At 33.5% G+C, this 72089-nt stretch overlaps 1 long non-coding RNA gene across 1 annotated transcript; it reads right to left on the reverse strand.

The window, feature by feature from the left end:
• Nucleotides 1-25041: 25041 nt before the first annotated feature.
• Nucleotides 25042-60051, reverse strand: LOC104871128. Its single transcript, XR_782758.2, has 4 exons — nt 59959-60051; nt 28404-28456; nt 26531-26561; nt 25042-26170 (listed from the first exon to the last, which is right to left on the reverse strand). It is a non-coding gene; the product is annotated as an uncharacterized LOC104871128 (long non-coding RNA).
• Nucleotides 60052-72089: the final 12038 nt, after the last annotated feature.

Here is a 72089-nt window from a genome sequence, read left to right on the forward strand (position 1 = left end):
CACCCAAAGAATTATTTCTGAGTTGAGTCCGACCCATATGAATAAACAGGATTTCCAAATGTTTATATACTTCACATAAGTATTATTTTCTCGTGGTTGTCAAGCTACCTCCTCTCAACCTCAACCCACAGGATTTTTTACTTTCCTGCTTGTCTCACACACTTGTTTCTCCAGAAATGAAATCACAGTCTCTTTAGAACTAAATTGACATATGCTAATATAGTTTGGATTAGACAATTTATCATTTATACCAATATGTACACCAATTTTATTCTAATATATGTTCAAAGATGGACATTAATAAGGTCTTTGGTTTGCTTCTTAATTATTTTGAAAAAATATGTACAACAGTCCCTAAACAAATTTAAATGCAAATTTAACTCAAGGATCTAATCGAAGCTTTCTTTGAATGAAATCTCATTGAATCCAATAAAAAAAAAAGCAAAAAACATCCTTTGTCTCTTTAAGCAGTGACATAGTAGCCTGAATTAAATCATTTATTCATTCTATAAGATTTTGGAAACACAGACTAAAGGCACTTATAAAAATATCTTGGAAATGAGTAGGCAGGTAGCTATATCATGTCTATGGGAAATGAAGATTATAGGGCTCTGAGAATCACTTAGGTATCATCTAAAATAATTTTCTGAGTTTATGACTTTTCTTTCTCTACCCACAGGAATAGAGATAGTAATAATTATCTCCAATTTCGCTTACTTTGAAAATGTATTTTCTTGTCACTCTCTTCTGATTGACTATGAATATGCCTGGCATATTCATTTTCATAACAGATGAACTTTTGTCAGTGTATTTTTCATGTGCCTTTTCATGTCACTATTTCCCTTTTCTGAACATTCTAAGTGCCAGAAATTCTTACCTACTAAAGGTGTATAAGGACCAATTGCAGATTCTCATTGAGATCTAAGTATAGATCAGCACTAAGCCAAGAGGAATATAAAACTTAGTAAAGGACTATGCTAATAAAAGTGTATCATGTAAATCTTAACAGTCCCAGTCTTAGTCTGTTTTGGCAGCTAACAAAATGTCTCAGAATGAGTGGCTTATAAATAGTAGAAATTTGTTTCTCTCAGTTCTGGGGCCTGGAAAATACAAAATCAAGGTACTGGAAGACTTGATCCCTGCAGAAGGCTTGCTCTCTGCCTCACTGCTGGCTGATTTCTTGGAGTCTTTACCTAGTAGACGAGGTGCGGGAGATTCCAGGGGCTGTTTTACAGAGCACTACCATCGCAAGGACCCTCCCTCACCACCGTGTCACAAACCGAGGGCTCCACCTCCTCATAACCTCACCTTGAGGGTTAGAATTTGAATGTTAAAATTTCGATTTGAAGCAATTATTTAATCTGTAACAATACTCGTCAATATTTGTGTGAAAAAGGTGCTACATAAATAATGGTGGATAAGCATATGGAGACATGAAGAATTTTAATAAACAGTTTAAATTGCAAAGACTGACTTTGTATGGTGAAACAGGATTACATATAAGTATGGAAACATTACATACTAATTCTCCATAATTTTCATGTGTTTTATGGGAAACTTGAATGTTAATTTTTAAAAATCATAAAATTCAGTTGATAGAAAAATAGCCAGTTTTATTCATTGAAGCATTCATAAAACAGGAGAAAAGACCTTGTGTTAGTAAAAGAGAACTAAAAACATGCTTTGTCAGAGTGCAGACATGTTAATAATTATCTCCAGGACAGGGATTTTGATCAGTGGTGCCGCTGTCGGCCTCACAAGCTCAAGGTCCTGGCTTTGATCCCTGGTGCAAAAATAAATAAATAAAATAATACTAATTACCCTCAGTTTCACTTACTTAGAAACTGTATTTTCCTGTTACTCTTTGCTGATTGAGTGTGAATGCATCTAGCTTGTTAATTTTCATAAGTAGAAGAACTTTGGGGGTATATATTAATTTTTTATATAATTGCTATATGATTTTAGTTTCTCTAATATATACATTAATATACTCTATTATATAATATTTTATGATTAGTATATATGGTATGTTCTAAATATTGTGGCCAAGAAACTCATATGTACACACACTACAGTACCTATATACCAAATATTGAATGATGTAAAGAAGGATTGAGACAATTGTCTTGGTATGCTTTATTTTAAAGGTGCTTATTTTTTTTAATCAAAAGCATAACATTATCAAGAATCTTGCAACCTTATTTAAAAACATTAGTGAAGTTACATTAAGATATAATACTCAAAATGGTTTAGAATTTGCTCTTGGCAATCATATCAGAATAGTAGAAATTTTAGCTGGGCATTGTGGCACAAATCTGTAATCCCAGCACTCGGGAGGCTGAGGCAGGAGGATCGCTGGGAGTTCGAGACCAGTCTGGGCTACATAGTGAGATCCAGGTCAGTCTCAACTACATAGCGAGACCCTGTCTCAAAAAACCAAAAAAAGAATAGTTACAATTTTAGAGTTGGAAAATGAATGGAAATTGCAGAAAGGCAATATTTAAATCATCTTTCACAGACTGTCAAGGAAAAAAGCTAGATCTGGTCATGGAGGCACTTGAGAAGCTGAGGCAGGAGGATTGATGCAAGTTCTAGGCCAGCCTGGGTTACATACTGAGTTCAAGGCCAGCCTGAACTACATAGTGAGGCCCTGTCTCCAAAATACTACCCCCAAAAAAATTAAAAAGAAAAAACTAGAGAAAGATAATATATAGCAGATACTTGTAAATTATTTTTTGATTCTAGGTTATTTTTATCAAAAATTCAATACTTTTGGTTACTGAAAAAATGCAAAACTCCTAAGAATTTGGGCAAGTATGTTGATCAGATTTCTTCACTGTGATAAATATCTGAAAAAAATCAATTTAGTAAAAAAAAAAAAAAAGTTTTATTTTCTTATGGTTTAAGAGATTTCAGTCCATGGTCACTTGATCCTTTTTCTGTGGGTCTATGGCTTCACAGTACGTTATGATGGAAGTACATGGCAGACAAAACTGCTCATTTCATGGTAGTTGGGAAAGACAAGAAGGGTCAATGTTCCAATATCTCCTTCAAAAACCTTCCCCGAGTGACCTAAGTTCCTTTGATCATGGTAGACTTCACCTTTTAAACATTTAACTGCCACCTAAGTGTGTCACAGGCTGAGACTGTGCTTTTATTAAAAGGCCTTTGAGGGAAACTCAAAATCCAAACTGTAGCAAAAAGTGACACAGACGTTCTTTATATGAGAATGTAAGGAGAGCTTTTTCAGAATGATCTCTGATTTAATTTCCCTGGAGACTGTCTTAGAAAAAGCACTTTCAAATCACAAAAAGATTGTGAATGTGAATATTTTCTTTTCTTTTTTTCTTGATCTCATTTTTCATGTATGAGCTTCTTTTTCCTGTTATTTGTAGTTTTTTTTCTTTTCTTAGACATAGATGCTGTCAATTTTAACAGTAATTGTCTCATGTGAAAAATCTATATGAAATATGGCAGTTTTAGTAAATGACAACAGAAACAGGACATGCATCTTCTCATGAGAGCACCATTCCTCCCATAACTGGAATGGTGATCGGTTGGAGGCCATGATGAGGAGCACAAGTTTGCCATTACTGAACTAGCTGCTTTTCCAGGAATGAAGAAATAGCTTTCTACAGTGAGCCTGGAAATCACCTCCCTCTTCAAAAGCCAAGAAAGTAAGTTCACTGCTGAAGTCCCAGGAGACAACTTGAACAACATTACCCGGTAAGCGATCAGTGTATCAGCTTATACTTGTCGGTAGAGTAAAACTCAAAAAAACTCTGATGAAAACTTTTTGTATGCATGTCTTCTGGTGTTGATGATGTATTCAGAAAAATAATCTGAGTTTCAAAAACTACCAACACAACAATACTGTTTTGTTGTTTTAAGACAGCAATAATGATACACATTTATGAGGCATACTAACCATTGGCCTATATAATTAATATGCCTGTAGAAAATAAATTTATATTATGATGGAAAATTAATCTTAATTTTCAGCAATTTAGTAGAATTTATTCAGTGTTTATTCATGGATAATAATTTAAAGGAATTTAAAATGCACTGAGATAAAAACACATGCATGCACATTCATGCACACACATGCACACACTGAAAATACACAAACAACACCATGATGATTGTGAGAGCGTATTTATCCATCTTGAAACTGAAACACTAACAGTAGAAAAATCTTTCAACTGAGTAAATACAACAGTGAACACCAAACACACTTACAGAGTAACTTGGAAAAATCTAAGGATGCTAGCCTTTTAATATTTTACCAACCATTTAAATAATGAAATTTTGAGTACCATTGACAGATGAGCTCATAATTTTAAAAAAATGGATCACTCATACAATAGATTTAAAAGCTTTTGAGACATTATGATGTGTACTGTAATAAGTCACACTATACTGGTAATAGTAATTTGTATGTTTTGGAAAAATACACTAGTCATTGATTTATATATTGTGTTGCCATGAGTTACATATTTTAATTATGCTGTTTACAGAACCAGGCATAACAACATACACTAGATTGTGTTACCTTATTTTAAAAGCAATTTACAATTTTTAGTTATCTTCCTAGTCAATGTTTTGGTAAATGTTTTGGTTTACATCAATTTTCAAAGGTATGTGCTGTCTTATTTTTAATGGCATTATCAAAAAAATTAAATAATGATTATTATTTTTGTGTCTTCTCACTTCTTCTCCCCTCCAGTCATTTAGCTACTTCATTTTATGATTGACTAGATACCATTTCTTCAATGGTACTATCTTTATTAAATTTAATTTTCACCTCTTATAAAACCTTTTTCACTTATTACAACCAGAGCCTCTTGACATTTACCCTTTTCATCAGAATCTTCATTATTTGCTACAGGTTGGTTTGCCGTTTCCCTTTCCTTCCTCTCTCAGCTGCTAATGAGAGAATGGTATTAAACAGACTGCATTTATCGCCCCCACTCTTTACCACATTGTGAAGAGCAGCTAACAGTCATTTTCAGTGATAGAAAAGAGCTTAAACAAAGAAAACAGGAAAGTATATAGCTGATGTATTTCTAACAGGATTATAAAATCTTTGCTAGAATGAACAGCTAGCTGCTGCCATGACATTTTTTAACTGAATAATTGAATCAGACGGCTCCTTTAGTAAATGGAGAATACTACTGGTATCCTAATACCATTGGTACAAAAGGCCACACATGTTGTACATACCTATAATCTCTATACACTGCTTCACTGCAGTCATGATCACTCACCAAGAATCAGGCATTAGATTTCTACCCTGCTTCTGTAAGTGAAAAGCTGCATAAATCAGCTAGAATTAGTTCAACTGTGCTTTGATATAACCAGTGGCAATCAATATTAATAATAATTCAACTGGTTGCTGAAGAATTTAATTTACCCTTTAAACTTGCACCCAATGTTATCATCAGTGTACATAAAAATTATCATGTTTTGAGTTTGCTCAAAGAGCAAACATAAATATTCTATGCTTGACAATTAAAATTCTTGAAAATATTAATAATCATAATGTCATCAAGCTTCATAAAAGACAATCACTGAAGTAAGCAGAATGGAAATTTCCCATGCAAATCATTTTGTGTCAAAAATACACAAGTAAATATTCAAGGCAATTAACTGTCGTGTTATCTATTACCAGGGAAATATTTTAAATTTTAAAAAGGTTGATATTGATGGAAGTTTATATTTCAGTCTTGATGTCACCCACACGACAATAGATGCCATGAATAAGAACAACAGGCTTACTCCCTGTTACTCCTGGGTACTCAGAGATACTTGAAATTTAATGGAAGGAAAGAGGAAATACAGTCAACTGAAAACATTGTGGTATATGCACCTCCCATGGAAGTCTGGCATCACTGCTTCTTACCTCCCTGAAATTGTAACTATTTTAAGGATAAAGAGGAACCAAGTTAATTATGATAGTTCTGTATGGTATAAGATTTTAAAAAGTTAAGATCTAGAGTTCCGCCATACCATCAGTAAGTGTACAAACATCCCGGGGAGCAGCAGTGTGTACCAGAGTGGCAAGGCTTCCAGCAGTACCCAGATAAGGCCCTGTCCAGGCCCCAGAGATGCTGGTATACATGCTCAAGCCACAGCTTGCCTAGAGAAGAGCTACACAAGTACATAACCTTCATCCACAGTTCCTCCATGAAATCAGTAAGTGCACACACATCCTGGAGAGCACCTGTATGGACCAGAGTGGTGCAGCTGCAGGGGGTCCCAGCTAGGGCCCTGCTCCACTCCTTCCCCAGAAGTGTGGGCACATGTGCCCAAGCAACAGCCCACCTAGAAAAGAGCTGCACAGGTGCACAAGCTCCATACAGAGTCCCACCATACCATCGACCATAGCGAAGGGACCACCCGGAAGAGAACTACATAGATGCACAAGCAACAACCAGAGGCTCACTCTGATACCACTGACAAGCACCTGAAGATCCTAGTCAGAAGCCTATATAAACAACAAAAACTGGGATAAATAGCCACCAGGCAAAGCCCCCCACCAAGACAACAGCTACATAAGGGCCCTAGAGAGAAGCACACCTAGATACCATCCCAAGTGCTCAAAGCAACAGCCAGAAACCTACCAGACAACAGATCAGCTCAAGGATATAGAATGCCACCAATTTAAACCCAGGAATTATTGTACTGGGGATCATCAGACTAAGGCTGCTCAGTGGCTTGCAGAGAACTGAAGACAACTTGGCGGGCAAAAACTTCCCTCAACAAAGGTACAGCAGGTAGCATCTGTTGAAATGAGAAGACAGAGAAATAAGTCTCAAAATCAGACTTCCAGATCACCGAAGGCAACCACAAAAGGCAACCAGATGAAACAATCTGATAATCAACCACATGGACTCCCTGCACTGGCAATGAAAGAGGACCTGAAATAATGAAATCAGAAATAATTTGTCACATAACAACAGAAGTTATGCCCATAGTACAAGACATGATTAATAAACCTAGATGCACATTAAGAAAAATAGAGGAGCTAAAAAAATATGATAAAATCCTAACATAGGAAACAAATGGAATCCATAAAGAAGATTCACATAGATTTCCAGGAGATTAAAAAGTCCATAAAAAGTTTATGCAGCAGAACAAGCCAATGTGAGGACACAATTTCAGATATAAAAGATAGGATTGCAATTAGTAACCAGGAAAAGAAAAATTTCTTAAAAAGAGTAAAAGACCATGAGAGATCTATCTAGCAACTGAGAGACGATTCAAAGAAGAAAAATATAAGACTGATTGGAGTCGAAGAAGAAAGAGGAGAGAATGAATATGATATAAAAAAGTTATTCACAGAATTAATGGCAAAAAACTTCTCAAATAGGAGGAGAAAACTTGACAAAAAGATAAGTGAGGCATATAGGACTGCCACCAGCCGTGATTTAAAAAAAAAAATCTACACATAGGCATATAATAGTTAAGATTCCAGAAACCCAACAGAAGAACAAAATTCTACAAGCAGTTGGAGAAAATAAACAAATCACATACAAAGGAAAGCCCATCTGAAGCACAGCAGACTTCTCAATACAAACCCTCAATGCAAGAAGAGCATGGAGTGATGTATTTCAAGACCTAAAGGAAAAAAACCTCCAACTCAGACTGATGCACACTCCAAAACTAGCTTTCAAAATTGATGTAGAAACAAGATACTTTCATGACAAAGACCACCTTAAGAACTTCATGAATACTAAGTCAGCATTCCAAAAATATTATACAATATCCTAGGAAAAGACAATGAGAATCTCAACCCCAGGAAGACTAGCAGAACGAATCCATCAGACACAACAAGAAATTAAATGCAAAGGGGGAGAAACTCCCAAAAAATAAAAAGTCATGACAAGGATAAGCCAATATATATAGTTATAACTATTAATGTTAATGGTCTTAATTCACCAATCAAAAGAAATACACTGAGTACAGACTGGTGCAACCACTATGGATATCAATATGGAGACATCTCAAAGAGCTAGGTCTAGAGGTTCCATTTGACCCAGCCACCATCCCTCTGCTGGGTATCTTTCCAAAAAAATTAAAAGAATCATACCACAGAGATATATGCGCACCAATCTTTATAGCATCACAGTTTGTAATAGCTAAAACTTGGAAACAGCCCATCTGCCCGTCTGTTGGAAACTGGATAAAGAAGATGCAGTTTTTCTATAAAATGGAATACTACTCTGCCATAAAGAATGAGAAATGAGAGTCATTCATAGGAAAATGGATACATATTAAGGATATACTCTTAAATGAAATAAATAAGTCACACATGTGTAAATACCGAATAGTTTCTCTGGTGTGAAAAACTCTAATAATACACAAGATCCTAATGGGATAATTAAGAGTGTGAAATAGGAAGAAAAGGTCTAAAGGTGTAGGGAAAGTGGGAAAGGAAATAAGGGAAAAGAAAAAATATGAGAAAATGGAAATAAAGAGTTTGTAAATGGGGAGGGAGGAGGGGGGTGAAGGGAGGGCAGGGACAAAGGGAAAAATGAGAACCAAGACCTGTCATGTGAAGGTACAGGACCCCAGTAATGAATGTAACTGTATTGTAGAACTAGATTGTACCAATAAACTCAATAAAAAGAACAAAAAAGAAATAGACTGACAGAATGGGTAAATAAGAAAGATCCAATAATATGGTCCATAAAAGAAACACACTTAATTAAAAAAGAAACTCATAGACCAAAAGTTAAAGGGTGGAAAACAATACGCTATGTGACAGAAACCTCCCAAAAAGCAGGAGTAGCTATCCTCTTTTCAGATCACATGGAATTCAAATCAACACTAAATAAGAGAGAAAAAGAAGAACACTACATCCTTGCAAAGGGAACAACCCAAGAGGAAAAGATGACAATCATAAATGCATATGCACCAAACACAAGTGTGCCCATTTATATAAAACAAATACTAATGGACATGAAAAATTATATAAGCACTAATACAGTAATAGTGGGAGACCTCAATACCACACTGTCACAAATACTTATATTAACCAGTCAAAACATAAACAATGGAATTCTAGAACTCAGTCAAACTCTTGAAAAAATTAACTTAACAAATATTTATAGAATGTTACAGCCCACAAAATAAGAATACACATTCTTTTCAGCTACACATGGAGCATTTTCCAATATAGACCACATACTCATTCTTGGTTATGTAAGTGCAAAGGAACTGAAGTTATCCCTTGTATATTACCAGACCATAATGCAATGAAATTGCATATCAATAGCAAAAGAAACCACAAGAATTTCATAAACACGTGGAAATTAGACAACATACTTCTGAATAATCAATGGGTCATACAGGAAATTAAAGAAATCAGACAGCTCCTACAATTAAATGACAATGACAATACAACATATTGCGGTCAATGGGACACAGTGAAAGCAGTCCTATGAGGGAAATTCATAGCAGTGAATACTCATATTACAAAAACAGAGTGAGCTCAATTACACAACCAGTTGCTGAACCTCAAGCTTCAAGAAAGAGAAGAGCAGGACAAATGTTCATACAAGAGAGGAAATTATACAGATCAGGGCAGAAATTAATGCAATGGAGACTAAGAGAAAAACACACAAAAAAAATCAATGAACCTCAGAGTTGGTTCTTCAAAAGAATAAACAAACTTGACAAACCCTTAGCCAACTTTATTTTAAAAAAGGAAAAAAAAGGCCCAAATCCATGCAGCTAGGAATGAAAAGGTTAAAATTACAATGGACCTGCAGAAAATCAAAGGATCATCAATACCTACTTCAAGAACCTATATATTCATAAGATGGAAAATACAAAAGAAATGGATAGATTCCTAGATATGTATGAATTACCAAAGTTGAATGAAGATGACCTAAAAATTCTAAACAACACAATATCTGTCCATAAAATTGAAAATGTAACTAAAAATTTACCAACTAAGAAAAGTCTGTGTCCTGGTTACCTCACTGCTGAATTTCACAAGACATTTAGAGAGGAGCTACTGCTACTACTGTTTACTCTTCAATGAAATTGAATGGGAAGCAATACTCCCTAATTCACTCCTGGAAGCAAGCATCACCTTGATCCCCAAAGCAGAGAAAGACCCAAATGAAAAAGATAAAAATAGGCCAATCTCCCTAATGAACATAGATGTAAAATCTTTAATAAGATAATCACAAATAAAATGCAGAACATCATCAAAAAGATCATACATCCTGACCAAGTGGGATTCATCCCAGGGATGCAGGCATGATTCAGCATATGCAAATCAATAAATGTAATACACTATATTAATAGAGCCAAGGACAAATCCATATGATCATCTCAATAGATGCAGAGAAAGCATTTGACAAAATCCAACACATATTTATTATAAAAACACTACAAAAAATTGAAATAAACAGTGTCTACCTCAATCTGATGAAAGCCATCTATGAAAATCCAATAGCCATTGTCACACTAAATGTTCAAAAACTGAAATCCTTCCTGCTAAAATCAGGAACAAGACAAGGATGTCCACTATCACTACTCCTGTTCAATATACTTTGGAAACACCCACAGAAATTACAAAAGATAAAGAAATAAAAGCAATAAAGATAGGAAATGAAGAAGACAAACTGTCATTATTTGCAAATGACATAATACTCTATATAACAGACCCCAAGAACTATACCAAAAGTCTTCTAGACTTAATCACCAAATTCAGCAAAGTAGCTGGATAAAAGTTCAACATACCAAAATCAGTAGCTTTCGTGTACATGAAAAACAGACTCACTGAGAGAGAAATGGAACAAATAATTCCTTTCACAATCACATCCAAAAAAGTGAAATACCTAGGAATCCTCCTAATGAAAGAAATCAAAGACAGCAAATCTGAAAACTACAACACTCAGAAAAAAGAATTTTAAGAGGATATCAGAAAATAGAAAGACAGCCCTTGCTCCTGGGTAGGAAGAATCAACCTAGTGACAATGGCCATACTCCCAAAGCTGCTTTATAGATTCAATGCAATCCCAACTGAAATCCCAGCAGCATACTTCACAGACCTTGAAAAAACAACACAAAAATTCATTTGGAACGAGAAGAGATTTAAAATAGCAAATGCAATTCTAGGCAACAGAGACAAGGTAGGGGCTATCACAATCCCCAACTTGAAACTATTACTACAAAGCTACTTTGATAAAAAAGCATGGTACTGGCAAAGAAACAGACCTGAGGACCAGTTGAACAGATTAGAACATACAGAAACAATTCCTGAAACATTCAGCCTCTTCATCTTTGACAAAGGAGCCAAGTACTACCACTAGAGAAAAGACAGCCTCTTCAATAAATGGTGCTGGGTTTCAGCTTGCCAAAGATTAAAACTAGACCTATATCTCTTGGCATGCACTAAACTAAAATCAAAATGGATCAAAAATCTAAATATTAAAACAGAAACATTAAACTTGCTAGAAGAGAAGTTAGGAAGAACTCTTCAAGACATGGGTATAGGAAAAGATTTTATGAACAAAACCTTAGTTGCCCACTAACTAGCACAAACAATCAACAAGTGGGATCTCTTATTTAATTGCTTCTACACAGCAAGAAAAACAACCAATAGCATGAAGAGACAACCCACATGTGGAAAAACTTTTCACCATCTCTTCTGCAGACAAAGGTCTGCTATCTAGAATATATAAAGAAATTTTAAAAATCAGACCTCCCAAATTTAAAGATCCAATCCACAAATGGGCATCTGAAATGAACAGACATTTCTCAGACAAAGAAGTAGAATAGCAAATCAACATATGAAAAAAATGTTCCACATCACTGGTCATTCCAGAAATGCAAATGAAAGGACTGAGATTTCACCGCACCCCAGAAAGAATGGCCTCTATCAAGAAATCAACTAATGACAAATGATTCCCGGGCTGTGGGGAAACAGGAACCCTACTCTTGGTGTGAATGTAGACTGTTTCAACTTCTCTGGAAATCAGTATGGAGATACCTCAAAGAACTAGGTTTGGAGGTCATTTGACCCTGCTATCCCCCTGCAGGATATCTTCCTCAAAGAATTAAAAGAATCATACCACAGTGCTATATGGGTGCCCGTGTTCACAGCAACACAATTCATGATAGCTAAAACTCAGAATCAGCCCAATTGCCCATAAAGTGAAGAATGAATACAGGAAATGTGTTTTTTTATAAAATAGGGTACTACTCAGCCATAAAGAATGAGAAATGAGACATTTACAGCTAAATAGATGCACATTGAGGTGATATCTTAAATTAAATAAACAGGACACATATGTGTAAATACTGAGTAATTTCTCTAGTGTGAGAAACTGTAACTGTAAATAAGGACTAAAAGTTTTAATAGATAATGTGAAATAGGAAGAAAAGGTGCAAAGGGGATGAGGTGGGGAAAAGAAAGAAGGAAATGGAATCAACATGAGGAAAAGAAAAAAACGGCAACAAAGTCTTTGTAAATGGGGAGGGGTGGAAGGGTTGAAATTAGGTCAGGGGAATGGGGAAAAATAAGAACCAAGATGGATTATGTAAAGGTGCAAATTTCTAATGAATGTTACTACATTGTATTCTTTAAATGCACCAATAAAATTAATTACTTTTTTAAAAGATAAAAAGATAAGAGAGTATAACATTGCATGGTCCCTCTTTTGCTTTTTGGGGGGTCTTTTTGTTTCATTTTGTTTCTGTTTCCAAATATGAAAGGAAGCATACAATTCTTTTTTCAGTGTCATGATGTCTTCCAGTTCTAATCAATTTTCTGAAAATGAGAGGTCTTGTTTTAATTTATGGCTGAATATTCTCTATTGTGTATACATACCACTTTTCAAAATCCACTTATCTGTTGTTGACAGGCACCCATCTCTCACTGTTATGGCTTGTGTTTAGATGCCCCGGCCAAGCCACATGCAGTCTTATGTGGGGCTTTTTCAGAGGTAGTTGAATCTAGAGTGTGTAATTGACTCATGGTGCAATGCTAGTTCCAAGGGCACTAGGATTAAGGGTGTGAGTGCTGCCTGTTCTAAGTAATTAGAATAAAATAAAGGGGGCAGAAAGATACTGTTATGGTCTCTTGTTGCTCTGCTACTTCTGTACACCATGATCTTTTGCCCCTCTCCCATATACCACCCTGTCTTGTAGCCAATTGATTATGGACTGAAACCTGTATAAACTGTAGGTGAAATAAACCATTTCCTCTTTAAATATGACTGTTGGGTATTTTGTCTCAGAAAGGAGAGGAAAGTAATTAAGAAATTTACCATGCTTTTCAAACCAGTCTGATAAAAAGATCCCTTGTAGTTGGACTTCTTTATTTAGTAATTTCATTGGATGCCAATATATCATCATGATACCTTTTTATTTTATTTGCAAATATTCTTTGTTCCTTGTTTTCTTTGTCCTATGGTATTTTTTAAAAGGGCATTAAGATATCTTGTATTTCATTTTATCCCTTCTATGGACTCAATTTACTTTTTTATTTAATTTGTAAAATTATCTACAATTATACTTTTAAGTTAAAATATTTTAATTTCAAATAATATTGATCTATTTCACATTATTCTATCTATAATTTTATAATATTAATGTAATAAACTTATCCAATATGTATTACAAACCCTACAATATTTTGTTAATGAGTCTTTCTTTAAATTAATAAATATTTTAGAATAAATTTTTAAAATGAGGAAATTTCTTTATGTTTGTCTATGTGTTTATATATTTGAACCACTGCTTAGTTATATAGACATTAGTTTCCATTTCAAATTATTTTCCTTCTGTCTGAAAATTTGTTTTGACAAATATTTGTAATGTAAAAGTGTTTCCAACAGATTCCCTTAATAATTTATTGGGAAAATGTGTTTATCTTTCCTTTATTTTTGATAGATATTTAGTAGAAAAAAGTTTTTAATATGATAGATTATTTTTAAAATTGCAAGAGTGCCATTCCATTATCAGTCTTGAATATTTTAAATATAAAGTACATGTATTCTTACAGTTATTGTTATTAAATGATGTGTTTAGGTTTTATCCTTTTTTCTACATCTGACATGTTAAAATGGTCTTTATTTTTAATCATTATTTTTGATAACTTTAATGTAGTGCATCGATATTATATTCTGTAAATTGCTTTATTTTCTTGAATATGTATCAAATGAAATTTTTCATCAAATTAGAAATGCTTTTGTTCATTTATTTCACTTTGAATAATGTTTTCCTTTTTAATTTACATACCCTTATTCTAGGGTTATCTTAAATCAGTGATGCATTATTTGATACTATCCTATACACAAGTATGATTGTGTCTTATATTTTTAGTATATTTTTGTTGCCTCTATTTTAATATGGATAGTTTCTGTGGCCCATTATCCAAACTCAATGTCTTCATCATTTTTCTATAATGTTTAATTTGATGTTCATATGTAAATTAAAGTTTTTTGTCATAATTATATTTTTCAGTTCTTATAATTCTACTTGGGAATTTCTAATACTTTTAAATTCTACCTCGATCATGATCACATTTTCACCAAATCCTTGAGGATATTGTTAAACAACCTTAAATTTTGGCAGTTCTTATACCATCATTTCTGTCATTTCTGTGTTTTTGATCTATTGAATGATTTTCATCTTCTGGGTATGTAGCACAAATTTTTTATCACATATCTAGAAATTTCATTGTACACTGAACATTGTTGGTATTATTAAATACGTATCAAGATTTTGCTTTTTTTCTAAATACCAGAGGTTTTGGGGGGAGGCACTTAATTTATTTGATGAGTTTGAACCTTTGGAAGATTAGATTATTTTTTCAGCTTAGTTGGGATAAGTATAAAGTACCTTTTCTTCTAGGACTAGTTTAGCTCTGCATATAGTTTTTAGCCTTTCTGGAATCTCTAATTAACACACACATTCAACAGATTCTCTACACACTGCTTGTATATAGTGTCAGTTCTCCCAACTGTGGGAGATTTAAGAGTTCTACCAATTTTGGAAGATAATAAAGATTTTAAATGCTATCATATACATTTGGGGTTTTTTGTGGGGGGTTCAGACCTGTGCTGCTTATATTTTTTCAATATGTGGAAACAATTATTCTGTATATTTTGTTGGGTTTTTTTTCAGAAAATCTAGCTTAATTTTGCTAATTCAGAAGTTGATAACATTATTAATATATTTTTAGTGCTTCTATAACCAGTTTTTAGAGGGGAAGAGTTTGGACTTCAATACTGTACTTTTTAATTTTTTCATATCTGGAAGAATATTTTCATGTATTCTGAGGTCCTACTCTGAACTGTTAGTATTTATTTCTGAAAATAAACTGAGGTAAAGAAATGGATTTATATGTTGTAGATAGATGATTTTAAGGTATACTCATTCTGAATAAAAATAATTATTTTTCAAACTTACATTTGAAACATCTACCACTATTTCTAGCAAGTAAATTCTTTTTACTTTATTATCACTGGTACATTTCTGTACTTTTGTAATATGTTTGCTTTGCTCTCTGGTTACTTGCCTTGGTGTTCTGCCTATTGAACATTTTGTTCAGTTACCACTTTAGTAAGAACAGGGCAAATGTATCGGTTGGCTTTCAGTAAGATATAATATATTCCTCATTAGGTTCTAACTGAAATTAGATTCCCCCATTGGGCAGAAAAAAAATGTCATGACACCTCCCAAGTGACTTTTAGCAAATATTATCCATGATATTAATGTTTCGATTATACTACGAAAAAATGTTGACACTTTCTCTTGTGTTGGCTGCATCTTCTTTGTAGTTTTCCACTTGGCTTCCAAATCATTTGTTATTCTATAAGAAAACATAACAGTCATGAATCTGACATTAAAACAAATCCATTATTTCCTTTCCATTTTGTGAAATCTGGAGTTGATAACTTCTGGTATCTATAAATAATGTCTATGTATCTATAGCTACTCTCCCATATTTACCATTTTAAAATTATTTTTATCCTTTCAAGTTACATTGAAAAATAAACTTTTAATCACATATTCCTACAACTATGTACTTCTTTCTTTTTATAACACTAGCAATATAACAATTTTCTCTTCCACTTATATTTATTCAACAGTTTTTAGTTGTAGTAATAGACCAAGAATTAAATATATTGGGATCATATAGCCTTATCAACATTTAATTGATATACAATTCTAGGTAAATTACACAATTTTTCTATCTCTTAGCATTTTTTTTGTTGTTGTTATTGGTTTTTTTTCTTTTTGTTTTTTGAGACTAGGTCTCATTATGTAGTTGAGACTGACTTGGAACTCACTGTGTAGCCCAGGCTGGTCTCAAACTCACAGCAATCCTCCTACCTCAGCCTCCCGAGTACAGCGATTACAGGCATGAGCCATCATGCCTGGCAATCTCTTAGAATTCTTATCTTTAGAAAAGTTTCTTTGATTGTTCTGAAAATTAAAAAGAACATGCATGTTTAGACAGTTTAACATTTACAGTAGTCTGCCTCATATGGCAAACTTTTAATAAATACCATGCAGAATATTTTAAAATGTTTGTATTATTATCCTTGTTAAACAAAAAAGAAAAGCGTAGAAGTGACTGGGCTTCAAGGGGAACCAAGTTATCTTTTCAAGAAAAACTTGTTGGCCATTTTTTTTTTATGTAATTGGTTTCCATTTGGTTACATACCATGCAACTTTTTTTTTTTTTTTTTTTTTTTTTTTTTTTTTGTACTGAGGATTGAACTTGGGTCCCTGTGCTTGCAAGGCAGGAGGTGGAACCACTGAGCTCAAATCCCCAGCCCTAACACCATGAAACTTTGAAAGTATTAACAGACATTTATAATTAGCAGGCCAATATTTAACAACTTTAGAAAGAGATAATTAGATGAATTTTTATTTTCTTGATATGAATATAATTACATATTTGTACATTGCTTGTCTCCTTGTTCAAAATACAAAGTCTATAAATAATACCTGATTTGTTTGCTTTGTATCCTCTATGTCTTGCACAGTCCATACAACATATTCAGTGCCTCAGATATACCAGTAAGTCAAATACAACATATTTATACATACACTTATACATGAATTTGATTGCTAATTTATTTAAAATTTTAATTGTTAATCAGTATATTAATGATTTGTGAAGTTTCTTCACAATGTTATAGAGATAGTCTTATCTATAAACAGTCTAAAGTATTAACATTTCCAAAGGTTAAGAAATATACAATACAATAATAATAATAATAATAATACAGTAGTAAACTATTTAATGTTAGGGACTTGTAACTAAGGGATTTTTTTCATTGTGCAAGTATTATACAGTTTACTTATACAAATCCAGATAGCATAAGTCAATCAGTATGGCCTGCCTCTTGATGCAATTGAGCAACGCCTAAACAAGAGATGTTTGAGGCTGCTGACAATGGATCGTGACATAGTGTTTTATAGTAAGCATTTTATATAAGTAGGAGCATACTCCAAAATAATGACAAAAATATGTAAAGAGATAAACCAATAAGGTAATTTATTATTGTTATCAACTATTCTACACTGAACATAATCAGTGTGATACGCTGTTATGTGACTGACAGCTCACCAGGACTGTTTGCACAAACATCACCACAAACACATGAGTAGCTTGGCACTGTCACAGTGTATTGGTGTACAGTGTCAGGAGGACATCGGGAAATGCTCAGGTCCATTATAATTTTAAGGGTCCATAATTGTGTAAGAGGCCCATCTTTATACAAACAAAAAAAAATCTTACGTTGAATGTGCCTAGTGCCATTTTATTGTTATTGCTTTTATTTTTTTAATTTCAAGATTATGTTCCTCAATTTGAGAGGGGAAAGGGGAAGGAGAGAAGGAGAGAAGAGAGGGGGAATTAATCCTCACTGTAATTTCAAGAAGTTAATTTTGAGAATCTTGGAGAAAGTGAATATCAGTTATACGCAAGCTCTTTTTCTATGAAGTATAGATTCATTTGTTAATATACTTGAGATTACCAGACAACTATATGTATAATAAGATTCTTAGTTTCAGGTATTTGAAGACCAACTAAGTAAATGATAATATAATATTGAAATCAGTCTGTGTTATATAATCTCATGTAGCCTGAACATTTTGATAGTTTTTTAAAAGTAATTTTTAAATGCTTCAAAAGTATAATTTTTTAATGTTCTATACTCTTTTCTAGAGAAACTAAATGGTAAAAGCAAATAAAAAATATGACTTAATTTTTAAAATAATTGAAAAATATATTTGTTTGTTTGCCATAGACTTGTAGACCTTCTCATTTTCTCCATGGGAGACTTGAGCTACTGGTATAAAAATTGTTAGATCCCTCAGGAAGGTCAAGCCAACCAATTCCATTCATAACTGGAATGCATGTCAAATGCAATTATTGACTATCACATCACTTTCCTAGACTAATCATGCAATAGGTAAAATATTGCAGTAGGGACGACATCCAACAAAGCAACCCTTTAAGGTAGAATCATATACCTGCAAGACAATAAGCCATGGTTTGAAATACTTTGAATACATAGACCAATATATTGATTGAACATCTCGCAAGAAAGCATTCCTGAACATTACATCATTTGCCATATACTGTAAATATACCTTCAATAAAGGTTTTTAATTTTTTTCTCAAGATAATATAAAATTAATTTGATACCAGAATTGGAAAGCCTGATAAAAAGTAAATCCTGATGTTGCTGTAGTAATAATCATAATTACACATGTATTCAAATATTTTTTTGTCTCTATTTTCTCTAATTTATTATTAGCTACTATTTGAAGTGATGATAATTGTAAATAAGAAAAAATACGTAGTACAGCTTTCATTCACCTCAAAAAGGCAATCACTGTTACATTATTCTTTCTAAGGTATCAAATTCTTAAGCAGATAATGAAATGAGTAGTTGTTTAGTTCAATTCTATCACTCTATAAGAATTTATGTAATTTATTTTTGACTTATCATTTGGTTACAGAATATATAACCTTTTTATTCTGAAAATTCCCATTTTTATACTGCCTTTTATTCCACCCATTTTTTTCCTTCGTTTTCACTTCAGGCAATCCTTTTTTAATAAGCAATCATTTGTCTTGTCTATAAAAACTAGTATCTAGTTATACAATGTAGATCACTTTTTGTCATCTATTGAATATTTTCTTTAAAAAGCTTTATGCATACTTTGCCCACATTTTCTCAAAACTTAGAGATTCTTATTTTTGGGAAATAGAAAATACATGTAATTATTTTTAATATAGTATTATTTTTAAAGCTGTTTCCCTTGAGTTGTTTTCTCTTTCATAGAAAAAGAGTACCATTGACAATGGCTAAGTTGTTTTATTCTATGTTTATCAAAATGCCATTTATATTTCAGAGATATTCAGTCATAAAACATCTCGATTAATAACCTCTGTGATACTCTACTTCAGAAAACTAGAGTTAGGTAGTCAAATAAATGCATGGATTATATAGAGAGCACAACTGTTGTAATAAATATAATTGTAATATTTAGAGTCATATATTTTGTTTCAAAACAAAGGAAATAATTAGTAGCCTTAAATTCCTTTTCATTAAAGATTTTTCATAGAGATTTCTACCATTCAAAATGCCATTTCTCATCATTTTAATACTTTATACTTAACTATTTTTTTTTTGTTGTTTTTGTTTTTTTGAGACAGGGTCTCACTCACTATGTAGCTGAGACAGACCTGGAAAGCACTATGTAGCCCAGGCTGGTCTCAAACTCAAAGTGATCCTCCTGCCTCAGCCTCCTGAGTGCTGGGATTACCACACCCGACTTTCCTCTTTCAACTTTAAATGTGCATTGAAAGAGAATGGAAAACATGATGATTACATTATAACAAAATGAGTTGTACAATGGCCTCCTTAGAAGGTAAATTGTTCCATTTTTCCTTTATAATATTCCCGTCACATCTACTGAAAACTGTACAAAACTAATGACGCATTCAAAGGTCTTTGCTTAATTCTATACCTTGATTTAGCAGAAAATACTATAATTGAGAACAAAGCAATGCTAAAAAAATGTAAATGTGTGTTGAACAATATGAAGTGAAGGATATGAAGGTAAAAATGCCTTAAAGTTTAGCAATGTTTTCAAATTATATGAGCAATAACTTATTTCATAATACATCCAAACTTTGGGCACTCTAAAATTTGAGTCATTTTTCATCCTTTTCAGGAGAACCTCTTTCATCCACGCAGATTCTTTATCTTCTTGTTTAAATTCCTTAGATAAAATACTGTGGAACTGAAAAAACACTGAAATATGCTTGACAAGGTGTTTTAAAAACAGATTCGTAACAGGATATATGTGCTTTCTTAATATATTAAATAACAAGAGCTAACATAGGAACCAATAAATATTTAAAATCTTGAGCACTATAGAAGGTCTACAATTAACATTCATATGAATAGTTTTTGAATTTTAATTGGTAACAAGATCATAATATTATTGTTAGTATTATAAAATCTAGTGAAATTATATAATTTTCTACAATCTTTTTTACTCTACAGACCTCTTATTCATTGAAGAATGGAATATTAATCAGAAACTAAAATATCTCAGAATCTGTCACCTTCATTCATTCACTTGTTTATAGAGCATTTAATGTTTTGATCTCTATAATGTTAAATTTAGATGTTTCTCTTGTTCTTCTAGTTTCAAACTGCGATATTTCAGTTTATCAAATTGGGAACAGTAGGGAAAATTGCAACATCACTTGTCTATTTTGAATCAGAATAAATTGACCTAAATCATCCTCGGTACTTACATGATGAATTGTTCCACAAAGGCCTTGAGATGTACTGAACTAGAACTTAACTTGATGTGCAGGCAGGCTGTAACCCACAAGCAGAGTCCCACAGCTAAGCAACAGTTTCAGCCAATTATAAGCTTAAGGTTACAGATTTACACTTATGTAAATCAAAGGATTTCCTGTCTTCCTGGTTGTACAAGTAGCTCACTACATTGCAGGAGAGGACATTCTAAACTACAGTACTATTTGTTCTGGAATGCTGCTTGGCTTTAGACATTTTTTTATTCTTTTGTAAACTTTGTGAGCTTATCTATGGTACAAGTTTCCAGAGACAAAAGTAGGTTGCACACAAACATACTTACCTATGCCTATAAGTTCTTAATCATAAAATTACTAATATTACGCTTTATGTGCATTACGTGTGTATGCCATATGTAATGGGGGCGTAGTGTAATAGACACCAAGGTAGAAATGAAAGCTTAATCATAATTCTTCATAGTGAAAAGGTATAGTTGATGTGTCATATAGAAAAATTAAGGAGTAAAAAGAAAAATATACTAATTGGTCTGTTTTTTATCATTATTATGAAATCATTAATAAAAGCTCCTAAGTACTGCTAGTAAGAATGTAAATTGGTACAGCATATCAGGAAAGTAACCTGACACAGTATCTATATTTGAGACTTTTGACTTAGTAAGGATAGAGGTTATGAATACAAATTTTTGGGGAAAAGGAAAAGGATGATTAAAAAATAACTCAAGAACAAGAAGGGTGGTAAAGAGAAGAAAAGAATAATATGGAAAATTAAAATCAAACAAAATATTGAGAACAAAATATCTTTCCAATGTTCTCAGGAACTAGTTATCTAGATATCTTAACAAGGGGGTCTTTTGAATAAGTATAATGTTTGGAAACTATAGAAGCTGTTAAAACCATTTGCACCTAAATGGTGTAAAACTGTCTTACTCACTCGAGTACTCCGCAATTTTATTCTCCAGAAAGGATAAAACAGAAGTCTCAGGACTGCATATATTAGAATAGCTAATGGGGAAGAAAATACATACTTAGCGAATGCTGAAACTATCAGTATGTTTCCGGTAGCTGAATCACCTCCCATGGCACTGGAATATAAAAAGTTATACTTTTGTTCTAGCATAAAAATTTACAAAAAAATCAAACTGTTATCAAACCAAAACCATAGGCTACAGAAAACTGCATGAAAGATACAATTAAAAAGACAACAACATGGACAACAATTAGAGGGAACAGACATATTCATGCCGAAGCAAAAAATATGCATTCATAGTTTCAGAGTAGGTTCTAGCACCTTGAAACAACAATGAAAGATAACTTTTAGAAGGACAGATATAGAAGCTTCAGAATTTAAAAATATAATGAAAAAATAAAAAATTTAAAAAGTGCTTGGAAAATAGGTTTGAGTAAATATCCCAGAAATTGGAACTAAAAGCAGAAAGAATATAGGTTCTTAAAATTGAGAAAATGCAAAGTACTAACCAAAATGTTTCATATCTGCTGAGACTCCCAGAAAGCAAGAACATAGAAAAAGGAAAGAAAAGAATTACCAATTAAACAAAAACAAGAACATTTCCAAGAAATGATGTATGTGAGCTACAAAGGGCATGTAGTACTCTGTGCACAAGGGAAAAAATATACTCTGATGTGGTATTTCAAATATTTAAAAAGTCAGAGATTCGGTAAAATTGTACAAGCTTCTAGAGATAAAAGTCGGTTTCATCCAGACATACTCACATATATTATAAGTACTCAATAATGAAATCACTAGTATTATGCTTTAAATCTTTAAGTAAAGTGAACTAGATTCAATGGAATCATAGTGTGGTAGAAACTAATAAAGAAAAAAAGCTAAATGATCATCCTCCATAATGAAAAGTTGTAGGTAATGTGCCAAATAGAAAAGAAATCAAGAAGTAAAAAAGAAGATATATCAATTAGGATATAGCGCTTAACAACAACAACAGCAACAAAAAAACAATGAGGTAGCTAAGGAAATTGACAGATTTGAAAGAAAGGACTGGGAGAGAAAATTGTTCTTTCTACCATTAAATAATTCTCTGTATGAATAAATCATTTTTATTTAAAAATAATAGAAGATAATATATATACATTATTGATTTATTAATGAAAGCCAAAGATATAATTATTTCTGCTTACTACATAAATATGTATAGTAGCACAATTAGGAAATAATCAAAAAGTACAAAAGTGAGGGAAAATTCTACGAAACATTCCTTATCTGTATCATGGGATATTATGTACTCAAATACTTTAAAGAGTTTTAGCAATTTAAAAATCGTGTAAGTTAGTAATAAAAGAAAAAGAGCAAGAAACAAAGTTCTATATTCAACAGATTCAACTGGTAAATAACTACAAGGACACAAATTAAGATATGATTACCTTTGGAAAGTAGAATTACAATTTTTATATTTTTTTCTCTAACTTCTCTGTAGTTTAAAAGTGCTATATGGTGAGAAAATTTTCTTCCTTCATAAAGTTCTAAAATGTTAAATAACCTTTGAAAGTAGGATTATAGATTTTTCTATTGAATGTGTTTAATGTTCACTAGATTTTCAAATTTGATGAAAACCAGCAATGATAATTTGAACTCATGAACCTAATGTAAATGGTAATATGCTTATTATTTTTCCTATTTAGCTTAAATGAAAAAGTTTCTCAGGTTAATAGATAGTTTTTAGCTTTCCTTGGGAATAGAATTGGGGGTGAAGGGTTATAACTTGTCAGTAAGAAGCTTTCTTACATACAATAATATTATCTTCATAGTCTGTGATATAGTCAGAAAGAAGTTATATATTTCATTATGTTTTCAAATAGTAATTTATAACTCGTTTTGTAAATTTTTTTCAATACTCAAAGAGGTGAAGGTATAATTTTCTGAAAATGCATTTTCCACTTATAAAACTGATTTGAACAATAAGAATGCATATATTGGTGTTTTTGCTAAGCCAAAGGTGTAATAAGGATGCACAAAAGAAACACAAATAATTTACAGCTACAGGATACCACAGTTTCAAGATGAAAATTGAAAAACCAACCAATCTGTAATCTCTGGCCTGTGTGAGTTTTGTTACTGAGTTATTTCCCTGATGTTTTAACTGAATTGACTAAATCAGGTCATATAGATATTGTTCTAACATTGGCAGGTTGAATTGACTATGACATTATTTAGTAAAGATATGTCTGCAGGCACTGTTCCTAGCTTGGCAAAATTCTGTGTGTACCAAGAAAAAAAAATGTTTAATCAATAAGTCCATTCTTAGGACGGAAAATATCACACAGCCCAGCTCTGTGATAGGCTCAACTGTGACACGGACAAAAGTGTTTTTTTTTTTTCTTTTATTGATTTTATTGGTACATTTTAGTTATACAGTATAGTTACATTCATTATTGGGATCTTGTACCTTTACATGACAGGTCTTGGTTCTCATTTTTCCCCTTGTCCCTGCCCTCCCTTCACCCCCTCCTCCTCTCCCCATTTGCAAACACTTTATTTCCATTTATTCATTTTGTCATATTTTTTTCTTTTCCCTTATTACCTCTCCCCTACCCTTCCCACTTTTCCCTACACCTTTGGCCCTTTTCTTCCTATTTCACATGGTCAATTATCTAATTAAAATCTTATGTACTATTATAGCTTTTCACACCAAAGAAACTATTCAGTATTTAAACAATGTGTGACTTATTTATTTCATTTAAGAATATATTCTCAATATGTATTCATTTTCCTATGAATGAATCTAATTTCTCATTCCTTATGGCTGAGTAGTTATTCCATTTTATAGAAAACCATTTCATCTTTATCTAATTTCCAACTGATGGGCAAATGGGCTGTTTCCAAGATTTAGCTATTACAAACTGTGCCGCTATAAACATGGGTGTGCATATATCACTGTGATATGATTCTTTTAATTCTTTTGGAAAGATACCCAGCAAAGGGATGGTGGGTCAAATGGAACCTCTAGTCCCAGCTCTTTGAGGTATCTCCATATTGGTTTTCACAGTGGTTGCACCATCTGCACTCCCACCAGCAATGGAGAAGGGTTCCTTTCTCCCCACAACCCCACCAACATTTGTTATTGGTTGATTTCTTGATAGCAGCCATTCTTTGTGGGGTGAGGTAGAATCTCAGGGTTGTTTTCATCTGCATCTCTCGAATGACCAGTGACGTGGAACATTTTTTCATATATTTACTTGCTGCTTTTACTTCTTTGTCTGAGAAATGTGTGTTCATTTCAGAAAAAAGTTTTGATGGAGCCTTCTAGGTGGAACCCTAGTGTTTGAACTATTTGTAACAGGGAAATCTATACTATGTAACTGTATTCATTTGTGAGCTCCGACACATAAATGCTGTGCCAAGGAAAACTCAAGTAGACAGGGAAGGTCATATATCTAGAACTTAGCCTTTCATCAGAGACAAGTTCTTTCTGAATCAACAGGATTCTATAAGGATAATTATGTTTCTACTGTGTAATGTGCTTTCATAGCTGTGTACGTAGGAAAAGAATGCAGATTTCATACCTAGATGTGCTATTTTTTAAAAATGAACACAGATAAAATATAAAGCTCGAACACATAAATCAACAATGATGAAATTATTGACCAAAACAAAATTATAGCCTGCCAATATATGGAAGTGACACAAATCTTCCCCTTATTTAATTGGATTGAGAAACTCACAGTATAAACTTCTGTAGCCTTTTGGTGCAGCACAATGATGGTTTGAATGTGTATTTCCATTCGCTGTGCGACAATTTATTTTAGAATCATTTATCCAATTCGCCTTTTCTCTAGGCAATAATTGGTAGCAAACTTACTAAATTAATAATAATTGTTTTACTTAGTTGAACCTGTTATTGTCACATGGAATGTTTTTGGTACAGCCTTTGATTATAAATTTCCTTTCTTTGTGTGTTTCTGATTTAGCTAACTCGATAAGAGAAAAAAAGATCAAAATGCCCTTTTTATATAGGAGTACCATGTTATCAACACAACTGTCACTGAACCCAAAAGAAGAAAAAAATTCTTGATTTGGGGAATGACTTGTTCATTGGAAACAAATTACTTTGTTTCCATAGATCATCTTAATATGCACTGTGATTTATTTTTTGTGTTGCTGCCACTACTTAAATAAAAACATCCTTCAAATATATAGGGAAAATAATCCACTATGATGACCTTTCTCAAAGTTCACTGACAGAAGCAAGAGATAACAAGCTTTTGTTAAAGTATCCCTATAGTAATAATAATGGCATACCATCGATTTTTATACAAAAGGAGATACTATGACAACAAAAGTTGCTTCTCCACCTAGAAAACAAGAAAAGAGACTTTATTTCAAAAGCTGAGTAGAAGTCAGTATTATAAGTAGAATTTTAAACCAGGTAGTATGTTCTAAAATAACTTAAAATAATGTTTAGTAATACTTTCAGAAATTCCTATTAAAGAGCTATGCTTTGAATATGTTAATATTTTGTCAGTATATATTTACTGAATGTCTACTGCTCATGAATTATTGTACTGCATCCTTTTAGAAAATTATTATCATTATTATTATTTGTATCACAGCTCAAAATAAGGACTTTGTGTTTTCGAGACAGGCAGCAGCACCACTGAGCTAGATCTCTGGCCCTAGAAAATTATTTTTAAGCAGCTACCATGCAAACTTACTTTTGCTGGGATATCTTTAAGTTCCATCATCCTAGAAGGTACCAACATGTCAAGGATTAGACCAAGAATTCAGTTTACAAGTATCAGTTAAGATAGTCAACACATGCTCACCATTAATACGTTGAATTTAAAAGCAGGTGGTATGATCAAAATATACGGTAATGCTTGCATTTAAATTTTTGCAGTAAAAGACTGTCATTAATATTTTTTGACTTATTTTGCATATTGTTACTCTAGATCTTCTTTGATTAATCAAACTTAATATTTTTACTCATTCCTTAATTGAGACTCTTTTCTCAAATGCTTTACCATCCAATTAAAGTTCTGAAATGAGTTGCAACAGAGAGTGAACTATAAGAAAGATCTTGTAACAATATTCTTGGGGTTACGAATGTAAAATTCTTTTTTTTTATTGAATACTAACTTTAAAAATGTCGTTTGCAGTGAAAATTTCTGATAATTATCATGAAGTCACACTTAATAATGCAGTGTTTAGTAGTAGAGTGAGAGTAATTATCAGATGATATTCCCCATAGGCATTTTCTAGATGTATTACTGAAAAAAAATAACTGTAGATGCCAAAGGTGTGATCAGATGGAGCATGAGCTACTAATACACACTGTCTTTGATTGGTTTTAAAAGACACTGATAAGTTATATGCATATTTTAATATGAATTTACTTATGCAAGATAAGAGTGTTTGCATTCATAATAATTTTTGTGAAGATGAATAATTTCAACATCTAAAAAAAGATAAGCGAATTAAAGAACTGTCACACCGAAAAGCAATTTAAGAGATCATTATGACTAAACATGTTATGGTATCCTAGAACCTAAATTGATATTAGGTAAAAACTTTTTGAAAAATGAGTAAACTGTGGCTTTTAGTTCATAAGTGATGAACACTGTTTCAAAAATAAAATAAGTATATCCTACCAATACAAAATAATGGAGAAAAATAAGTGGAAACTCTTTGTACTATAATATGCATAATTTCTATAAATCTGAAGTTATTATAAAATCTGAATTGTACTTTAAAAAAGTAAACAGAGGGTAGGAACAAGGGGAAAAAATGAGAACCAAAACCTGTCATGCAAAGGTACAAGATCCCAGTAATGAATGTAACTGTACTGTATACCTAGAATGTACCAATAAACTCAATAAAAAAAGTAAGCAGAGAAATCCCATTTTTACCACCTAACATTTTTGTGTTTGTAGTCAAATATGAGATGATTAAAACCTTCCACTTTAATAATCCTTCATGAATGCAAAATAAATGCGAATATTGGCACATGGAATTTATACGGGACTTCTGCTTGTGAAAACTACATAATCATTTATTGTTTTCTTTAGCATTGGGAAGTATTAATATTCAGGTTATTTCAACATCAATAAAAAGTAAGCAGAGAAATCCCATTTTTACCACCTAACATTTTTGTGTTTGTAGTCAAATATGAGATGATTAAAACCTTCCACTTTAATAATCCTTCATGAATGCAAAATAAATGCGAATATTGGCACATGGAATTTATACGGGACTTCTGCTTGTGAAAACTACATAATCATTTATTGTTTTCTTTAGCATTGGGAAGTATTAATATTCAGGTTATTTCAACATGGAGAAATTAAGAAAGATAACTTTCTACTAGTCTTAGGCTACAATAAAATTATTTAGCATGTTACAAGATATAATTTACTAAATGGACCATGGCTACTCAAAGTAATTCCTTTATGTATTTCTTAGGATTTTTAAAGATCTGTTACCTAAAAGTGAGCAATTTACACTATCAAGAGAGTAAGCTCCATTACTGGTATCAACTGTAAAATGGATTTAATTAATCAAAGTAGAAGTGCAATAAAAATGCAAGCATACCACATCACATTTCCAGCGCCTTGTTTACTGAAGCCTTCGCTGCTTGTGGCAAACTGCAAAGCAATTAAGGACCAGAGATGCTCAGATGCAATATGGCTGTGAATACCAATGGAGACACATGTCCACAAAGCAGGAAGCAACATTAACAAAGTGAAAATGAAAATCATTTCTGATGTCCAAATCTCTTTCCAATTTATTTCCCTTATTTCTGAATTTCAGTTGGTCCCTGCTGGCCTACTGGCAGTATTCCTTTGGATTCCATAATATAACGAGGGTCTCTAGTCCCAAATGTGATCAAGCACATTTTCTTAAACACAGAATCTACATAACTGAACAATTTAGCTTGTATTCATATTGCTTCGATGCCAGAATAGAAACTCCACTCTGTGGACTTTGAGGAGTCTCCACTTTGTGATTTAGAGGAAAGTCACTTTGTAACTAAAGTATTAAGGTCATCTGCTTGGCAAAGTTAGTGCACTAGAGGAGAATCAAGGTGTCCTCGAGGGTCACACATGAACACCAATACAAAGGTAAAATATATGAATATGTATATAAATAACTACATTGTGAATTTATAACTAAATGATAGGATCTGAGACCACTGTCTTCAGAATGACCTTACCGACACTTCTAAAAATAGTCATATCAACTCTCCTCATCTGCCTTACAGAAAATAGCTAAAGACAGCTTCAAGGCAGGAACTGTTTTAGTGGTTATGATTTTCCTTATACATATCGTTGTGTACGCCTCTGGCCAGATCTGAACATAAATACTTCACATTGGAGATCTTTCCTGGGCAGAAATAGTAGGATGCTGCTGACACTTTCTATACATATGCATTGGTATCCACTACTTGAAGTTACAAAATCCCTAATCCCAAATAATTTATATCCTTTGGCTGATAAATTTTTTATCCATGTTAAAATATTTAAGAATGGTAGTATGTTAATGATTCTATTTTTGTATCATTCTATGCACTTTCATTTGAAATTTATTTTTCTGCTTAACAGCAGTCTCAGTGGTTGTGTCAGAGAGTTCATATAGAAAAGCCATCATGCTTTTTGGTTTTTTGCTAATTAAGTTACCTTTCATAGCACAAATTTTTCCTGGTTCTCTAGATTTTTTTCACCTTGGAAATAACTGCTATTATATATCATGTCATTTCTTTAAAGTTATCCCTCAATAGTACCTTTTATCAGTTTGTTTCACAGATGCTTTATTCTTTGAGTTAAGCCTATGTCCTTGTTATTTGAGGTTTCCCATATCAATAAAGCATGCTAGTGTTTGTAGTATTGCACCCATGTAGGTATAAAATGAACTTGCATTTGTCACCATTACCAGTTCACATCTCCACTTAAACATCTAAGCTAAACTGCTCTTATTAGTCAATTCAAATTTCATATCCTGCTTAAAATGTCTTCATCTACAAATATAAAGTTTAAAAGGGGCCAAGTAATTATTTTAAGTTATTAATTGAATTAAAATATTTGACATAATCCAGTTAGAAAAGACAGGCATAAGGCAAATTTAAAATATGAAATAATAGTAAAATAATTTCTATTAGAGCATATATATGTATAGTAGGATATAAGAGTATGTATGTATCTTTGTTAACATCTTTTTTAACATTTCATGCAATCATGAATGTCAGGTTTATAGAAGTAATATGTAAGATGATCCCACTACTCACTGAATGTTTGCATTTCTACAATCTCTTGGCAAATAATTCTCAAACTTATGCTCAATTTGGGTCCTGAGGATTCTTATTCAACGCATTTGTTTCTAGTGTCACATTCAAATGACACATTCTTAACAAACTGCGTAGTGCATTTGTCTGCAGGTCCACACTTCTTCATCTGAAATCTTTGAAGCCTTTTGTGTATCTGAATTCTGAAATATTAGGTTTGTAAAATTGCAGTATACAACATATCCAGCAATATGTGGGGTACTGCATCAGAGCCAAACATCTGCGTCACACACATACATATTCATATTGAGCAGCACAAAGAACATGAATGGGCTCACGTCAATTCAGACAAGTTGTGCTGCCAAACAAGTTCAGGTCTAGTTAGGCTTTATGATTCAATAATTTATAAAACAGTTCCTGTTTTCTGAGATTTATGAATTTCAAAATTATAAAACCATGATCATTATTTTTTATTTCTCTCTTTGTATTATGTGATAAAATTATGCAATAATATTTTGAAGAAAATTTGTTAATATTTGCTTGCTAAACATTTCTGAATGCCAAACATTATATAGGTTTTTTTAAAAGCTAGTAGACAGGTGACTATTAACATTCAACCAGGTTGTCTCTATTCAAGCTAAAGCCACAAAGCTAAACAAAGACTATAGGAACAAGATAGTCCAAATCCAGAAGTAAATGACAGTACACTTACTACATTTTCACTCCATTAGTAAAACTGTCCTTGATTCTACCTCTCATTACTATATGATTTTAAATACTTAATTTTATATATTATGTTCATTATTATAGCAATATATAATACATAGAATTATAACACAAAATAAAAATTTAAAAGGACAGAAAAAGCACCAATATATATAAATATTTAGCATTTCTCAAATCCACTGGATTGAGTACTCTTGTGATTTACTTGCTTGTTACAAAAACGTAATCCATACTTCATATCCTTCATGTTGTGTCCTAAACCTTAATACCAAGAGTGCGAGATAGGACACAGAATGATATTTCCCAAATTTTAAATATATGCCCCTGGTGATACAAATGGTGATTTTAGTTGACATGTAAGTCATATTTTTCATTTAATAATTATTTAGCAATTGAAATTTTTAATAAATTTACTTAAAACCTTTCATTGATCACTTTAATGTTTGTGTTGACATTAAACTTGCTTTCTGACATTTTGCTTATGTTAAAGATGCTTTATAAATCTAATCAACTTGGAGAAAACTATTACTTTGTATTTAAATAACAAACATTTGGTGATCAAGAGAACGATTAAATTATGGTTTTTGGATGACAGAAATTTGGGAAATAAATCATCTGGCTAAGAATGTAGACTCTAAAGAGTTCTAGGTTTGATGATTGCTTTACATTAACTATGGAGAATAGCTAGTATAATAGCTGATCCAAAATGAAAGTCCAATGAATGCTTGTGCTAAATGAAAAGCAAATAATCATCTGTTCAGCACATCTCTTTTTATAACCAACCAGCATAAGGTCAAATACAAGGACAAATAATATGTAAAGAGCTTTAGTGCAAAGGATCAACTACCCCTGTCCTGGGTTTGTCTTTATCCACTCAACAAATAGAAACATCACATTCTGCCTACAATTCTTTCCTTTTTATAACATGTATATATTTTCAATACATATCATTTGGAATCATTTTGAGGAATTGGTATATATGTACATGGTATCTTGATCATTTCCAGTCCCACCCTCTCCTGTCTTATCCCACCCTTCTGTCTACATGTTTAGAAGCAAGAAAATAGTTTCCCATTCAGTGCATTACAATTATTAGATGGCTCAGTGCTAACTAAAGTACATGAACATAGAATGTACAAGTGAATCATAACTTAGGAACAACAACTAAAGCAAGAACTAACCACTTATAGACATTGTATTTGTTTATTTTATTATATTTAATTGAAGTTGTTATTGGGGAGTATCTAGCTTTATATTATCTTCATCAGCCTTGAACTTGTCACAAAAAAAAAACATGTAATTTAAACATCAAACAAACCACGCAAAAAACAAATCAAAACTGCCAATTCCTAAAGTAACTTTCACATATTTCATGATGAGATAGTACCATTGTTCTGAAGAACATAGAAGGAAAATGAGCATTTTGTAACTTTAAAACATGGGGATTTTCTGGGACAGAAAATAAAGAATTTGGTAAGCATATGCTTTCAAATCAAAAGTCTAAAACCTAACCCCACTGAGTATTGTGCAAGTCCTCCTGAAAACTCCAAGGGCTGCTTGAGACATGAGAAAAAAATTTTTCCAAAAATTAATTTCCAATCTCTTAAGACAAAACAATTTTCTTTCTTTAAATATTTTAAAACACATTCCTCGGGAACTAATCTGAACATTTAAAGACTGTGATAGTTCCCTTATATCTCATTAAAACTGCTTAATTGATATTGACATAAATTTCCATTAGAGATTAACCTTAAAAGACATGTAACAGCCCCTTTCCTTGCAAGTTCAACGTATTTTTTTGTGAATCTAAATCCAGCTTGATTGGCTTATGACCGGTTTTTCTTTGCACATTAATCCCACCTCTGGTGAATTTTATTAGCTCTGGGATCCCATACACATGGATAGAGTGGGCAAACTATTTATTGTTATCAACAGTGCATAGTGTGTACTTTTCCACTTTTATTTTGTCTTTCTTTCTTGCTTGCTTGCTTTTTGAGATTGCATTGAGAAGAGTATAATAAACTCATTGAAAATGCTGATAAGGACTGGGTGGATGATGTTGCTTTTCCTTTCCTCCTTCAAATATCATACATTCTCCATTGCCAACTGAGTATGACAGTGAAGGGTACAATCATCATTTCCTTGGTTCCTTTTAAGGAATGTCATTGTAAAATATGTTGAATTTTCAAGACTCCATCCTCTAGATTCTAATCTTCATTAGGCTCTATTGTACTATTTATGGCCCTATTTACTCACTCTCCATTTACTTAAATTAATTTCTTTACATTCCTGAAACTTAGAGTCAAACATGGTCAGCCTAAAACCTTATTCTTCCTAATAACAGTACTTTTCTGGGCTATCACTTCATAAGCTGGGATCCAGAAGGACAGTGTGCTTATTATTTCTCAGAGCCAGCAGACATGCCTTTTCAGGGCCAGTGCACCTGTTTGCTGTTCCTTCAACCTGCAATGCTCTTTGCCACATTACATGGCTATGTCCTGTCCTCTAAATTCGGCCTTCTCAGTGAGATTTTCTTAGGCCCGTGTCTAAAACAACAACATGCTTTAAGTTTCTCTCTTGATTCTTTTTTCACCTTATAAAAATGTGATTCAAGTTAAGAAATAATGACAGATTCATAGTATCTAGCCAGTTATGCTGTGGATTTTATACATATTATTGCATAGCTATTTGGTCATTAACTACTATGTGCCCAGTGACTACCATGAGCCAGACTGTGGTATTTACCAGACACGGAATGGCAAATGAATTAGAACGCTTAACTTCCCTGCAGTTTGGAGACTAAAAATAAGTCAAATTCCTTTTGTCTCATGCATTCATCTGCAGAACAACCCTTACCAATTTGATTTCTTCAACATTATTCTCTGCCTTTTCTACATTTTACAACAGGGATTAACCCTGACTTCTAACTTTGGATTAAAAACACCTGGGTTACTATTCTTGAAATTTTTTCTCTGTATTTTTACCTGACCAACTTCAACTCATTCAACATTTAAGACGTGGTATTGATTTGCTTTAAAGCTGATGAGTCTCCTTTCTTAGGGCTTTTTTAGATGCTTGTTACTTGTGCTTTTGGTTTTCTTTGTTTTTATAAAAATTTAAACACACAATGTATTTTTCACACATGTATATATTTGTGTGTTTACTTAAATAATGTTAAAATAATAAGTTATTTAGTTAATAAGTTATTCTTTGCAAGAATCTTTCTTCATCTTCAACCCTTTAAGCAAAAGTAGTTCATGTGTACTTAAAATGGATTCATCCCATGGCTACTCATCCTGTTCCTTATCACATTATCACAGAATCATTTGCTTGACATTCTATGACATCTCTGAGTTGTCACTTATCTTTTTGTTATGCCAGCAAACAACACAAATGTATAAAAGTTTCATAAACAAATCAGTACATTACACTCTTCTATGAACATATGAGGATCAGGCTTCTAATATATGGATGCTGGTGGGGGGGTCACCCAAACTGCATCTAAGCCAAGGTGGCACTCTTGTTGTCCTCACAACTACCTCTTGGGAAGGGCATGGTCAGAAGATGAGGAGGAAGGTAGATGTATACGAAAGATTAAAATAGTTAATAAAAGGAAAATGTTTAAAATGTTTAAAACGGTAGGAACTTTGAATGAAACATAGATCTTGAAATAATCTAAGTGCAAAGTTACTATGAACTTCATACTCTAGGGGAAAAACAAGACTCACATAGATCTTTTTCTATTTGAACAACCATTTAATTTCAGAAACATGAAAATGGTATGGAAATCCACATGGATGTCACGAAACATCACATTCTTCAAAACTATGCCTTCATCACCACTCTTGACAAGTTTGTGAGTCAGTCTAGCATCATAAAACTTCCAAAAGCCTGGGATAAATAGTTTTATAATCTAAGGTGTTTACCTATTCTACCTTATCTATTTTTTCTTTAAGAATCTCCCATCTGACCACTTATTCATGATCAAGTGTATTTCTCTGTCAACATTTTTATTCTGTAAGATTTCCTGTTAGACCAATCTTTCATCCTTCTTGTTGTCGCTTGATGTGTTTTATCTTTATTTCTTAATTTTCTTTAAATTGTACCATTAAAATCCAGACGTTAGATGTTAACAAAGACCTGTGGAGTCTTCTTGTGTTGCCTAAAACACGAATGTCCAGGCTTCTAGCTCCAGTGATGTTTACATAAAAGTAACTGCCCTTGATGCCTATATTTCTTGCATGTATTTGTCCTCAATAGGCCCTTGCCTGCCTATAGATTTACTTACAATGAGATTTTGTGACTCTCTTGAGTCTCTCACAGCTAGTACTTATGGTGAAAAAGAGCACCAGAAGGGAAAACACAAATTTAAGAATAATCTCTTATAAATTCCTACTATCATAGTCTTACTGGAATCTGTGCGACTAGTTTATCTCGAGGGAGGAAAAAAATCTATACATGATGCAAGCCAATTCCAGCCTAGAAAGTATTCAAGATATGCTTTCCAGACTGTTTATGTGAAATATTGCTTCTTTTCTTCTCCTGTGCATAGATTTCTAGAATCGATGAAAGCCTATACCGTGAATGCATCATTCCATGGAAGCTTCTTATCAAGGCTTTGTGTCAACACCTCCTGAAAAAAGCAACATTTAAATGTGGACTTGGACTTCACTCACTGTCCTCAAGTTTTGTCTCCTATTAGGACATTCCCTTCATTTTCATATAGCTGGTAATAGGAATTCAAACATGAAACCAAAAAAGAGGCTGTTTCTGAGCCAGCACTTTCTAAATGAATATTGTATTATTAGTACATAAAGTGTATTTAATATGGTAGCAATAATTCACTTTAGATATTTTTCAAGAAGTTGTAAAATCCCTTTTAAAAAAGAAAATATATTAGTGGCCCTGGGGACAAACAAGGCTATTAATAGCAGAGGTTTTATTAGCTTTCCAAGTATTTCTTCAACTTGTGGCATTTGAAAATACTAACATCCTCTCATTTTATTCGTGTCTCTAGGGTCTAATGTCATCTTAGATTTTTGGTTTAATACTACTTTACATTGTATTCCCTCTTTTATAAACCATGCTCCAAATTTTAATAACTGGGATATATTGAAAATCAACTGCTCACAGATCTGTAAAATTTTTCCCTTTTTTCTGTTTTCACATAGAAACAAATATATCTTTCACATATTTAAATGTATTTCAGAATATCTTGAGCTTCAAAATAGTCTTTGAATGCATTTATTATTGTGTTTTTTTCTATCATAGTCACAGTTACTTCCCACATCTTGAGCTTTCACTTATATTTTATGGGAAAATAACAGGCTATCTCAAATGCATCAGCTCCGCATGCCTTTCTGGTTTCTTTAATTCTTGCTTCTATTTTCCCCAATTTCTTGCTGCATTTCTTTTAAAGCTTAACTTTCCTGGAGGTTTTAATTGGTCCATTTTTAATTCCTTTTGACATCATGTAATTATTGGTTTCCCTTCTAGGGGAAAAACACCAGAGTCATGTTGTTAAATATAATATACTGTATTGTAGAACCTCTGTGAGCACTTCAAATTGACCTTTCGTATTATATGTATGGAGTCAGCACTGCACAATATGTCCCCATGTTGTATTCTAATATTTTAAACAGATCTTCTGCATTCATTGCAGACAATCTCTTGCTTAACTTATGTACCTCCCTAAAGTTCCTGCTATCTTTATTACAATGACCTTGAGGCTATATTCACTTCTGGCCAATTAAGCTGTAAATCAGAATTTATCACTAATAGCAGTGCAATTATAGGCTACAGTGAAATTGCTCAGCAAAGAGAATATCTGTATACATTTAGGTTCTGTTTATCTGCTAAAGAACAGACAAAATTAGAACAACTACTACTTTAACACTCAAAAAATTTTCTACCTCGGCTATTTACACTTTATTCTTCTAAAATTTGTGCTATATTCTATATTTTACTTTTACATACCTTTAGCAAGATTGAGTTAAATATTACATTTTATTAGGCATGAAATGTAAATTATAGGTATATATGTGTGTGTGTGTGTGTGTGTGTGTGTGTGTGTATTCTTAATCTTGTAAAACATCAAACTTTGCAGCCAATGGAGTTTTAAATTGTTGCATCTTCATTAATTGCATTGACATTGTCAAAAGCACAAATTTTAATGGCTAATTGCTTTTCCACTTTCAGGACAAAACAGGCAAGCTGTGTTGAATTTAGTCAGATGTTCTCCTTTATTTTGCAATTTGTGAGAGCTCTAGTCAACATGGGCATCCAATGTTCCCTCTCTGTGAGAAGGCCATAAATCTGAGCAAAGAGAAAAGTTATGGAGTTGAACACATTGTAAAGATAAAAGAACTGGTGAGTATGGAGAAGTTGCAGCAGAAGCTAAAGTATCAAATGTATTATGAAAGAAGTCTTCTGACATCTTTGAAACAAGTGCTCCTGTAATTTGTGATTTTTGTGCACCCCTTTGGTTGTATAAATATATGACTTAAGAACATGTTCATGAATATATTTTTACTTTATAGATCACTTTATCATGTAGAGGAATTTCTGGGTCTTTGTATGGAGAATATTTGCCTACATACTTAATCATGTATTATTATACATGCACTAAATTTGGACTGATATTTGGAGTTGACAATCACCAGCTTACAGTTAAATATTCATGAAAGAAAACATTCAAGTGTAAAGTATTTGAAAAAGTAAGGAAAATTTGTTAGGTTTTTTGTTATGTAAATTCATTACAAGCACTTTTACAAAGCTAGGGTTGTAAACAAATGCTGTCAAGTAGCTCTTTACATAACATACAATTCATTCTCTTGCAGGACAACACTGAGCTCAATATCTTTGTTGTGTAGATAATGTTATCATTGAAATATTATGAAATAGTGTATAGTACTAGCCTAATAATAGCAGATCCTTTAGTTAGAAAACTGAAACCTCTTATTTCTTCAAGAATTACCTTTAAAAAGATAGATTGAAAGTAGTCTTGATTTTAGTAATTATTAATGTGTACCTGGGAGACACTAAAAATGTAATCGATAATTTGCCTTTTACAGACTCTTCTTATCTTTAAATTATGATATAGACTTAGACTTTTGGGCATTCTCCATTTAAAATATACTATATTTATGTATTTTATTTCAAAGCAAATTTTAATGTTTTTTCCTACCTTATGCTTAAGTAAAATTCTGTTCCAATTTATAATCTCTGGTTAGTCTAGAACATAGAATATAAACTATCTTGGGCCAGGGATTTAGCTCACTAGTTCGGTGGCCTGCCTTGCAAGCACAAAGACCCGAGTTCAATCCCCGGTACCAAAAAAATAAATAAATAAATGAATATAAACTATCTTACTAATTTCAGAATTACTCAAAACAGACATTTATAAAGTATTGCAAAGGATATAGCACTGAATTTGAAAACATCTCTTTTAGAAGAGAAAACAAAACAGTTCATCTATACCTGGAATGCAGTGTAAACAGTATCTTCATGGATTGTGCAAATTCTCAAAGGAAGACATTCAAAAGGTATGCCTTGTCACAGTGTAGAAAACAATAGAGTAAGGAAAGAATCTAAGATATTGTTTCTAAAGTGGGCTTTATTTTTACAGAGGCTTTAATCAATACAAGTGAGTCGTCCAAAGTATAGCATTGTTTTTTCAACACAGTTCATTTTATTTTTTTTCCTCATTGAGTTTATTGGTACATTTTAGGTATACAGTACAGTTACATTCATCATTGGCATCTTATACCTTTACGACAGGTCTTGGTTCTCATTTTTTCCCCTTATCCCTGCCCTCCCTTCACCCCCTCTTCGAAAAAAAAATGGAAATAAAATGTTTGCATATAGTATTTAGTTTTATTAATTTGTCCACTCATTTGTATCATATTTATTGAAAATGTATTATGCATTAAAACATTTTATAAGAAGAGGAAGGAACAAAAGTAAGATGATCTTTTCCCTCAAAAACTTTAGATCTTAATTAAAAAGAGAAAATCATCAAGAAAACAAAGTTATAGCAAAGATAAAGAATGAGTATCCCAGGGCCGGGGACTTAGCTCAGCGGTTCTGTGGCCTGCTTTGCAAGCGCAAGGACCTGAGTTCAATCCCTGGTACCAAAAAACAAACAAACAAACAAACAAACAAACAAATGAGGAGCCCAGAAGAGCTAAGATGGAATTGAAGAAGACACATAGGAATGACTCCACCAGGGTCACCTTGCAGTTACTAAGAATGAAAACAGCCCATCATACTTGGGAAAATTTTTCCAATAAGATCATTGATGATCAACTTCTTCACTCACGTCACAGGCCTCTCAGTTACATGATATGTCCAAAGTTTAGTGTTTCTAACAATGCTAATCATAATCACTCTTGTTTGTTTACTAGTGTATTTTTGTGTGTGTTTTTGTTTGTTTGTTTTTTTACTGAGAATAAAGTAGTAGAGCTACAGCTAACACAAGAACTTGCATTCAATGCAGCATATGTTTGTATTAATCAGGATGCTGGAGTAGCAAGAAATCCAGAAATTTCACTGACTTAATAACATACAGTTGGTTTCATACACGTGCAAAGTCTGAAGCAAGTCAAACCAGCCCTCCTCCGTTTTAGTATCTAAATCATCAAAACAGGGACCTCCACAGACAGGTGAAGAGAATCTGAGGAAGAGCTGAAAGTAGACAATATGAAAAGAGTTCCACTCACTGATACCAACGTAGATTGGCCAGAATTCCTGCGATGTGATTCAACCTCCCCAGTAATTGCAGTGTCAATTTAAATAAGAAATGCCTAGTGAATTAGTTTTGCACAATTCTGAGTGTGTCTGACTGATTGACTTACTGAAGAGGGAAGACCTAACCTCGATGTAGGTGGTCCCAACCAATAGGCTTGTAGCATGGATGGATAAAAAGAGAAGAAAGAAGGAAATCTACTCTTTTTTTTTTCCTCATTGAGTTTATTGGTACATTTTAGGTATACAGTACAGTTACATTCATTACTGGGATCTTGTGCCTTTACATGACAGGTCTTGGTTCTCATTTTTTCCCCTTGTCCCTGCCCTCCCTTCAGCCCTCCTCCCTCCCCCTTTACAAACACTTCATTTCCATTTCTTCATTTTCTCATATTTTTCTACCCTTTTGCTTCTTCAGTGGCACACCAGTCTTTGCCATTGAATTTCAGTCTTCAGATCTGACCCTTTGTTCAGCCTTCCAGTGCAGATCCTTCAGCTTTCTGATATGGACTCACACTAGATTATCCAGTGAGCTATAGGGCTTTGAAGTTTGACTGGATCCTCTGTCTCTCCAGCTCACAGAAAGTCCTTTTGGATTCTTCCACCCTGACTAGGAAGGTGACCATTTTGAACCTAATTTGTAAATTACTCAGATAGATCTATCCCATGTGCCCAATGAGATATATGTTGTATGTTGTCTAAGTACTGTAACACTCATAGTTGTAGAATAGAAAAGTACTTTCATACCATTTTTTAATGAACAAAATAACTATAAATCTGACACATTTGGTTTCACCTTAACTCTCTTATTATACAAAATATTTTGTTTATTTTAGAAAATGTTTCTTTTTAACATCAACTTATCTCTAATTATTGTTCAGGTGGAGAAGATAAAGTCTTTTTCCAGTTGCATTAACTGTCACAACAGCCAGGCAATTTAAAATGCTCTATTAATTCCATAAAATATAAAAAATTTGTCAGATATATATAAGGACTCACAGGCTTTTTAAAAGACCCTTGAATATCTATCTGGATCTATTATTTAACTTATCTTGGATATATTCACATATCTCTAATAGTAAAGTTAAATCTTTTAAGGTATTTAAGAGTTATGAGAGCTGGGTGTGGTGGCGCATGCCTGTAACCCCACACTCAGGAGGCTGAGGCAGGAGGATCGCTGTGAGTTTGAGACCAGCCTGGACTACATAGTGAGTTCCAGGTCAGTCTCAACTACACAGTGAGACCCTGTCTCAAAAGAAACAACAACAAAAAATATTTATGAGACTGAGACTGCTAAATACACAGTTAACTTTCAAGAAATATTTGTTGAATGAGCAAACCAGGTCAGCTAGCCGAGATTTCATGCCAAGCTGAGGAATTTGGATTTTGTCCCACAAGGACAACTATAGGAAATTTCTGCAGAGCGAAACAGCATGATGAAAATAGTAATTTATAAATGTTACTATGTCACTGGATACAAGAATAATGAGAGGGGAAGGCTAGAGAAGAAAACTAATCAAGAAGCTATTGCAATAATTCACTATGCGAGACTGTGCTTCAATAGTGGTGGTTTAAACAAAACTAAGGAATGAACAGTGGGGACATTTGAAATACAAAATGGTAAATTATTGAAGGACAAATTATTAACCATGTAAGGAACATGAGAGAAACATCAAATTATCACAAAGTAATGAATTCAGGGGCTAAGAATAGAGCAACACTGTTGATGGAGAAAAGACCACTGAAATGCTGTGATATGCAGGACTTGCAGCATTTTATGTCTATGTGGAGCAGCACTGTGACCATTTCCCAGTGACTCTTTGGCCTATTATATATGAGAAAGGATGCATACACATTAGCACATCACAGTTAGATTTGTTTATTCTAAACATTTCATTTTAATTTAGGCTAGAAGGCTGTACTATACCACGATATTTACAAAATAGCTTCATTCAAAAATATATCATTTTCATTTATAAATAATTAGCAATTAAATTAGAAGATAAATATTTTCAGTAAGTATAATTTAAAATATGCCTTGCAGATCTAGCTTTAATTAGATTTAGCACAACCACTTTGTGAGCAATTTGAAAAGTTGAGATCATTCACAACTCCTCAGTATTACTTTATGTATATGGATACCATTCAATCTGACATTTTCTATGTTTTCAGCAATTGAATAATTTGGTTTATTAAATTGTCTTGTTTAGAACTCATTTCAATACAGAATATAGCTCATCCAATAAAATACTTCATCACTATTTTAGTCAGTTAAGTGACATCACTTAGACTAGAGAAACTGAATGCCTAAACAGTTCCTTGTTGCTCTATTATCTATTAAGAGTGTCCATGGGAACTCATGTTGTCCATTCCTCCTTCTTAATAGAATATGTGGAAGGGGGAAAGAAAGATGTGAGAATTATAAATAACACATTTCTAACCCTCAGCTTTATCCTGCATTGGGTCAGCCCTTCTGGGGTTTGTGCAGAAATAGCTTTATTTCAAGTAAAATATAATGGAAATCCTACAATTATGCCTGAAAACTTATTGAATGTCTAGCTTCTCAGCACTTTCCAATTGGTGAGAATATGTACTGTCTTAATGAAGCTTTGTCCCAAAGCTTTACAAAGTTTACTTTCTTTTCTAAATTTCTGCATAATATGTGTTCTAGGAATAGAAGTAGACATAAAATGAATACCTAGTATCAGAAGTTGTTAGAGTATGTGGAAAATTGATGAGGATATCATAGATCCATACCTATTTGAACATCTATCCCCTTTCCCCTATATTTTCTTCATAGTAAATTATAATAAGAAAATGTATTATATTAGTTGTCTACCATCAGGCCTTGTTTACACTTTATTTGGTAATTAGAAATCATAGGATTATTTATGTAACTCCTGTTGAATTTTGAAGTTACCTGAACGAGGCAATTAAATTCACTCTTTTGTAATTCCAGTTAGAATGATTATGAAAACATATCATAACTTCTACGAAGCTTGGAGACTCATTTGAGTCCTTTACAGTGTTCTCGATTTCTTTGTTGTTTAATTAAAGAAGTACAGGAAGGCCATGTAGAGGGCACAGCAAAAGGGACCATAGATGGCTGGAATCACACAGCAGCAGCAGCAGCAATGCTATTCTAAAGATGATGTGTTAGATTTCTATCGTCAGGAAATGCCCAGTCCATTGCTTTTGCATTTCTGTCTTCAGGGGCAGCTGCTTCTCCATGAGCTCCCACAAACTTCACTGCAACGCAGCAAACCACTTCAGGGCTCAGCTGTCTCCACTAACAGCATTTTCTTCCACAATGTGGCTCCCCGATGAGGCTCCTTGTGTTGCATTTTTACAATGTATGAAATCTACTGCAAATAGCTGTTTATGCTCCATCTATTTTATGGTGTCATGCTTTCTTTTTGGTGTATTAAGGGCTTGAAAGTCTTCTATTAGTTGTTTTCCCCTCTAATTAGCTGCCTGCCACTCTTGTGTCTTTGAGCTATGTAATCTCCAATAGGTAGCAAACTACATTATCTGACATTTTTCTCTGTGTCAATTTATTTTAAAAGTGTCTTAGCAGCTTTTAGAAGGCATATATTTTCATTATGATAGCACACCAATAAGACTATAGCTTCTCTTAACTCCATATAAAATACAAGTATGTATACAAATGCACTTTTAAAAAGTGATGGACAATAACAAGAATATTTAACATCAAATAGAAATTGAGTTAGAATTAAATATGATAAAGTGTTGGTACAAAAGACTTGTAATAAACATGGAAGATATGATAGCGAGATTTCTTATTTGTAGAAGTGGAGTAACAATACCAACCACATTTGCAAAGTATCAACATTTTCAAATAGAAGGTGTTAATAAAATTAGCTGTATTACATACAAATGTGCATAGTTAATTCAATATAAACCTTCTTATATTATTATTTTTCAGATCTATGTCTATTATGTGGCTATACTGTGATCAGGTATTATACTAAATTCAACTAACTCAATACCCAAGAATGGACCAGAAACTCCTATCAAGCACATAGAACCTGTTATAGGGGAAGAAACTGATATGATCACTATGTAGGTCTTAAATGCAGGGATCATGTTTTCTATAATGAATAAATCCCTCTTCCCAGTACCACTGCTTGTAGCTCTTTAAAACAGTTTTTTTTTCTGTGTCCTAGCCTTTCTAAAACATCCAAATACTGCAAGTTACTTAGAGTACTCAAACATTTTGAAATCTTGTGCAAATTTACCTTTATCAAAGACAGCCATTAAGATGTCTGGAGACAGACCAGTCCTGTGGAGTGATAATTCTGCCATTCTCCTGTTCAAATGAATCTACGTTCTACAGGCTGCCACAGGCATTGTTCCACTGACTCCCAAATACTTGTATACACAGTATGATTTTGAATTATGCCAATCAATTATCTCCCATCTATTTCTACCCATAGAAAGCACAATAGGTGACTTCTATTGATCTTTGCTAAAGAATGAAGTACTGATCTAAAGAGGTTCTTGATAGTTAGCAAGTTGTAAACTATAAGTCCCTTCATCATATGTCTTCTAAATTTTGGAATCTAAGGAAATAAAGGTATTTACTTGAGTGTCTATAAATCTAAGAGCTTTGGCATCAAATTGAAAGGGTCCTTACATAATTAAGGCTTTATAAAGAGCAACATACATACAGTCCCTCTATAACATTGGTAAGTGTACACACTTCCCAGGGAGCAGCTTTGTGGACCAGAGTGGCATGGCTGCAGGCAGATCCCAGTCAGAGCCCCACACTGAACCCAGAGGTGTGGGAACACATGTCCAAACCACAGGTCTGCCTAGAAAAGAGCTGCACAGCATGAAAGCTTCATCCCTAGACCCACCATACTATCGGCCACAGCCAAGGGCCCACCTGGAAAAGAACTACAAAGACATATAAGCGACAGCCTGAGGCTCACCCTGATACCACTGATAAGTTCCTGGAGACCCTAGCCAGAAGCCTACACAGACAAAGGGAACTGGGATACACAGGGCTCAGCCAAGGTCCTCCCAGGCAACAGCTATGTAGAGGCCCCAGTGAGAGGCACACATAGACACCATCCCAAGTGTGCACAGCCTCAGCCAGAAATTTACCCAGACAACAGATCACCTCAAGGACATAGAATGCCACCATTTTAAACCCAGGAATTGTACTGGGGAGTAGAGCTGTAAGGCTGCTCAGTGGCTTGTAGAACTGAAGACCACTGGGTGAGCAAAATTTCCCTCAACAAAGGCATAGCAGGCTGTATCTGTTGAAATGAGAAGACACAGAAATAACTCTCAAAACCAGATTTCCAGATCACCTCGGGCAACCACAAGAGGCAATGAGATGGAAAAAATCTGATACTCAACCACCTGGATTCCCTGAACTGGCAATGAAAGAGGACCTGGAAAAAATGAAATAAGAAATATTTTCTCAGATAAAAACAGAGATTGTGCCCATAGTACAAGACATGATTAATAAATCTAGAGAAGACACATATTTAAAAAAATAGAGGATCTGAGAAAAATGATGGAATACCAGCATAAGAAACAAATGGAATCCAAAAAAAGGATGCAAACAGATTTCCAGGAGATTAAAAACCCCATTGAAAGTTTGTGCAGCAGAATGAGTTGATGTGAGAACAAAATTTCAGATATAGAACATAGGATTACAATTAGTGGCCAGGAAAAGAAAAATCTCTGAAAAAATAGTAAGGGACTAAGAGAGATCAATACTGCAGCTGCTAGACAATTTAAGGAAGAATAACCTAAGACTGATAAGAGTCAATGCAGAAACAGGAGGGAGTGCAGATGACATTTAAAAAAAAAAAACTGTTTGCAGAAGTAATGGCAGAAAACTTTTCAAATAGGGGACAGGAACTTGACAAACTGATAAGTGAGTCATATAGGACTCCAACTCGCCATGATCAAAAAAAAAAATCTATACATAGGCATATAATAATTAAGATTCCAGAAACCCAACAGAAGAACAAAATTCTACAAGCCATTAGAGAAAATAAACAAATCACATACAAAGGAAAGCCCATTTAAATCACAGCAGACTTCTCAATACAAACCCTCAAGGCAAGAAGAGCATGAAGTGATGTATTTCAAGACCCAAAGGAAAAAAACCTCCAACTTAGACTGACGCACACTGCAAAACTAGCTTTCAAAATTGAGGTAGAAATAAGATACTTTCATGACAAAGACCACCGTAAGAACTTCATGAATACTAAATCAGCATTCCAAAAATGTTATACAATATCCTAGGAAAAGACTATGAGAATCTCAACCCCAGGAAGCCTAGCAGAATGAATCCATCAGGCACAACAAGAAATTAAATGCAAAGGGGGAGAACCCAACAAAAATAAAAAGTCATGACAAGGATAAGTCAATATATATTGTTATAACTATTAATATTAATGGTCTTAGTTCACCAATCAAAAGAAATAGACAGACAGAATGGGTCAAGAGGGAAGATCCAACCATATGGTCCATAAAAGAAACACACTTAATTCAAAAATAAACTCATAGACTGAAACAATACCCTATGCAACAGAAACCCCCCAAAAAGCAGGAGTAGCTATCCTTTTTTCAGATCACATGGAATTCAAACCAACACTAAATAAGAGATGAAAAGAAGGTCATTACATCCTTGTAAAGGGAACAATCCAAGAGGAAGAGATGACAATCATATATATGCACCAAACACAAGTGCACCCATCTATATAAAACAAATACTAACGGACATGAAAAATTATATCAGCACTAATACAATAGCAGTGGGAGACCTCAATACCACACTGTCAAAACACATCGATCAATCAGACAAAAAGTAAATAATGAAATACTAGAACTCAATCAAACTCTTGAAAAAATGAATTGAACAGATGTTTACAGAGTGTTTCACCACATAAAATCAGAATACACATTATTTTCAGCTGCACATGGATCATTTTCCAAAATAGACCACATACTCCCTCATATAACATGGTTAGGTAAGTGCAAAGGAGTCGAAGTTATCCCCTGTGTATTATCAGATCATAATAGTGTGATGAAATTGCATATCAACAGCAAAAGAAACCACAAGAATTTCATAATCACATGGAATTTACACAATACACTTCTGAATAATCAATGGGTCACAGAGGAAATTAAAGAAGAAATAAGACAGTTACTACAATTAAATGACAATGGCAATTCAATATATTGCTGTCTATGGGACACAATGAAAGCATTCCTATGAGGGAAATTCATAGCAGTGAATACTTGTATTAGGAAAACAGAGTGGGCTCAACTACAAAACCTGATTCTGAACCTCAAGCTTCTATAACGAGAAGAGCAGGACAAGCCCAAAGCTCATACCAGGGACGAAATTATAAAGATCAGGGCAGAAATTAATGCAATGGAAACTAAGGTAACATTTTTTAAAAAAATGAAGCCAAGAGTTTTTTCTTCAAAACAATAAACAAAATTGATTAGCTGATCTTATGAAAAAAGGAAAGGACAGGCCCAAATCCATGCAATTAGGAGTGAAAAGGGTGAAATTAAAAGGGATCTAGCACAAATCCGGAGGATCATCAATACTTACTTCGAGAACCTATATGCCAATAAGATGGAAAATACAGAAGAAATGGACAGATTCAAAGATTCATATAAATTACCAAAGTTGAATGAAGATGACCTAAAATAGTAAATGAGCCAATATCAATCAATGAAATTGAAAATGCAATTAAAACTTACCAACTAAGAAAATTCCAGGTCCTGATAACTTCACTGCTGCATTCTACAAGACAGTTACAGAGCATCTAGTGCTACTCCTTTTAAACTCTTCAATGAAATTGAAAGGGAAATAATACTCCTGAATGCATTCCTGGAAGCAAGCATCACCTTGGTCCCCAAAGCAGAGAAACACCAAATTGAAAAAGAGAACTATAGGCCAATCTCAGTAATAAACATAGATGTAAAAATCCTTAATAAAATACTCACAAAGAAGTAAAAGCTTCAAGTAAATATATGAAAAAAAAATGTTCCACATCACTGGTCATTCAAGAGATACAGATGACAACAACACTGAGATTCCACCTCATCCCACAAAGAATGGCTGCTACTAAGAAATTAACCAATAACAAATGTTGGTGGGGATATGGGAAGAAAGGAGCACTTCTCCATTGTTGGTGGGAGTGCAGACTGGTGCAACCACTACGGAATGCAGATATCTCAAAGAGCTGGGACTAGAGGTTGATGGAGCCATCCCTCAGCTATGTATCTTTCCAAAAGAATTAAAAGAATCATATCACAGTGATATATGTGCTCCTATGTTTATAGTGGCACAGTTTGTAATAGCTAAATCTTGGAAACAGCCCATTTGCCCATCAGTTGGAGACTGGATAAAGAAGATGTGTTTTTTCTATAAAACAGAATACTACTCAGCCACAAAGAATGAGAAATTAGAGGAAAAGTCATAGGAAAATTGATGTATATTAGGTTATACTCTTAAGTGAAATAAATAAGTCACATGTGTAAATACTGATTAGTTTCTCTGGTGTGAAAAACTATAATTATACATAAGGCCCTAATGGTATAATTGACAGTGTGAAATAGGAAGAAAAGGGCTAAAGGTGTAGGTGAAGTGGGAAGGGTAGGGAAAAGGAAAAATATGAGAAAATGAAAAAATGGAAATAAAATATTTGTAAATAGGGAAGGGAGGAAGGGGTAAAGTGAGGGTAGGGGTAAGGGGGAAAAATGAGAACCAATACTTGTCATATAAAGGTACAAGATCCCAATGATGAATGTAACTGTACTGTATACCTAAAATATACCAATAAACTCAATGAGAAAAAAAATAAGATACTCATAAATAGAATGCAGAATATCATACACCCTGACCAAGTGGGATTCATCTCAGAGATGCAGGGATGGTTCAACATACTCAAATAAGTACATATAATACAATATATTAATAGACCAAGGACAAAAACCATATGATCAAAACATACAGAGAAAGCATTTGAGAAAATCCAAACACATTTATTATAAAAACCCTCCAAAATATAGGACTAGACTGTCTTTAGCTCAATCTGATAAAATCCATCTATGAAAATCCAACAGACAATAGCATATTAAATTGTCAAAAACTGAAATCCTACCCGCTAAAATCAGGAACAAGACAAGGATGTCCACTATCACCACTCCTGTTCAACATAATTTGAAAACATTACCCACAGCAGTTACAAAAGATAAAGAAATAAAAGCAATAAAGATAGGAAATGAAGAAGTCAAATTGTCATTATTTACAGATGACATAATACTCTGTATAAAAGACCCCAAGTAAAACACCAAAAGTCTTCCAGACTTAATAACTAAATTCAGCAAAGTAGCTGGATAAAAGGTCAACACACCAAAATCAATAGTTTTCATGTACATGAAAAACAAACTCACTGAGGGGGAAATGGGACAAATAATTCCTTTCACAATAGCATCCAAAAAAGTGAAATACCTAGAAATGCACCTAAAGAAATCAAAGACCACTACTCTGAAAATTACAACACTTGGAAAAAAGAAGTTCAAGAGGCTATCAGAAAATGGAAAGACAACCCTTGCTCCTGGGTAGGAAAAATCAACCTAGTAAAAATGGTCATTCTCCCAAAGCTGCTTTATAGATTCAATGCAATCCCAATTAAAATCCAAGCAGCACACTTCACAGACCTTGAAAAAACAATACAAAAATTCATTTGGAACAAGAAGAGACTTAGAATAGTAAAAGCAATTCTGGGCAATAAAGACCAGGTAGGGGCTATAACAATCCCCAACCTAAAACTATTTCAAAGCTACTGCGATAAAACAGCATAGTACTAGCAAAGAAACAGACCTGATGACCAGTAGAACAGATTAGAAGATGCAGAAACAACTCCAGACACATTCAGTCACTTCATTTTAGACAAAGGAGCCGAATACCCTGAGTGGAGGAAAGATAGACACTTTAATATATGGTGCTGGACAAACTGGCTTTTAACTTTCCCAAGATTAAAACTAGACCTATATCTCTCATCATGACTAAACTAAAATTATATTAAAACAGAAACACTAAACCAATTGGAAAAGAGGTTAGGTAGCCCTCTTGAAGACATTCGTGCAGGAAAAGTTTTTATGAACAAAACCTTAGTTGACCATGAACTAGCACAGTCAACAATCTGATATCTTCTTAGTAAAAAGCTTCTGCACAGGAAGAGTAATGATCAATAATGTGAAGAGACAACCCACAATGTGGGATAATCTTTTCACCAGCTGTTCTTCAGACAAAGGTCTACTCTAAAGAATATATAAAGAACTTAAAATATCAGACCCCCCAAATTTAAAGATCCAAACCAGAAATGGGGATGTGAAGTGAACAGACATTTCTCAGACAAAGAAGTAAAAGCCACAAAAAACAAACAAACAAAAAAATATGAAAAAATGTTCATCACTGGTCATTTAAGAGCTGCAAATGAAAACAACATTGAGATTCCACCTCACCACACCACAGAAAGAAAGGCCTCGTCTAAGAATTCAGCCAGTAACAAATGCTGGCTGGGCTGTGGGGAGAGAGAACACTGCTCCACTGTTGGTGGGAATGTAGACTGATGCAACCACTGTGGAAACCAGTATGGAGATACCTCAAGAACTAGGTTCAGAAGTCCCATTTTACCCAGCTATCCCCCTGCTGGCTATCTTCCCTAAAGAAGTAAAAGAATCACACCACAGTAATATACGTGCACCCATGTTCATAGCAGCACAATTCGTGATAGCTAAAACTTGGAAGCAGCCCAATGCTCATCAAGGGAAGACTGGATAAAGAAAATGTGTGTGTGTGTGTGTGTGTGTGTGTGTGTGTGTGTGTGTGTGTGTGTGTGTGTGTTTTAAGAAAATGGAGTACTACTCAGCAATAAAGAATGACAAACCAGAGACATTTGTAGCTAAATGGATGCACATTGAGATGATACTCTTAAGTGAAATAAATAGGACACACATGTGTAAGTACCGAATAGTTTCTCTAGTGTGAGAAACTGAAAGTGTAAGTGAGGACTAAAAGGTATAATGAATAATGTGAAATATGAAGAAAAGGTGCAAAGCGAAAGGGGAACTGGGAGTGGTAGGGGAACAGAAAGATGGGAATGCCATGAACATGAGAAAAAGGAAAATGGAAAAAAAGTATTTGTTGATAGGGAGGGATGGAAGGGTTGAAGGGAGGGCAGGGGTGTGGAAAGAAATAAGAACCAAGATGGGTTATGTAAAGGTGCACATTTCCAATGATAAATGTCATTACATTGTATACCATAAATGTATCAATAAAATTAATTTTAAAGTACATTAAAAATAAAGAACAACATAACATATCAACAGCATTGAGTGCATTTTATAATAGCACCTAAATGTCCAATTCTTGTCAACCAATGTTTTATCATCACTTAAAACAACCTAAATGGTGTAACTCAGGTGAGGAAACAGGTAAAGTTCCATTCATGTATTTCATATTATACATGATGCTGTTTGTTATCAGATACAACAAGACTTGGCTTATCTAATTTGATGAAAATTATTTCAAAAACCTGGTCAAATGACTCAGATTAACTGTAGCACCTTAGAATTTTAGCAAATCTAGACTAAAGGTGACAGAGGCAGCACAGCAAGATTTAAGGATCCTGTTAAGTGTCCTGACCTGCCATTGGTCACTCTGTGTCATGTGCAGGTCATTGAATTTTTCTGTGCCTCTGAAAAACTGAGATAATCATGTTTTGCAGCATTATAGTGAGTCACTAATTTATAACTTCTGAGAGGCTTAAAGTAAAGCACCACACATAGAAAGCACTCAATAGATGGCAGGTTTTACTATTGCAACTTCAGGTAAAATAAGTCTATACCTTAGATCTATACAATGTGCCAGCAATTCCTAAGTCACACTCATGTACTAACAAACGTGAAAATGTCTTTAATATTATCAAAAAATATGTTTATTCCATTAAATACATGCTTTACATATGACCTACCAAAACAACAGCATGAAACAGTCACTCTACCTACTACTAATAGTCTATTCCATACACTACAGTTAAGAAACAATTTTTAACATGATGCTTGCGATGTGTTTCTATGTTTGTCTAATCCCTTATTAACATGACATCTTTGAATTTCATTCCTTTCTTCCTGTGGAGTAGAAGTATTGAAAAGGAGGCCAAGAACAACTTAATTCAAGACAACTGCTAAAAATTTTTGTTTCCCTTTCCTAGATAATAGATTTTTATTATCAATTCATAGAACAACACAACATGATTTGTATAATTGCTTTGGGAAAGATTTGATAGACGTACATTTCAGTATAAACTCCAAAGTACCAATAAGTTAAGCCATCATATAGAAATAATAAAATAAGGCAAAAGTTTCTCCTTTTGTCATTTTTCCTTATAGTCACAGCATTGAATGTGGTTCAACTACAGCAATACACACACACACACACACACACACACACATCTATCTATCTATCTATCTATCTATCTATATATATATATATATATATATGGTCCTGGAATCAAACTCAGATCCTTGTCCTTGTGAGGCATGAGGCAGAACCACTAAACTTAATCTCCAGCCCAGCTACAGCAATATTTTCCCAAAGGATAATACCTTTGTTCTTTGAGAGAGAAAACAAAAATTAATTACATGCTCTCTAGAAACTATAGGATTCTTACTTCTCAGGGAAATAAAAGATAAAAGAAGGAAGGAAGAAAGGAAAGGAAGGAAGGGGAAAGGAGGGAAGGAAGAAAGGAATTGAGAGGGAGAGGGAAGAGAGAAGGAGGAAGAGAGAAAAACAATAATCTACTTTGTAAAGAATGTTTGAGGAATAAGAATTCTGACAGGTGTGCTGGAGCCTATTTTAGTATTGAATTTAGAACGTACTTTCAGCTTTTATTCAGACATAATGTATTTTCATTTTTCAGTATTAGGTTAAATATTATATCAAGTAATGCCTTTACCAATTCAGTTATGAATTCTACAAGCTATAAACTTCCTTTATATATTTGAGTAACTCCAAATCTGTTCTATTTCTTCTAAGAATTATTCTCTAATCTTCTTGTTTTCTACCAAAGTAGACTATTTCTTCTTACTGAGGTTCCATTTTGAAATGTTCATTAGATGTTGAACGTCTATCAGTATCTACAGCCCCATGTTCCCTGTTTCCCTTCGTGCCTTTCAACTTTCATTTTCCTCAATGCAAATACTTCCATACTTTTACTTTCATCTTATTCTTTAAGGACTTGCAATATGACAAAAATGATTTTCAGAAAGAGCTGGGTCAGTAATATAAGGAATTTTTTATAAAATTCTCTACCATGCATAACACAGCAAAACAGGAAACAAGTGGAAACAAACTAGAGTTGTGTGAAATTGCTCATTTATTCTTCTCAAATAGTTTCTAGTTTTTTATAAAACTGCTGAAAAATTCACAAATTGTATTCCAATGAGATGAATATTTGTTTTCCAAGTTTTCAACAAAACTTTCGCCTTCGGGTACACATTTTATATGCATAAGACATCCTGTTCCCATGTGTGCTGGTAGTACCTGCTTGTTCACAGGCATGAGAATGGAAGTGAGATATTAAATATGCACAAACTGCTTCACTGGATAAGGAAAAATGCAAATAGTGCTGTGTGTCATGAATCCACAGTGATGTATGACTGAGCCTGTTCCTTTTGCCTTTTTACAATTTCAAAATGAAGAGACTAATCTTTAAAGATCTTCCTAATAGAGAAGTTTGATTTGGGTTTGCTTTTTCTGCCTTCTAGGTTAATTCTATTGTAAGAAAGTAATTCAAATATCAGTCTCTTCATTTTTATTCATAATAAGAAAAAAATAATAATATATAACCTAGATGCTTTGCTTTTCCTAGCATTTTTGTTTCCATGTATAAAATTTTCTTTTGATCACAATGTAATAATTCATTCATCTCCTGCCTCAAATTGTAATCTTCTAAATGAACAACTTTAAATGCCATAGTCCTTTAATGGATCAGTAATATGACTATAAGTTTGGATATCTGCTAGTTTGAAATACCATGTAAAGGGTATCTTAAAATTGCTTTTCCTCTATGTGCTTTAAATGATATTAAAACATTGCTTAATTTGCATGAGTTAAATTCTTTCATCCTATAACTCTGACAGACATTACTAAGATAATAGCTCTACATGAAATGCCATTTAAGGTCTGTACAATTGTGCTTGACCTGGAAAGCAAAATTCCCTTCTTTTCCTTTCTTTCCTTCATGCCTTCCTACCTTCCCTCCTTCCGTTCTTCTTGCTTGACTGTCTTTCTTTTTTGTATATGTTTTCTAGTGTCTCAAACGTTGTTAATACCTGATCTTCTACTTTCAGAAGAGGCCCTGAAGAAACCTAGATGAGAAGGTATGCAAACAGGTAGCAGCAGGAAATGGCAAGGTCTGAGAAAATCTGGACTCACTGTGCCCAACCTAAGAACTGCTATTTCCAAAACGTTGTACAATCCTTTAAGTGCTGCATTCAGCCTGCTTTAGTCATATTATAGGATTGTGGCAAAACCTTGAAACTTCTTTAAAATTCTTTTTCTTGATTTTCTATAATTGGCCTCTACCAGTGGATTCGTTTATATTATTGATGTCCTCTCAAGATTTAATTTATTGACAACAATGATAGGTGACCACCCCACAGTCATTCATATGCATTGTCCTCCCAATATACACAAGGTTTCTTTCTGAATATAGGCAAGTGTTCCCCCTCTTCCTCCTTCTCCTTCTTCTTTACTTTGACCATACTATTTTTGTTCTTGAGAGTCACATGTGCCCTTTTATTTTACTCAGGTTTTAAAAATAGTTTCTCAACATGAAAATAATATACTGAATTTTTTAAAGCTAATCTATTTTTGCCTTCACAATTACCTCAAAATATGTACTTTGATGTACCTACACTAGAAAAAAACACTTTTTCATCTCTTACACCACAATGTGTGAGGATTTCTCCGCACCAATAGCCCATTTCCCAGCAGACACCAAACAACTCTTTTAACATTCAATTCGATTTGACATTGCTTACCTGGAGAGTCAGATCTCACAAGCTAAGTGTTCGGTCCTATTAATGACTCTGCTATGACAGACTCCAATCACAAGCACTAGCCTGCCACCTATATTTCTGGACAACAGCTACAAATCAAAGTTTCCATGATTCTCTCCTCAAGTTCAATTAATTTGCTGTACACCTCACAGAGATCAAAGAAAAACTTAGCTTGAATTTACCCATTTATTTTAAAGGTTATTACAATGGAGGCAGATGAACAGGCACACCAAAGGAATCCATAAAACAGAATATGTGGAAAGGGACAAAACTTCCATTCCCTCTCCTAGTGCTTTGTCCCATGGGCACCTTCAATACATCCAGCAAACCAGAAACTCCTGAATCTCAAGTTCTGGGATTTCCTTACAGGCTTCCTCATGCAGGCATGATGGATTCTTAACTGTCAACCTCTTTCTTCTCCCTAAAGGAGGGCATGGTCTTTTTAGTGAGCAGTGACTGCCTTAAACCAATAGTCATTTCATTGTAATAATACAGATTCCAATCACCCCAAAATTTAAAAAATTCAGAGCTTTGTGTCAGATATTGAAAAGTCTGAAGACCTTTGTTTCAGGACCAAAATATTTATTTCTTATTATCTCACAGTACATTGCTTCATAATAAATGCTAAATTTTTATGGGGGGGCATAAATCTTCCTCCACAGGAAGTTTAAAACCAAATAAATAAGGAGATAATTATAGTCAGTGGAAAATACTGGATAGTATGATAGGCACATGACCCAGGTGTGGAAAATCAGAATAACCACTAAGAATAACATAATGCTGAATGAGTATGAGTATGAGTTAGCCATTTACAGGGAAGAACACAGGTGTTAGAATGCTTCTGATTGAGGAAACCTCTACAAAGAAAAATGAAGTGTGGATAATCAAAATGCAGACAGTTCACTGTGGCCAGAGATTACAGTGTGAGAACATTGGTTTTGAAAGTGAGGTGTAGGTGTATCCATTTTACCTTGATAATACTGAGGAGGGAATTGTTTAAATATAGAGTAGTTTTAATAGGGAAATGTGTGTGTATGTGTGTGTGTGTGTGTGTGTGTGTGTGTGTGTGTGTGTGTGTTCTAATTACCAAGGACTAATCAAGGCGGGAAACTGATAACCTGAATCCATCTAATCTCTTTAGTGAAAATCTGTACTCCATTTTCACCCCCAGTTATGAAAGAGATATATTATGAATATTCTGGTATAAAAGTATTTATTCCTCCTCTCATGTGCACTCACAGATTTAACTCTTAGTTGTTAGAAAAATTGTTGGCTTCTTAGCAGCTACGAGTCTAGGGAAGTAATTTAACCTCTTTATAATTTATTTGCTTTACAAAGTATTATTAATGCCTTACTTTCCTAATGTACATTATTACAGGACATAAAATTGTTTGGCTCTTTGGCCCCCATGGTATTATTATTGTGTTATACCACAAGAATTTTTGGGGTAAATCTGTACCATGGCATAAACTGTGACAAAGATAACTCATCTTCCATGGAATATGATTATATATTACATATATATTACTGAAGTTGAACAATATAAAAAGATTTTGCTCATTTTCCACTCCTTCGGTAGTAATAGCAAAAAAAAATAGAAGAATTTTATAAAACCCATATATGATTCTGCTGGGGGCACAGGAGTGACCGTTTGAAAGTTAAAGGTAGAGGAAGGACAAGGACAAAATTGAAATAAAAGTATTGCTTTCAATGCAGATACTCAAAAGTATCATGTAAGATGTATTACAATGGGAAATAATGCAGCTAGATAAATCTCAGTGTACTTCTCACAGAGTAGGAACAGTGGCTTCCAGTGGCATTCTTTAGGAGCATGAGATCTAAGGGTTGATCTGATTATTTCATGTTCGTAAATGCTCCTGGTTGAGCGATAATAAATAATAGAATTATCTTAACAAAAATCAAGAATATAACTTTAATTCTTTTTCCCCCATTAAGTTTATTGGTACATTTAAAACAAACAATACAATTACATTTATCATTGGGATCTTGTACCTTTACATGATATGCCTTGGTTCTTGTTTTTTCCCCATACCACTGCCCTGCTCTTTTGAATCTCAGTAACCTTTCCACCATTGATAGGAAAAGAGAATTTTATCTGTCATACTGATAAATTTTGAACTATAATGGGCAAGCCACTTAAAATTATAGTATCCCAGGTCACAACCACTTCTTGGGAGACAGCAGAAGTTCCCAGACATTATTTGGTGAGCTAGAGATGTCAGAGTGAAAGCTGGGAAGGGCAGGTATACAGCAGGTTTGCAAAGCATTTTAGGGCCTTCTCTGTACCACTTGGTAGCTCTAGCTAATAAACCTATGTATTTACATTCTCGAATATTATCAGGAAAACACGAACAAATTCACAAACCTTCTGTGTCTGGTAAAGTATATCTGATTTTCAGATATTTCCATGTTATGGCCTATCCATTAAATGTATTTTTTATTTAATGCTGCCTCAACTAACTCAACTTTCTCAGGCCATCAAACAGAAATGTAAAGCCCCATTTCTTTAAAGTGTTGGAAGAAAGCACCAGTTATCATGCAGAATAGCCTTTTAGCTAAAGTGGTACCTAAACCAGACTAATGAATTGAAACCTGTTTCATAGGAATTTTATTCTACGCCATTTATTTAATGCAGTATCCAAAACATTGTGCACTCTTTGACTGCCTGGTGAAAGAATAAGTTAGACATACATTTATTCACAGTGCCAAATCACTGTTCATTAATAGCCTCTCATTGTGAAATGCAAACATTTTGCATGGCTTATCAATCAACCAAACTACTTTTATGAAGTGTCCTTCATGTGTCCATCTCACTGTGCTACGCAGACTTATTACAAATGAAGACACGCTAAATATTTAAAAGATCAAATCAGACAAGTAAGTTTTTTAGTCAAACCTTCCAAATCAACAGTAAGTGTAATGTCCTCATGCATAAAAGAATAGAATCCCAAACTGAAGAGAAGGTTTGTGATCTATTAGAATCAGACTGAAAGGTGGCAGGTAGAGGTCACTGACTGCAAATTGGGGCAGAAACTTTTCTTGAAATTGGAAAATCATAATATGACAAGTCTGCACAGAGTGAGTACAGAAAGGAAATTGTATAATTAATAACACATATACACAGACTTTTCAGTAGTCCTAAGGTCAAAAATGTGATTTTAGAGCAAAGGAAATCATAAGGCTACCAGAATAGATTACATTTTAAACATTTATCCTGGAGAACCAATCAGTAGCAACCCAATTTTATCTGAACTAAATTCAAGGAAATTCGAAGACATCCATGTTTGAATATCACACAGACAATTATGCAAAGCATCAAGCCGCTTCATAGGTCTGCAGGGACTGAAAAGAGTATCTGAGTATCATCTGCATACATATGACACTGCAGGCCATAGTGTTGAATAATGTTATTCACTAAAAATATCTAAATATAAAGCTAAATAGGATTTCAAACAAGCCCCAGGGGAATCTGAAAGTAACTTGGCAAAGCACAAACCATTCCCCAAAGGAACAAATTGTAAGGAGAGTATAGGGATAAAGAAACTATCCATAGCAAACCATGTTAATTTTAACCAAAATTTCAAAAAAAAAAAAAGAGTCTTGTCAAAGAAAGACATGCCCAGCAATATTCAGAGTAGACAAATAGCCTTCGAGGAGTAGAAAAAGATACATATTGAACTAGTAAAATATTAATGGACATAATGTTCTAATCTACGACTCAGAGATGCAAGTATAATGTGAGATGCTAAAATTATTTCCCAGCAAAAATTCAGGATACCCCTTTCTCCAAAGATTTATAAGGTGTGGGTTTTTTTGGGTTTTTTTGTTTTGTTTTTTTGGTAATGAAGAACAAAAAAATGTTAAGAGTAATAACCAGTGTACTAGGCTCACTAAATTACTATTCCTTTATGATCTTGAGACTTTCATTTCTTGTTGCATGTAGGGGAAAAAATATATATATATATGTTGTAACCAGATTGAAGAAAAACAGGTCTAATTTAATAGGCAAGGAAGAATTTCTTGAAGACTATTACAACAGAGGAGAAATTGGACTTGAAACTTCAGTGAAACTAAGGGAAAGAAAAGGATTTTTAAATGCTAGGTGAGCTAATGGAAAAGCACTAGGGAAAGTCAGGAGTTAGCTTGGTCTAAGATTAAACCATTTGGCTTTGCTAATTGCTACTTGTCATTTAGCCCTTATAAAAGCTAGGCTTCTACCCTTCTAGGGAAACTGGATGATAGCTATCTCCCTTGATGTTTATGTTTCAAAGGGATGGCACCCAGGTCCCTGGGAAAGACATTCTTAGATTGTAAAACTGGCAATAATCTGGAAAAAGATTTCAATCTCAAAGGAACAGAGAAAATTGCATGTTTTCTAGAGTAAATGATCTAAAAAGAAGAGAGGTCAGGGATCTACAGTGAATAAGAAAGCTGACTAAAGACTAGTCAAGCTGTCTAGAGTAAAGGTCATCATGTTCAACCATCTGTATCTCTCAGATGTGGAATTTCTCCAAAACATGCTCTCCCATACTCAAGGTAACCGGAAATATCCCAAGTAGATCTTGATTAAAAGAATAAATTTATCAATTATCAAATTATCATATGAAATTAATAAAGCATATGTCATATTCTAGAACAATAGAAAAGTATGACTATACACATGAATATGCTCATTGTAAGAAAACAAATTCATATTTAACATCATGTCACATGATACTGATAAAAAATTGGTAAATCTCATGTTTCTTACATCATATGAAGCCATAAGATGCTAATAGACATACTTTCACAATTGTTTTACTAAGATAATAAATCTTCTCTAGTCAACAGCCATGGATAAAGAAATGTACAATTTTAGATCTTTATAATCTCACTGTTTAGAACGGTGAATATGGTCCTGTGTAGATATCCAGTACTGAAGAAGAGAAACTAATTCTTGACCACAATTAGTTTTAAACAAACACTGCCATACCCAGTGGGTGAAATAAAACCCACCAGATTGATTTTCTTTGCCCTAGATTATTTGTAATAAAATATTCATATCTATATGCTCTGAGGAGTTTGGCAGAACACACCTCAATTAACATACCTCAGTGCTTCTAGTTGATGACTAGCAGTTTAGAAATTTAAACAATGTAATGGAAAGAAGTCTTTCATGATAAACAAACTCTGTTGCTGTGGGCAAGCTCAGATACGTTTAAATTGTTTTCCTAGAAGCTGATGTTGCCTATAAGCACCCACCTGGCTGCTGAGGCTCTCTCTGACAGAAAAATCCATGCACCTTCCTGGAGAAGTTTTTAATAGCTTTGTATAATTTTCTCTTGAGACAACAACTAAATCTTGTTTTGAGCTCTTTTCTAAAGCCACTGCAGGTAGTTAACAGTTTGGTTAAAAATAATTAAGCCAATTTGTTAATGTGAAACTCAAACTCCCTCAGATAGAACACTATGTTCACAGGATAAAAGACTGCCTAAGTGGAAGGTTCTCAAGGGAGGATGGGAGCCAGACCCAGCATGAGGTGCTTTATTTTCTACTATAAATCTTCACACTTCTGCAAAATTGTTGGAAGCCAGTACTGCTGTGGGTAGTTTTGCTTCTTCTTTCTGCTGTCACTAGTCCCTACTGGAAATACCTCTAGTCGCTCCTAAGCAGATACCCTACAGCTAGCTCCAAGCATTAACAGAATGCAGAGTGAATTGAATACAGTATGACACATGACTCCAGAAGGAACAGCCAAGACAGAAAGGAAGCTAATAAAGATAAAACTGAAACGAATGCCCCCAAATGGAAAAATCCATGCTTTTACATCAGTCCTACTTAAACTTCAGGATCAAGTAAAATAAAATGTTTAGATTTCTTTAGTTTTAAGTGCAGGTCAGTAGATGGCATTATGTCTTCAAACAGTACCTTCACCAAAAATGACCCGGACGTTTCTTCTTGTTACAGCTAAAAGTCTAATTCAGCCTCTTGTATTGATAAATGTACATGCAAATATATTTATATGCACTGTCTTTATTGTTGATGTCTCCATTCAGTGCATATTTATTAACTATTTCTCCTTTAACAGGCACACTTCACTACAGATACTGAAGTAAGACAGAAGAAACCCAACTCCTCTTGTCCATGTAGCCACTGACTTTAAAAAGAGTAAACTAATTCTCTCAAAATGATTTCTAACATATTTTTATTAGTCCATCTTTACAGTGCATTACATTCTTTTTGTGGAGTTGGTAATACACATGACACATCTTTATTAGTTTTTTTCATCTCCTTTCCCTCCCTCTATTTCTCTTTTTCCCTCCATCTCTTGATCACCTTCCAATTTGGGAAAAATCTACCTCCTCCCTTCCAATTATCTATCTTGTATATATTTTGATCTTTATTTTTAATTTGTACATTTGATTTATTTTACTTAACATACTGTCTCAAGATACATCCATTTTCCTAAAAATGATTAGAGTATATCTTTACCCTCCATTATGTTTAAATACCACATTTTCTTTATCCATTCATCTGTTGTTGGACATAGAGCTCACTTTCAAATTTAGCTATTATGAATTATGCTGCATTAAATATGGGTATGCACATATCACTATTGATGCCTTTAACTTTGGAAAGATACCTAGAAGGAGGAGAGCTGGGTCAAATGAAATTCCTAAATTTAGCCTTTTGAGGACTCAAGGTTATTGTTTCAAAACTCATAAATTCTGACAAAATTATTCCATGCTAAGAAATTTGCTTTTTAGTTTCACATCTTCAACCAAGTTTTTCTTAATTCATAGGTAGATTTTCTTTGCCATTGGACATATCACAGGTCCATAAGTAGGCAAGAGGGATTCTCACATAAGCTTATCCAAGATTGAGATATCAGCATTTTTCTCAGCAGGACTGTGTTCCTCCACGTATATGTCTATCTACACTCATATACATATGGCAAACAGCCATCCAAGATATATCTATAAAATAAAATCAATAATTTTCACCTAAAATTATCATATTAAGCATAAACTATAGAAACACAGTCTATAAAGTATGTAATACTGATACGTAGATATTTTTTCCAATGGTTACAAAGTCATTAAATTACTACTGCCTATTTGAAATTATTTCTAATCTGGTACATTCATGGCCAAAACATCATTTTCCCCAGTTTTAGAAAAAAATAATACTGCACTATTACTAATTTATTAATTCAGAATGCATGACTTTATATTTATATAATTTGTTTTATATTTTATGATTTTTTTCTAAGACCCATAAACTGAGTATTTGTTCTCTTGATTTTGTCACTGTTGCAAGTTCAGATGATAAGTTGGTCAAGGGACACTTCTTTTTTTAATTAATAATTTATCTAAAATAGAGCAATGCAGGCTAGATCAGAAAAGCATCTACAATCTAGGTTTTAGTATTTCAGATTATATTATTTCTTCTTACCTCTCCCTAATTCTTCAAATTAATACTTATTTCTTTACCACTAATTATATGAACTCTAAAAAAAATAGGAAAACATTCACTGAACACATGCTAAGTGCAAACTACTCAAAAGGTTATAAAGAAGAAATAGCAAAAGTTCTAATTAAATACATTCTTTTTGGTGGTGCTAGCATCGAACCCATGGCCTTATGCCTGCTGAACAAGTGCTATATCTCCAGCTCTATTTTCTCCCCTCTTTATATTTCTGTGCATCACAGAATAACTTCATCAAATATATTTTTTATAGATGAGAAAATTTAAAAATGGAATATATAAAGTTAAGAAATTTAGTAACCTTGATAAACAAAATATATGTCAAGTGAAATGTAATGAAATATTCTGAAGGCAGTAGATGAATTAGAGCTGCGTATGAAATGCATCTCTGTGAAGATAAAATAGCCAAGGCAAGTTAAATTGTGGGTTATAGCAGCTAACCCGCAATGTGAGGTTACAATATGATGGGGTCCCTGGCTTCTGTGACTGTGCTTTATATTGATCTTAAAAAGGTCATTAAATGTATGTAGATCTATAATCTTACCCTCCACCAAAGAACAAGGGAAACTCTTGCCAGGAGAAATCCAAGATTAGGATGAAAGTCAAACCAGGGAGCCACTCGGAATTCAGGAGCCTACATGAGACAAGAATCTCAACAAAAGGAGCTCCAGGAAATCCTGAGCAATTCACTTTTGAATTCTCCCTACACGTCCAGAGTAGCTGTTTGTCATCTCTCTTTTCCTCCTCCTTCCCCTTCTTCAAATAAAGTGTATTCTTTTATTTAAAAAAAGAATTTAAAGTACAATCACATCACCCCAATGCCCTTTAAAACCTCAGGAAGGTTGGGCTATACTTATTTTTAAACGTGTGAGCTCATGACACATGATAACAGCTCATGTAGATTTTCTAAGGTTCGATGCTTGAAAAAATGGCATTGTGTGGACAATGGAGTATTCCCCATTTGTTATTCAGATTTTTCCACAATTTGAGCTCATATTCATAGAGGGCCTAAGGCTGTGGGATATGTATGAACAGTTTCATATCAGTTAGAAAGAAATATTACTTTACTACACTAGATATTTCCATGTTAACATTTTATATTGTAAAGTTAAAATTAGTTTGGCTGATGGCTAAATTGAAAACAAAGTTACCTGCAAATTTCACTTACAAAATTCATCTTTGTTTAAAAGCATTAAAGCATAATTTTAAAAATTTCTTATCCATTTAAATATTTTTTATCTGTGATAAACAAGGTAGCAATTGAACTTTTCATTCTCTGGATATAGTCAAAATATACATATGCATACATATACATACATCATCAGTGTCAACTGTATTAAAAATATCTGCCACATCTCTTAACATTTGGACACTGTTCATTGTCTTATAGATTTCTTTTTAACCCCTTCAAATTAAGTTAAAATTTGATAGTAATGTTGTCACCAAATGTCAGTTTTCTTCTAAACAACCTGACATCAGCTTCTCAATAATAAGAGCTTGCAAAATATTAAAAATCCAACCAGGAGATTGCTTAGAATCTGCTTTTACAATGTGTGCTTTCAAGTTTGCCTCCAAAATAAAGTTCCAAGAAGTTTAAAAATAATCAATGTATTCTTCCATTTTGTTTTCTGAAAAATAATATGAGAAATAATTGTTTAAATATTTGGATGTAAATTAGCTAAGTCCTTACCTTGTAACCATTTTTAAAAGTAGCTAAGTCAGGGCTGGAGATTTAGCTCAGCGGTTCGGTGGCCTGCCTTGCAAGAACAAGGACCCGAGTTTAATCCCCACTACCAAAAAAAAAAAAAAGTAGCTAAGTCACCATAAACTTCCCTCATAAATCCAAAAAACATAACTAATATGCATTTATTGTTACTCTATTTGCATTAGTTGACGCCATCAATTTCTTCAGCACTATGTTGTAACTCCCTTACCAATTTCTCTTATTCTCAAAAGAAAATAAACAGTAAATATTGCTTAAAGCATATTTTCTTTACAGTTATCTCATTATTGATTCTTTCTTTATTGAACCAGAAATTATTCTGTAAGTAATTCAATCCTGCAAGGTAGACATGAAGGGGAGGGAAAAAATACAAAATGAATGAGGAAAGGCCCTTTCATTGACAAACATAATGGGAGAGGGGCAGATTACAGGGTAATAATAAGCAACAAATGCCATAAAGGGGTTGCTCACGGAGCACTCTGGGAGCTCACAGCCAAGGATGTCAAGAGCATTTCTTTGGGAAAGGAGCACATTAGCTTGTTTCTGGAAGATAAATAGAGCTTTTCTACAGAGAGAAAATGTGTGTGGGGAGAGGAGCGCATGTAGATGGGAAGCAAAAGAAAAACCTTGAAGAATATGCTGTATTAGGTAAAACTTAAAATTCGAGTATTCTGGAAACATACACAATTTGAATGGCATTAGGTGATGCGACTGCTCTGTAGAAGAATATTTCATATTGGAGTTATAATTGCTTTTATTTTCTGAAAACGGGGCTGTCTGGTCCTATTAAAGGATCACTGAACTGCTTCAAGAGAAATTCTTCCCTCATCAAATGTGTTGTAGTCACACATTTCTTGCAACTCTATATCAAGTTCACCAAGCTTCTTCCCACCTTTGGAAGTCTGAACCGGCCTTTGCTTTTTCTTGGAGTTTTGTTGCCCAGGCTTTTCAGGTATTTGGCTACTTCTCATAGCTGAGTACCAACTTTCTTGCCACTTCAGTGACTCTTTCTCATGTAATCATATTTTCTTTTCTTTATAACAATCATCATTTTGAAGTTATTTGTATGTTTGTCTGTTTATTAGTTGATTTAGTTATCTCTTTAAATATATAAAAATAAAAAGTGCCTAAAGTCAATAAATGAGTCTAATACCCAACCCTGACACTGTCACATACAAAGCAGGGTTAGGCATATAATAGGATTTATATGAATATATTTAATTGGAAGAATGAACAATGCAAAAGACAAAGCATATTGAGTCCGTGTATTCCTAGAAGAGGTAATCAAATCATAAGGGTTTTTGCATGTTAATATCACCATCAGTACTCACCCAGAGGCTATTTAAAATGATATATCATCAAGTAGTATACAGTAAGGAAAATGGATAGGCTTTCAGAGAAAAGAAATGGAAGATCTATATTTTGTAAAAGTTATTAAGTGATAGCAAAAGCATGTGTATTAATGTTTATTTCCTTGCACTTATACTCTGAGTTGTGTCCTGGAGCTGCTGGGTTTATATTTACTTTATTTATATCACAGAAATTGTGATATTTGAATGAGAAGTGAGCATAAATACATCATAAAATATAATAGATTTCATTTTCTTCCTCTGTTGTAATAAGAGAAATAAAATATAGATTTTTCTGGAATAGAAAGAAAAACAATTTAAGATAGCAATTAAATAGACTACCACTGGCTTATTTTCCATTACCATCTGGTTCCTCTTGGTGGATGAATTTAGTTAAGAAAACAATAAGTAACAGAATTATCAGAAATAGATCTTTTGTTGATCTTCAGAAAAATGATTGTGCCATAATGAAAATAGTGTTCTTTTTTAAATGTAACACATAATTGTGCATAGCCAGAGTAAATTAGCTGGTAAATGGGCTGGCATTAATAATTACACTGACATGCATGCAATTTCAAGTATTGACTAATAAGATGATTGATAATTTTCAGATAATTAAATTTAAAATTATGAAAGAACTTTAAATGAACGTGACTAGTGGATTTTTAATGTTTAATTAAGTATGTGCTAAACTCAGCAATAATTTATTTCATTAGTAAAATTTTATGAATAGATGTACAAACTAAAACAATTGAACAAGAATAATATTATATACGGGTTTAAATGTCATTTTTTTAAAATAATGGCTTTTGTATATGAATGTTATACCCTTGATTTCATTTTGCTTGTAATTTCATGCTTCCATTAAGCTACAGAATTAATTAAGCTTTTAATAGTGCCATAGAATTATGAAGTGCTTTCTGGAACTCTATCAATATGAATTTCAAAACAAATTACAAAACTGCCTGGAATTTGAAAAAAAAAATAAAAAAAAGATGTAATAGAAAAAGGAAGAAAGTGACACCCAAATGGATCCTAAGATAATATGACTAATACATGTAATACAGTATATTGGTTGGAATCTTAAAACTGAAAAAGGAAAGAAGGGAACAACAGAGGAAATTTTTTAAATTTTTAATTATGGATTTGATTAATATTAATGTATCACTTTTGGCTAATCGTATAAAACCTACCACACTAATGGAAGCAACAGTTTGTAGGGCATTCATGAATTCTATACCATCTTTGCAATAATTTTGTAAACTTAAAGCTGCTAGCCAAGCACGATAATTCATGCCTATAATCCTAGCATTCTGAGAGGCTGAGGCAGGAAGATCACAAGTTCAAGCCCAGCCTGGGCAATTTAGTGATGTAGCAACATCTTGTCTCAAAATTTAAAAAAATTAAAAAGGGCTGGACATACAGCTCAATGAGAAAGTCCTGCATCTATCCAGTACCATAAGAAAGGAGGGGATAAAAATTCTTCTAAGATGAAAAGTTTATAAAAATCTATAAAATTTTTTAAAAACTTTGGGTTTAAAAGGCATCATTATGCTGTCCTGTTACAGATAAAATTCAGAAAATAGAACATTGTATTCACTTTGCCAATGAGTAGTATGTGCATATTTAAGAATTTTTAAATCTGAGTCAAACTTTCAGCCAGAAAGAGCTCTCACAATGAAACATAAGGGTACAGACATTATTCCTCAAACATATTTCCATGACGCCTCCTGACTGCCTCTGTGAGATATATACCAAATTATTTCTCCAACCAGTCTACCTGATTAAGTGTGAAAACTTCCAATCGGGAAGACTGATCAATTTTCTTGCCAACAAACTACAATTGTGACCTAGTTGAAACAATTCTCCATGGAAAAACTGACTATGAAATAACATGATATGTACTAGGTTTTAATAGCATCAAAAATAATGCTCACTATTTTGCTATGATAGGAAAGAACCTGGGGTAACAATACTCGATATAGACTAGAAGGGTAATCAAGGGAACTTAAATAAAAGAAAGACAAAAATGAGACAGACTCAAGAAACAAGCTTGGGCATCCACAGCCATAAGAAATAGAAAATAAAGAGAGAAGGGGGAATAATGAGGAGAATCTGCCTTAGAGAGAATAGCACCCTATGAAAAGAGCTATTCAGTTTTCTCCTTTGGGCTCAGTAAGGCCTGGCTATATTTTGATCTATGTCCTTATAATAAGTACTTCTTTTGTAGAGGAAGTAGAATTCAGCTGTTATGCCTACAGCTATGAGAACCTTTCTAGTACATACTCCAAGATAACATTAGCCACTCAGTACTCCTATTAGATCTACTTTCTATCTACCAGACTTCTTAATTTACAATGGCACTGTTTCTTGGTTCTCATAGAAACAAGGTGTCATCACAACCAATGTTTTATCAAAGTGTTCAGTACAAGATTGAAGTTTAAATTCGTGATATCTCAGTAATTCAAAAAAGTCATTCCAAAATCACATTACCATTTAAATTATTTTAAATAATTCTTTCAAAAAAACAACTTCCTTGTTGATAACTATATTGTTGACAAAGATAAAATTTATATAATACTATGAGCCTCCATAGTCTCTTATTAATGTAATGAGAGTGATTATGTTTAGCTCCTGATAAATGCATGTAATTGTTGAGATTTTAAAGATTATCAATAAGAAAACAGACAAATGAATACAAGATAAATTGGCAGATATTAATATAACCACAGTAACTTTGAATGCATTAATATAATACATAAATAATCTAACTCAGCTATGTGGTCTTTATAAGAAACAAATCTGTATACAGATACAACAGGATTGAAAAAAAAGATTTATTACAGCAAATAATATGAGTGGAAACCACTTCCCATGTATGCTCTCAGCTTTCCTTAGTGATCAAACACAGATTTTCTTCAAATGGAAATTCGTCAAATTTAGCACTGCAATTTCCAGGCTCGCTTGCAGTAGGTGTAGCCTATAAAGCATGAAGTATGGCTTCAAGGAAATCTTAATCTTAATAGATGTTCCTTAATTGGAAGGAAGACCCATTCTGTGCTTCCTGCTATTTTCCTTCACTTATGCCTGGTATGTGGGTATGAGGTGAAGGTGAAAATTAAAGCATCATGCCAAAAATGACATAACAAAAAGAGATAAAGAGCATTGTTCTTCGTAACTGCAGGCTGCCATTTCAGCCTTGGACTATCTTCAGACTTATTTGATGTAAGAAGGAAAAAAATAAAAACAGATTTTCAGTTCACTATGTGTTTTCAGTTTCACATAGTTGTACTAAGTCCTAAGTAGCATAACACAGAAAATAATCATAAGAATGCTGGTATGACTAATTAGGATCAGCTTATTCATTCCAGCTATCAATTATAGCCTAATAAATCACTGCAAATACAATGATATGTTATTTTCTTAGATGCTGTAGGCCACTAATTGAAACAGCACGTAGGGATTTCCTAACTCTGATTCTCCATGCTGATGGTCCTCGCTAGAAAGATTCAAAGTCTAGGGATGATCCAATATTATGGAGTAGAAATCATCTCGTAGTGGACTAATAGTCAATTTGTAACGCCCAGCTGAACTGAATCAGCGTGGTGTGGGCGTGGAGGATTCACCTGAACATTGTTGCCAATAGTCATAAAAATAGAACTAGGAAGGAAGATCTTGGCCTGTTGATTTTCTAGGAGAAGCTTGCCAAGGATGGTTTTATTGATGCGAACTAAGCTGTTCTTGTCGGAAGAGGAGCTCGGGACCTCATTGTTGCTAGTAATGTCTGCTGCTTTCATCAGGGGAGCTCTTATTTTTACTGTGAACATCACTTCCTGGCTCCAGTGTGGATCCCTCAGTGTGGTGGCACAAATCCTTCATCTCACAAGCATGGATTTTTCTGGCTTCCAACACTCGCCTTTGGGTCTTCCAGGCACAGAGCCTCAATACAGACAATCATAAGACTTTTATGTGGGCTCTAGGCCATTGACTGGACTCAAGGAGGTAACTGCCTTGTACTCTAATCCTTTAGCTAGACTTGTGTGGGAAACTGCTGTGATCTAGGTCCTCAGTTGAATGTTTTGGGCTTCTAGTGTATGGTTAATCTCTTGCACTCTTTTGTATTTGACTTGTTGGGTAATTATTGTAAAATAACCTTATAAGTATGTGCCCCATATTTAATGTATTCCCTTGCCCAATCCTGCTGACTACAACATATCTTTATACACATGCTTTGCTATTGATTCCATTATCAGTTTAAACCTTGGCTTCTCTGTCAGCGGTGAAACCTACATATAATCTCCATGTGTAGTGTTTTCATGTGTTTCAGATTGGATTTCCTCAAGGCCTGGTGGAGCCGAAGAAGTATCATTGTCATTTATAATCTAGTCTTGGAAGGCACATAATGTTGCCTCTACCTGAGCTACAAGATTCTAGAGGACAGGATAGAGATAGGTATCTCAAAGCAAAGAGTGTCAAAAATCACATTGTGAACAGCCTATAAGATGGGAGATGCTGTTATGGTCATTTTTCCAAACAACAATTTTCCAGTGTCCCCATCTAGTCAGGAAATATCCAAATCACTAGAAAGAATAATTCGCATCAGTATGTCTCAAGAATATATTTTAACATATACGAAAGAAAATTGGAAAAACCACTTGGAAAAGTTGACAAGTGCACCATTACAATGAGAAAGCATAATATGTCTCTCTCTCTCTCTCTAAATTATAGATCGGATAGAAAAATAAGTCGGTGACAATAACGGAAATTTGAATAACACATCTAATAAACTTCTTTTAAAAAGTAAATACATATAGAACACTATATAATTCAGCGACATAAACATTCCTTTTAAAGATTTTTAAAAATTGAATACATACATACAGGTCCTAAGGAAATCTCAAGTCTAAATTAATCTGTAAAATACAGATCATGTGCTCTAATCATAAAGTAGGTAAACCTAAATTACATAACAAAAAGGCACAACAAAATAAAATTATTAGGTTATTAATTCAAAATAACAGATAATTCAAAAGAATTCATAGGTCAAGGAAAATGTTTTATAGGATTTTTTAGAAGTTTGACTTAAAAACAACAAAGTAATACATATCAAAGTTTTGTGACTCAGCTAAAATAATATTTAAAGGAAAATTTATACACCAAAATATTTTATTACATAGAAGAAAGACTAAAACTTAGAATCATCTAGTAAATGTTAAGCAACTAACACTAAAAATATATCAGAAACAAAGTTGTGATAAAAAATTAGTAAATTAGACTTTAATAATGCACTATAGTGGAACAGATATAATAAGACATTTTGATTATGAAAAGTCCAATGAAATTGCAAATTGCTTCAAGAGAAATGCAAAAAGAGAGTTGCAAAGATTTTAATGCAGTTATGCACATGTACACATAAATGTGTGAAAATTATAATGCAGTAGGCATCAAACAATAGATTATAATTTTGTTGCAAAAATAAATTGTTCAACAAAATGTATCTATCATAATAATAATATATGTAATATATATGAAGAATTGTAAATCTGAATAATTCTATAAGCCATTAAAAAGTAATTGTTAAAACCATTCTATGAAAATCACCAGTCGATATGAAATGTTATTAAAAAACTTGAAAGAGTATCATAATCATGAAAAGGTTCCAATAAAAGCTCAATATTTTTATTGTTTTAAAAACTATTTTGCTTTTATTTGAGAAAACTTGACCTGCTGGCCTACAATATTCAGGGAAATAAGTAGATCCAAGAGCAGCTAAATCCCTCTTGAAAAGGGTAAAAATAGGACAAACCTACATTAATAACTAGCGAGTCTTAATTGAGTAAGAGAAATAAAATCAGAGTGGCCCTGGACAAAGAACACATAGGCAATGGAGTAGAGAAAATACAGCTTTGCAAGTCACTGTTGTCAAAGGAGGGACTACCCAAATGGTGTTGAATCTGGTTATCCATATGAAAAGACTCTGGGTGCCTATCCCATATTATTCACAAAATTTAATTTCCAAATATAATGTAGGAACATAAGGCTCAATAAAGAGTTTCTATCAGCCAGAATAGTATAATAAGTATATCAGAAAATCCACAAAATGTTATACTGCTTTTGCAATATATGTGCAGACAATTAGTATTAAAAGGGAACTGCAAGGAAATTTTGCTCCCAGAGTTCAAGCTGGACTTACTATGGGAAACTCCCTACTTGAAATTTTCTTTGTTCAGCATGTCCAGGCCTGCCCTGCCTCACATGCCTGGACATGTCCAAGCCAACTTCCGCATCTCAGGAGTGTCTTTGTCTCCAGAAGAGTTTTGTCATCTCACCAGAATGTAAGTGAGATAGATCTCATACCTTAAATCATTCAATAGGCGTGCTACCAGTATTATGTATGAGCCAATACCATGACTGAGCCCACTTGTTAATGCATGTTCAATTCCTGTAGCCAATGAATGTATACCAAAGTTGCCTCACTTGAAACAGCCCCTCTTAAAATGTATATCTTCTTTGTTCAAGCGTGGGACAGGACCCGTCTCCCACGTGTGAATTCAGACTGGCCCACTGGCATAATTAAACTTTGTCTCTATGGCTTCTGGTGTCCTTTCATCCTCCAGGACTAGCAAATACAAGCCATATAAATCAAATGGAAGCCTGCCACTTCGGTATCACAATTTAAAAGAATTCCTACAGTAAGGAAAAAAAAGGTATCTTAAAGTAGCTTTCATAGACAAATAAATGTCCATCATTTCTGTCTTCCCTTTTTACTGGTAGGTGTTTGCTATATATAATAAAAACATTCACCACAGGAAATTTGTACCTATAACTTGTGA

The sequence above is a fragment of the Fukomys damarensis genome, unplaced genomic scaffold, assembly GCF_012274545.1.
Source record: "Fukomys damarensis isolate Sample0158 unplaced genomic scaffold, DMR_v1.0_HiC HiC_scaffold_38, whole genome shotgun sequence".
NCBI classification, from domain to species: Eukaryota; Metazoa; Chordata; class Mammalia; order Rodentia; family Bathyergidae; genus Fukomys; species Fukomys damarensis.